This window comes from Indicator indicator, chromosome 27, assembly GCF_027791375.1.
Source record: "Indicator indicator isolate 239-I01 chromosome 27, UM_Iind_1.1, whole genome shotgun sequence".
Taxonomy (NCBI): Eukaryota; Metazoa; Chordata; class Aves; order Piciformes; family Indicatoridae; genus Indicator; species Indicator indicator.
In genome coordinates this window covers 9,509,604-9,580,534 of record NC_072036.1, presented here as the reverse complement: position 1 = coordinate 9,580,534, position 70,931 = coordinate 9,509,604, and the positions used below count along the sequence as shown (strand labels likewise).

The following is a 70,931-nucleotide window of genomic DNA, read 5'->3' as shown; positions in this document are numbered from 1 at the left end:
CTGAGTCATGGTGCTCTGACAGCCATAGCTGGTGTGACGGGAAAGGGAAAACCTTCAGCTCTCACCATCAGCTCAGGGACACGACAGGCACTTGTGTCATGCTGTCCTGCGTGGCGGTGGCAAACGGTCATTTACCCAGGACCTTTGGTCAGATGGCAGTTTAAATGTCGGCTGCCCCATGACGGTGACTCACTGGGACTGCACAGTGCAAAGTCGGAGTCACACGACTCGGGGTGTAGAGCTGCTGGGTGACCGGTTCCCTGCCAGACTCAGAGAAGTGCCTGTGAAAGTTAGGTGTCAAACTCCCTGCATGGCATCTGCCTTTTGCTCATCTCAACACGACCCTTGGGTCATCTGGCCTTGAACTGACTTCTCAGGCATGCTGCAACTTGTGGACATCTCCATCCATTTGCTTGTAAGATGAACGACACGCACTTGAGCTGCACAGATCATATTCCAAACTCTTATTCTCCCTACTGAAGATCTCCACAGAACTACTCCTTTTGCTAAATTCACTCTATGTTCACAAAGCACAGGTTCAGCTGTGGGGCACTGGGGTACAGCTCTACCTCATTAGCCACACATTATCTGAGCATCCCTCTCATTAGATGTAATTCTAGACAAACACCCAAACATGGATTTTCAGAAACAAATTTGCAATGCCTCATAGACTAAGACACCTCCTCAATGGTCTCTGAAGTAGCCAGGTCAAAAAAGCTGGAAAGCACTTTTGTCATGGTTCAATCCCAATCAGCAGCTGCTGGCTCACTCCCCATGCCTACGAGAATGGGGGACAACCCAAAACCAGAGTATAACTCGTGGGTTGAGATAAGAACAGTTCAATAACTAAACTAAACTATAACAATAATAAAAAAATATTATAATAATTGCAACGAAGAGGAATGCGATGAAAAGAGAGAGAGAAAACCCAAGGAAAGGGTAAGTGATACACAATGCAGTTGCTCACCACTTGCTGACTGATTCCTGAGCAGTGATCCACCTGTCCTGGACAATTTTCCTCAGGTTATGTTCTGAGCATGACGTCCTATGGCACGGAATATCCTTTGGCTAGTTTGGGTCAGCTGTCCTGACAGTGCTTCCTCCCCGCTTCTTGTCCACCCGCTTATTGGCAGAGCCTGGGAAACTGGAAAATACTTAACTTAGGATAAATGCTACTTAGCAACAACTAAAACAGCAGTGTGTTATCAACGTTACTCTCCCACTAAATCCAAAACACAGCACCGTACCAGCTACTAGGAATAAAATTAACCCTCTCCCAACCAAAACAACTTTGAGTTCTGATCCTCTATATTCAACAGCCTTTAGTTTAGCACCGTGCCAAGAAGAGATTTCTGTGGAGAAAGCAAGAATGCAGTCCAGAGTTCAGTGAAGTAGAGGGAATCTATTGACTTCAAGAGGTTTTTGGACTGGGTGTCAGATGGGATTTAAAAATCACTAAATCCTTTTGGAGCCTACAACCTCTAAAGTTTTCGGTCTTGTGTTTTTTTTTTTTTCAGTTCCATTGCTAACATCTGGCTCTCTGTGAAAAGGATCATGCACAGGCTGAGTGAAGCTAATGAAAGGCATAACATGGGTAGAAAAGAAAAAAATCAGACTTGTTTCCCTCAAGTTTGTTATTTAGTGTATTTACTCTGCCTGTTGGAGGAGAGATATTAAAACTTTATTAAACTGTATTGCAATTGATCAGCTACTAAACTCTTCAAAGGGAAAAGTTTTAAAATGCCTCTCCTATTACTTTAGCCCTCTGTGAGTATAAATGCCTCTCTATCTCTCACATCAACTTAATACTTAAATAACAGCCTTATTTCCTTCCTGTGCAATATGAGCTAAACATTACTACAAAAATTACTTCAAATATCTCAGTAAAAATAATTTGGTCAGACAGAAGAGAGATCTGATTCCATCACTGGTGTTTTTACCTGCAAAACTTCCGTTTTTTTTTTTTTTTTTAAATACGGTTTTGCTTAGACTCTGCTGCAGGATAGCTGAGCAGGGAAAGCTGAGCTTTCATACCCATACACAATCCCTGCTTCCGTGGAGCCAAGGTGGGAGACATGGAGGGGCTGAGGGCTTCAGTTGTGAAAGCAGACATATGGTTAAAAAGGAGGAAAAGTGACCTCCTCCTCCTCCTCCCTCAGTAGCTCTAGTTGGAGACAGAAGCTGTTACAACAGCAGAGCTCTTGTCTGTAGAGATGGCCCTGAGGATAAATTAACCCCAGGACATGCTGAACACTTTTTTGAGCAATGCTGGCAATGGCATGTGGATGGGAATTCCCGAGAGAAATCCCCACGCTGCTGGGAATTTTACAGATGATTCAGAAACAATCTCTTCCAACAGCAGTGCTTCAGGATGTTGTTTCTGCTCTGCTGAAGATCCTCAGCTTTTGGAAAAAGACCCAACACTGAGTCCATTATCCTGGTATTTCATGTTGCTTTATGCTGCAAAGTTTCATTAGGTTTCCTTTGACTTTTCTAGTTACCTTATCCTGCAAGTATAGCTATGCATAGGACAGAAAATCTTAGGTCTCCTACATTGAAGCATTAGGGTAAAGGAATGCTTCAGCATATTGAAATATCCTCCAAAACCTGTAGCTTGATCCTCTTTTTGGCACAGAGACTGCTGGAGAGCATAGACTGTGCCCAATGTAATTTCCAAAGTCACTGCAGCTTCAAGTCAGATCACGACACTGCCAGAAAGCTTCATGAAGTTAATATCCCCCCTGCACCTACGACAACGCAGGAGATTACTGATAACCAGCTGGAGCCCTTGCATGTATTCCTGCCTGTAATGAAGTGAAGAGGCCCTTCCTACAGGGACAGAGTAGCCAGGCCTGGACTGCTCTCAAAAATGTTGAGGCAGCTCCTTAAACCACCCTTTCTCCTTCTCTTCCTCATACATCCAGTGCTGCAATGTGCATTAATTCACCTTCCCACGTGGGTGCTCAGTGACCCAGGCTCCTGGGGAAAAAAAACCATCCCTGCTTCTCTGTGAGGCTTCCCACACCTGGAGAGGTTCTTCCAGGGCTCCTGCCAGGGAGCTGGGAAGGAGGCTGCTCAGTCTTCCTGCTTACAGCTGGCAGCTGATGGTGATGGCTGTCCCTGGGAAGCTGCAGGAAGAACATAAATGAAGGACAAATCCTTCTGCAGATTAGTAGAGATGGACCTCAGCACTCAAGTTTGAAGCAAGGCCTAAAGTTCCCTAAAAACTGTCCAAGAATGGCCAGGGTCTGGCCAGAGAGAGGAAGGGTGTTGGGCTCGGGCTCATATGTGCAGTTTTCTTGTGGGTAATTGTGAAATCCATCAGGTATTTCATCTGCTTCCCAGCACAAAGACTTGTCAGGATGCACTGCCCCAAAACACACGCCAACCATCTATCTGCTTTTGATTAGGAAACTTCTGTCACGAAGAAACAGAAGAGAGACTCTGCAACGCAGGCACAGCTGTGCTCCCTGTCACTTCCAGAAAGGTGGAAAATGTCTTTGCTCTTTTAATTTAAGGTATATTTGTCTACACTGCTAAAAAAGAAAATGCTAGCTTGAGAAAGAAACTCACCTTCCTTGGTGCACAACACACAAGGGAAGGGTTTTTCTATTCGCTGGTCATGGCACTTCTGAAATGTCACAGGGTACAGATTAAGTTAAAGCTGAGATCACAAGGAGTGAGGATAGAAATTAATTGCTTGATTTCCAAGCAATTCCTGTGTACTTTGGTTGAGTCCTTTAAGGTCTTTGGTACTGCTGATATCCATCTGCAGGATGGGAGCAAGCAGATGCAGAATTTGCAGTCTGCCATGGGGATGCTGTTGTGGTTTTGCTGGGAGAGAATCACAGAATCAAAATTCTGTTGAGGAAAGCTGTGTTTTTTTTGAGAAGACTGCAGCACCTGAGTTGGTAGGAACAAAGTTAATAAGACACTTTGCTTTTGCTCTTGGGCAGCCATGGTATGCAGGTCTCCATAGTGATCAAGATCTTCAGCAGTTTTGAGCTAGCCAAGTGCTAAAGCCAGGGCAGCTGACCCAAGCTGGCCAGCAGAAGCATTCCATACCATAAACATCACACTCACTATAAATTAGAACATTTACTGGGCATGGTCCCTTCACCTCAATGGTCAGTATCCCTGGAGGGTCTTGCCCCTGATACTGCTCCTAAGGCCTGCTCTCCTGTTTGCTGTCACTGTCTTGCTTTTGCTAGGAGTTATGCTCAACATACAGCATCCACTGCTGGGAGCACACAGCTCACCATCACTACCTGGGCTGTGTATAACTTTGTGTACTTCATACTAGTATTAATATTAGGGGGTCAAGTGGTGTTTATTATTATGTTATCAAAGCTGTTTCCATTGTAACCCACAGGTCACCTTTCCTTTTCCCAACTCCCCTCTCAGGAGGTCACTGAATGACAGAACAACTGACTAAATGGAGACAGATGTACAGGTTGAGATTGCAACAAATGCTGTTGCCATGGGGTCAAATAAAAGTAAGTGTATAAACACATTAAGTGCAGCTTTCTCTACACAAACACTAGACACAACTTTCCTCAAAAACAGATGTCAGAGATGAATCCTGGAAGAGCAAGTGCAAGTGTGGGAACTGTTTTGAGTCTACAACCTAAATAAGCATAGGCAAGGAAATCCAAACTCCAGAGTTTCATACTTCACCATGAAGAATTTTGGCTGCTATCACTATGGGTGCTTAGCCTCTCTCTTGGGTACCCTCCAGAGAGAAGACTGGGGCAATGTGTCACCTTCCTAGCTCAGATCTTAAGCCCTCTAGGGCAGGCAACGTTTATTTTTATGGCTTTTGGAAAAAAAGAAGTAAACGAATACAAAAGCAATGCTCCTCTTCCACACTGACCATATGGTTGCTCTTACATTTTTTCTGCAGCCATGGCATGAAAGACTACATATGCCAGCAAAACATGCTTCCAGTCCTCCCTGCATGGCAAATATCACATTCCCTTTTGCATCACTGATGTTGCTTCATTGGGCAACCCATGCTGCAAAGGCTAGTGTAGACCTGATTATTTTTTGCCTCTTTAGTGTAGACTTCAGTACTCATGTAATTGGAATGCTAGGCAACAAGCAGTAAGAAACTGGAAGAGCAACACCTTCAACTAGGATCCAAACAGGCATTTCACATATAGGCAGCAGTCCCTGTCACTTTTTGGATATTTGTGGAATATGAAAATGTCTGCAATGATCCTAGATAACCTTAAAAGCATGTTTGCTTTCCAGAGATTATTCCCACCCATTGCTGATGCTGATAATACTCTCATAGGCGCTGAATCATAACCCCCAAACTGCAATGTCCCACAGCCCAGGACATCTAAAAATCCCGACACAAAATCTGGGCTAGCTGAGTGTGACTGGATGGAAGGACAACCCTGAATGGTGTGAATCTCCCTAACCTGCTTTCCCATGGCCTCCTGCCTTATGTTGAAGCCTTCAGTTCCTAGTAAGGGAGAACCTGCAGCATTTCATGGGGCTGAAGTATCCCTTGTCCCCAACTGCTCTCCCTGTTCTGCAGTGCAAGGGCTGCAGGGTGTGTGGGTGGTGCAAGGGCACAGGGAAGCCTGGGGGACCTGATTCATCTTCCTCAACTGGTGTGAGGGCAGCTTCGCTCACTTGCTTTCATCAGACATGCAGAAATGTGTTTATCTTTCAGATGTGTAGCCTCTGCCACACTTTAAAAGCCACAATGGAGGGCACTGGCAGACAGAGACACCAGAATTGCACATGCCGGTATTTCCTGCCTTAGAAAGACAAAAAGATAACCTGACCCCATAAAAAAAAAAGACCAACAGCATGCTTCATGACATTGTTGGTGCTCAGCAAGAGCAAGCTCAACCTCAGAGGCTCACGGCATCACAGGCAGCAGCACAATTGGCAGACACTTGCCAGCAACTGGTGGCACTGACCAGTGCTTGCTGGACACCAGCCCTGCTGCCTGTGTCCCTTGCACTCCTGTCTTCTATGTCACCTACTGTGGGGGTCACAGCCCTGTCTGGCAGTGGCTGGGCATCGCTGCCTGCCTGAGATGGTATGGACATAGCCAGGCCAGGCTCTGAACCCACCTGAGCCTGCAGCAACTATGAATTTCTGGTCTGTTGGGCACCGGTGGTAGCCAAGGACCAGCAAGGCCAGACCTGCCATTCTAGCTGTCCAGCCAATGCTAATCCTACAGAACTCATGTCTTGAAACAATCAGGGAAATGGGAGTGGGGTTTGTATGGCTGATGTTATCCTAATTAAAAAGAAATACTACTGCCTTGCTCCGACTGTTTCCATACCAATGTCACAGAGGATGGTACAAAAGGGGTCTGTGGTCCTGCTTTCTGCATGCTTTTCAACCACTTCTCCCTGTTCCTGGGGAAGCTGGAGAGGAGAGAGGAGGGAGGAGAAGAAAAGAGTGGAAAGAAGAGAGAAGAGCCATGGGCCGACAAACCACCTTGAGCTTGCCCAGCAGCACAGGGCAGGAGTGGGATCAGGCCTGGCTGCCAGGCACTGCTGCTTAAGCCAGCAGGCCAAGATTTCGACACCAGGCGTGTCCATTCCCTCTGTTTACCCCCAAACCCTCCCGATTTTAAGAGAAAAAAAAAGAAAAACAACGAACAACAAAACTGCAGCGAAATGGCTAAAACATGTTGTAACCATCTGTGAAACTCAGGCTCTCATTACACGAGAAAGGAGGAGAAAGGGAGCAAGACGGCAATCTGAGGGGAAAAAAAAAACCCAACCAACCCAAAAAAACAAAACCCAACCACGGAGAGCCAGAAGTGGGTCACCAGCTAATTACAACCAGGGACCGAGACCCCGAGACCGGCAGCATCTCTGGCAGCGCTTACCTTGTGGGCTGAGCCGGCCGAGCACAGCGGGAGGGCTGGTGGGCTCCCGCCCTCCCCGTCGCTCCCGGCTCTCCTTCCTCGCCGGGCTTCGCCTGCTTTTACGACACCGTCCCGGCCTCTCCCAGGTAAGCGGCAGAACTGGCTCGGCAGCAGGAAGTGGAAGAGGCTCGGCACGGCTTGGCGGTGGCGGGAGAGCCTCAGCGGGGGAGTGACACTTGGACGCCTAAAACTCTCTCCGAACGCCTCGCGTTGCGGCTGGCTGCCTCTGCCATAGGAAGCCCTGCGGACAGCTGGCTGCGGGGAAGCCCAGGGTGATTCCTCAGCGGTGCGCCTCACCGGCAGGAAATCACCCTTCCATTGCAGCCCTCGGTCACTTGGTGCCAAATGTTTAACTAGCTGAGATTCGGGCTACTGAAGCCAATCACATGATGGTTGTAAGAACTATATAAAGAACAAAAAAAAGGATTTCCTGTCTCTTTCTTTCTTTTGTTTTGTTTTCCTCTCTCTTTTTAGGTTAGACTTCTAGACAGCTCCAGATTTCTCTCTGTGCCCTCCAGGGCCAAAAGCTGGCTGTTCCTACACGTTGAAACCCTTACGTAGCTGCACAGCTCCTGACAGCTGAGCAACAAATTGTTGATGGGGGCACGGTGGGGTTTGAAGAGCCCCAGTAAGCCACACCAGCTGGTACACGGGCACAGTGCCAGGCTCCACAGCCTGGTCCCTGCTGTGCCCACTGGACAGAGCTGTGTGTCCCTGCTTTCCTGACCCCCCCACTCAGTGCATCTTCCTGCCAAGAATCTCTGCCTGATCTTTAGCCTACATTTTCTCAGTTTAACCCTAGGAGGAGTCTGACTTGGCTGCAGCTTGTGCATGGCTCTTCGTCTTCCAGGCACCCATGGGCTGCCACCCCATGCTGCCCCAGCATCTGATCAAGCAGCCTGAGTGTGCAGGGACATCTAAACCATCCCTGAGCTCCTTGCTTTGGCAGTGCCACCACTTCTCCTTCCTGTGCCACTGGGGCAGAGGAGGGAGCCACCTGCCTGGCATTCCTTCCCTGGCACAGGCCCTCACAGGATGCCCGCTGCTCCACCAGCCCCTTTTCATGGCCGTGAGGTGCAGCTGTGAGCCAGATACTTCTTTCGTCTTGTCAGGGAATGACTGCTCACATCTCTGGATGGAAAATTCAAGCAGCTGGGAGTAGTGTGTGTCCTCAGCCCCAGCAGTAAATACAATTGTATCAGTGGCAGCTGCATCCTGAGCTTACCTGCCTCCCAGGAAACCCCATGACAGTCTGACCCATTCAGATTTATTTCAGCATTTCAAAAGCCTTCTCTGCCCCCTGCCCCAAACTCAGGCCATCCTAATTGCTTTCTCTTTTTTTTTTCCTTTTTAAAAACTGACCTCACTGAAAGCTGTATCATATTCTGAACTTATCATCTCATCTGTATATTATTTACAAGCAGTGTGACACATCCTGTTGGGCCTTCATAGAAAGTACAGATAAATATTCCAAGTGCAGGATGAATGTTTTCACTCATCAGCAAGGCAACTAACATGGACTTTTTTTTTTTTTTTTTTAACAGTAAGTTGTTCCTAATCCTTCAGGAGTTATAATATTTCTTTTTTTGGTTAGGAAGGGAATGTGAGTATTGAATGTCACTTCTTGTATTGCCTACCACATCTATGTATTCAGAAAACTAAATCAGGAGTGGTTTTGCTTCCAGATGATTTAGTGTTCAAATAAAGAGCTGTCATGTTACTCTACTTTAACACTGGTGCTGTGAGTTAACCTGGAGACACTGCAATGAGTATTTAATCCCATCTGCCTCAGCACAACACACCTGGCACTCTCACTCTGATTTTTAGCATTTGGGTTGCCCCTTGTTGCTTTTGTGCTGTGCTGGAACCTGGGGCTTTCTTCCATGTCTTGCTATTTAGATTGCTAGGCACATGTCTACAAAAAATATTTTCCACTTACATTTTTGTTTTCCCCCTTGCTTTGGCATTTTTCAGTCACACCCTGGAGAGGGCACCTGGAAGGAAAGAAAACAGTACCTGGATGTTAGCTTGTGCGATGCTTCTAATTAAAGCTTGCATAATGACAAAATCCCTCCTGCCATTTGTTAAGATTTTTCCCCACAGCATTATGCATCCTCTTAATTAAGAGCAGAAGCTAAGTAATACCTATTTTATTCCCTCTTGCTTCCAATTAGTCATCCATTGATAATTACCCACTCAGCATTTGACAATTAGCAGAGCCCCCACTCTCCACAGAACTGGGGTGTGTAGTCCTTCAGAAATGACATGTCTAGAATAGCACAAGGGGAGCTGTGTGGGTGAGCAATGGGGTGAGAGGAAGGGGGAAGGGGAGAAGAAGGCCACCCAAGTAGAACAAAAGATGTGTAACATATGCAAATGTTCAGTATGTGGTGTGTGTTTTATACACTGGATGTATATGAGGTCATACACAAAGCTCAGCTGGCGGCCATGCTTCTTCAGGGAGACATGGGAATCTGAGGGAACACTTGAGCTCTTGTATGATCAAACATACCTCTCCTCTGTCTTCAGGATGCAAAGCAGTTCCTAATTTGGCTTTTTACCTCCACTTCTTTAGAAGAACAGGAGTTAGCATCTGCTTCTCTGTTGTCACCAGTACTGCAGGCTGTATCAACACAGCCCAGACCAAGTCACAGAATCACAGAATGTTAGGGGCTGGAAGGGACCTCAAAAGAACAGCTAGTACAACCCCACGACCCAGCTGCAGCTATGTGCAGTCATGCCTGAGCTACAGATGATGGCCAGGAACACAGCAGCTCTGGGAGCCAGAGGGACATTCATGGAAGCTGCAGTTCCCTTCTGCATCCTTCTCCCCTCTGGGAGCCTGGCTCAGTGGCAGGGATGACCTTGGCCCTGCGCAGCGACAGGAGAGGTGTGCTGGGACCACCACATTCCTTTCCTAGCACCAAGAAACCTTCCTGTAGGACTAGCATTTTCTAGCTGGGGAAACCCAGCAGTGTAGTGGGGCTGGAAGGCAGCCCAGAGCCTGAACAGCAGCAGTGAATAAAGTATTGAGGATGCCAGGGATTTTGGACAGGCCTCTGGCGTGAGGCTGAGCCTGAGGGTCAGTGACGAAGGCTATGACATGGTTAGACAGCTTCCCTGCATCGCTTTCTCTTTCTCCAGATGAAAATCCATCCGTTACAGGGCTCAGGGGTTTTGTGTGAAGCAGTGACAATAAGTAGCTGAGCAAACTTCACAGGGCTGTGGGTGTGGGGCCTTGGCACCAAATGCTGATGCACAGAAAAGCAAACTGGAGCCCTCGGCAAGCTCCAGCGCGGCTGCAGAGCGAGGAGGATAATCTCACTTCTCTGCTCCTTGCCCTTTTGGCTATTCACAGAGCTCAATGCTGACTTATTCCCAACAATGAGCCAAACAATCAAACTTCCATCTGGCCTGGTCAGGCAGATGCAACACTTGCCCTCCGCTCACAGGCACACCAGCCCTGCAATATTTTTTCTTGTCTTAAACATACACTATTTACCCCTCCCCTGTGACACACAAGATATTTTCACTTGGTAACATAAACTGCAGTTCATGCTCACCAGCCTGCTCTAATCTGATCACCTAAATCCCTGGGCACAGCCAAACACAAGCACTGTGAGCACAGCTGGTGCTGCAGCCTTTGGAGCTCCCTCATGCGCAGCCTGCCCCAGCTAATGGCTGTTTCTTCCTGGGAGAGCACTCTTGTCCCTTTTCAGCCCCACTGCATACTCACATCACAGCTCCCAGACTGCAGCCATGGCCTTGGGAGAAATGTTTTCTCTTCCTGACTTGAAAAATCAGCTGCAGGTTGCTCTTTGTAGTAGTCAGAGACCTCCAGTATGACTGAGCTGCAGCAGCAGAGCTTGCTGCTGTCACCTCTCTCCTGGTCTGGGAACAAAGATTATAACAGATCATGTAAGGGGAGAAAAAAAAGTAAAAAAAGAAGGGTAAAAACCAAGAAGCTCTTTTGTGGTTAACATTATTCTGTCTTCTAATCGACTCATGTCCCAGTCTCACATTTTTGTTAAGCATTCAGTTGCAGGGGAAGAATACAAGGAGATGGATTGAGACGTCTGTAGGTGTAGATGTTTTTGTATGTGAATGGCATTTTGAGATGTAGATTCATACACACACACACAGAGGAGAACACTGGCTGTATGAAAAGTCAACAGAAAATATCTGGCAGACTCAAGCAAAGCTAGCGTTTCCCCTCCAACATTCAAAATGAACCTCAGTAACCTGGTTTTAGCTGTCAGAAGTTCTCCTGCCAAATTCAGAAGCACTGAGACAGAGAGGCTAACACCCTATGCCAGTGGTATCCTGGCAAAGTGCCTCTTTCCCTTTTCTGCTGAAAGTACATGGGTTCTGGTATGGTCTGTGCAGAAAAACCTGAAATTGAAGTGCCCCCTTCTTCGGTTAAGATGGCAGGGAATGCTGCCCCGATTCACAGAAGCCCCTTCAGTGATAGAATTTCCCTGTGTATGAGTCACAGGAAATTATAATCACTGCTTACCGAGACTGCAGAGCACAATGAGATTTCTGAGCTACACACAGACTTCAATTATTCTTGAAAGACAGACAGACCCTCAGACTGACACAATTGGAGAAAATAAATATTCTTTGTCTGCACTGCTGGTGGTAATTTCCCATTAGACAGGAAAAGATTTCTTTGACGAATGAATATTGTCTACACATTGGAAGTGGAGCTACTGTATATCTCCTAATAGCTCTTGCATGCTTGGGCTCAGCCTCATGTGAGGCCCTTTAGCCCCCTGGGTACAGTGTGGTAGCATTCATTAGCACACTGCATTTTTTTTTTTTTTAATTGCAGCATTTGAGAAAAGGATGGTGCATATTCAAACAAATTTGAACAACTTCCCACTTGACTCTTAAGTTATGTGGCAAGGTCAGATACACTTAGCAATCTACCTTCTTGGTCTGCAGGTAGTCCAATCCAGTCTGGAAGATTCAGGAGGGACACTTGCACTGGAGACAGTGATTTTTTTTTTTCTTGTCATTTTAGCAGTTAATCACTTTACTAGTCTGTATTTACATTGTGTTGCTATGGTGGAGCGTTACACAGAACTAAATCCAGCACTGTTCAAAGAAGCCAAAGACTATAATGTTAGTGCAAGCTTTAGGACAAACTTTGGACCTTTTTGAAGATCCACCAAGTCTCAAACCTTTCCACAGAAACATGTTAACAGGCATTAGTGGCACTGACAGTCCCTTAGCAGTGTCGCATTTCTCCCTGTCACTTTTACTGGGACTGGGTTAAAATCTTTCAGCCTAGAGATGCCTGGGTCACCCCACAGACTCCTTTCAGCTGCTGCTAGGTCACCTTTTGCTAGAACTTCACTACCACACCATGGATTAATTTGGAGTCAGGTGCGCTGGTGAGGGAAATGTTGGCCAGTTGTTTTTTACCTGAATGGGACTTATTTAACTTCACATTAAACAAAAAAATATTGGAGGGAACAGGAGATGCTTCATCTCATAATTCTACTTTTACAGTCACCACACAGCTATTAGTGGTGCAAACACAGTGCTTCAAGAAAAGGGTTTTTATTAATTTATAGCAAAAATGCTTACAACCTTGTTTAAATTTTTGCTAATGTTTTTATTTGAGAGATTAAAAAACCCAAACAACAAAACTCCCAACATTAAGAAAAAGAAGCAGAAGAGCTACCAACGAGAAATGGTCTGGATTTGCCACTCAACAGTGGCACCAGTCTGCACACAAGCCAGCTGCAGGCAGAGATGTGGCAGAGACCAACATGGTACTCATAGACTGAATGCGATACAAGAAACAGCAAATCCAAGAGTCAGAATAAAGGCCATAAAACCCCAACAACGCCCCAATCCGAGTCTCACTTCCAATGAGAAACAGGCAAAAGTCATGTCTTAGGCCCATCCCACGTTACAGATGGAAACTGCACTTCTGTCTGTGGCATAGCAAAGGCTGCTAAGGAACGTGGCAGAACGGCCATGCTTTGCCACCGAGCACTGGGCTGAGGATGTGACATTTTGGCTTCACCAGCCCTCTGAGTTACTACAGAGTCCTCAATTCAGTGGATGACATTTTAAGGCAGGGGGGTAGCTGTGGGGAAAAAAAGAAGACCACAACTTGCTTTGTAAGTACTAAGAGGAAGCTAAAAGTCCAACAAGAATTATGGTCTCTTTAGTACTCCACAGCTACAGGTACAGCAACATTGAATATATCATGTACATAACATTACTTGGAGACTCTACATGTAAAACGTTAACCGATGTATCATGGAAGTCTGGTAACAAGCAACATTGCCATAGAAATTCACACTTCAAGAAAGGCTAAGTGTGGAAGCCTCCTTTGCAAGAGGATTTTCAGTCAATGTTTTATATAGAAAATACCCAAACAACGATGACACTTTGTTCTCTGAATCTCAATTCATTATCGGGTTAGTTTTCAGGAATGGAAAAAAAAAAGTTCTCCTTAGAAAATGTGTGAATGTTTGGAGTATGGATTCACAACCTAACTATTAAATAATTAAAAAAAAAAAAGTTTCAGCTATCAGGAACTCTTACTTGGCCACAGTATTTTAAAGCAATAACAGCAATACAAGGCATAGAAAATCTTTTCCTGCAACACTTGTAGAAGTATTCACGTTAAATGCAACAGAATTATAAAAGAATAGGCTGCTGGTAGAACAGAGAAATGAAAGACCAGCTCTGCATTCAACCATCTTCTTTACAGTTGAACTCCAGCTGTTTCAAAACATATTGGCTTCAGAATTTGGAAAATGATGTCCCATAGGCAACTGCTCTGCATACTCCTATGAAATATGATGTCCCAAATGGATGACACCCCTTCTGGAAAAGTTGTAATCTCCTCTCCACCATTATCTTCACAGTTTAAACAAAAGAACAACTATCCAAATGGAAAATGTTCTCTTTTGTTTTTTTTTCTCTTTCTTTTTTTTTCTGTTTTAATTACTAAATTAAGAAAGTTAAACCGTTTTAAAATGTAAACTTGCAAAGAAACCATAACAAAATGTAATTAAGACTTTAAAATTTGCAACTCAGTATTAAAAACTCAATAGAAATAGAAAGATTTTTTTTTTTGTCTTTTTTTTCCCCCCCAGTTAAATGTAAGTAATTCAAGGCTGGTACAGACAACTGAAAAGGTAATACTTTGTTCTGTGCATCCCCCATGAAATGTAAAGAAGTGCATAGTAATTCCACTGGAGAACTTGCAGACATAAAGTAATTTCATTAGCAGTACAGGACATTTAACACACTTATTTTACAATGGAAAAATGTTACACAGAAAACAGAAAAAAAAAATCCTAGTTGCATGACCAACAGTTTAGCAGGTGGACATGGCTAAAATGCTATGACTTTAAGACCATCTGAATGTGGTTACACTGTTTAATAAATCTTTTTGTTTCCTTGTTTTGAAACATTTCAGCGTACAAGTTTTGCTACAAGAAGTCCTTGCAGTTTCAGTTTTCCAGTTCAAATGGTGATGGTGTCATTTGTTTGTTTTTTTTTTAATCTTGCTTTGAATATGCTCCTTTTAACTCCAAGAACAAATCATCACACACTTGTCAAACATTGGAAACATTACTGTAAATACAGCCCATGATTCCTGAAAGAGCAAAGTTACAACCATCTACAGGTACATAATCATAAACAAAAAGAAAAAAAAAAAAAAGGAAGGAAAAAAAAAAGTGCAATCCAATTTAAAAAAATCATGCTTGGCAAAAGCCAAAAAATTAGATCACTGGCTCTCAGAATCCCACCAGTGTTTTTTCATGTCTGCAGTAAAATTATCGCTTTCTGGGTACTGCTGCAGCAGGATTCATTCAATTCCAAATGAGTTTCCTCTGCAATAGCACCCATATACTGTATGTACAGGTTTGTATATATATTATATATATTTTATATATAAAAAAAGCAAAAAACCAAACACCTGTCCTGATTTTTTTTTTTTAATTTATTTTATTTGTTAAAACATGAAAAAAAAATGTTTTAGACAAAGAGGCCACTTCTGGAAAATAATACTTTTTTTTTTTCTTTTTTTTTTTTTTTTTAGTTGAATCAGGAGAATACTAGTTAAAATCACATAGGTTTTGCATTTTAAAAAAAGGAAAGCACTAGGATCAGTTATTGGCACTGAGTTACTATTTACAATGAACAGAGGTTTTTGCAGTTTACGGAACATCGATACAATGCAGTTTTGGAGTCTTTGATTAAGGAAAAAAAAAAAAAAGTGTTTTTCTCCTTTTCATCCAGGACATTCAGATTATTAGGACAAGTGGTCATAGGTAAGGGCTGCAGAAGTTCCCAGCTTCAGCCCCTCCTGTGCATGGCGGTGCTGGAGGAAGATGTTGCACTCTGGAGAAGCTGAAGGGCAAAGGTGGGGCAGGACTGAGAAACACCTGGTAATTCATGATAGTGTCTGGAGACCAGGGCTTTACAGGTTGTCTCCAGGCTGGTACTGGGGTTCTGTTGCAGTGAAGTAGTCTTCAAGGAAACCCTGCAAATATTCAAAAGTTGGACGCTCCTCTGGGTCTTTTTTCCAGCAGTGGATCATCAGCTCATGCAAGGAGATGGGACAGTCCTGAGGACATGGCATCCGGTAGCCACGTTCTACTTGCTCCAAGACTTCACGGTTATTCATGCCTGTGTGAAGGGCAGACCAAGCCATACTGTTAAATTACAGGAAAATGATCTACAATACAGATGTGGTTTTCTCAATCTTACTAATTTCTTCTAGTTCAGACAAGTGAAACAAAACCATCCCAGTGTCCTGTTTCAGCTCCTCTTCTTGATTTGTAATCCTAAGATACCAAACGCTTGATATTTTTATCCTCTGAAAGCACACTCTGAAACCTGATAACAAATTGGATGCTAGAAGAAACACCCTGAGGTGAGAGAGGGGGAAGGAAAATCATAAACAGCTCTTCACTTCCCTTTCTTAAAAGTAAAAAAGATAGGGGAGAAAAAAAAAAGAACATAGAAAGACATTGCTGTCTGAAATTGTAGTGCTTTTTTGTCCCTGAGAAGTCACTCAAGTCAGCTTTTCTCATTACTGTACATCCAGGAAAATGTCCTTCTTTTCCTTTCTCCTTTCCCTTCCCTCCCAGTAAAACCTAGATATGAAACTGAACCAAGTAATCCTGATGTTCCTTAATGGAATTTGTGTACCCAGCCAAGGCTGCAGCACCTAGGATTTGCCAAAGAAATTCTGTCAGTTTTGAGACGTGCTGCTAATTTAAAAATGGAGGTTCAAACCCATTTTTTCACAATCAATTGGATTATTAGTCAGACTTCCAAATGCAGCAGTATTTCAGGCATACTCTTTACCTCTTAAAAGGCCTATTTATGTTTACAAATCTATTATCTAGATTTGGTTTTAGTGTTTCTCTTTTGACAGCAGGAGCCTGTTGTATCTATACTTCTAACACTGCACAGAGAATACCTGAGCAGCCTCTACAACTCCCCTCTCCTAATGAATACCCAAGAGAGTTTCAACTCTTCTAGTAAATAATAAATTAAATTCTGCTCTCAGTATGCTTCTAGACCCCTCTCAAAAGTTTATCCTAAAATCCTTAAATCTGTGGAATAAAATATTTGGCAATATTCTTCTGTAGACTCCAGCTATTTCACCTGCTCGAAAAATCAGTTTGTACTCAGGATGTTTCTAGAATTACCATTTGGACCAAGAAGGAAACACCCAGTTTCCCAAAGATGACTTTCCTATTAGCTTCTTATTCCCTGAGAAGGCCAAAAGTGAAATAACCTCCCACCACCCAGCTTTATTAGTAAAACCTCCAATAATCTTAGGATATGGCTACCCTAATGCTCAACACAATACAAATCTACTGCTCATATGGACTGGGGACAGTGATGCAATGCTGCTTGGCTCTTCCTAGGAAAGCTGCAGTAGTAAGAGCTACTGTGACATAAAAGAGGATGTGGCTGAAGCAAACACTGGAAAATGCTTTGGAGTGCTCTGAGGAGCTTGATTTGGTGGAGCACAGCAGACATGCCAACAGAACAGATTTGGACAATGCTAATGGAAACGTTACTGTCACTGGGCAGCATCCTCGCATCCACAGCAAATAAGCTGTAGAGATTACTCTGGGCATTGTGAAGTCCAGTGAGTACAGGGATGGGTTTAAGTCACTTTGTTCTTGCTTTCTTCTATTGGAATGAGAATTGTGCTCTTTCAAGTCCCACTGCATGCTGTGAGACATTGGTCAAACAATACAGGCACAAACGTTTAAAGCAGGACTCTTAACACAACAGCTTAGCTGTTGCCCATCCCCAGAAATGCTGTATTTCAGGTTCTCCAGGAACCCAGAGCTGTGCCTCTGTTTGTGTTCAAAGGCTCCTCAGATGAGGACATGTTTGCCCTTCTCTAGTACAGCTGAGAAGGTAAAACTGTGTTGTCCTCCAGAAGTTCTGGATCACTTCAGCACTCTCAAAAGAGAGAGATACAATGGAATCAGGTTGGTTTTTGAGCTTGGTTCATTTTGATGTAGAAGCAGAGTTTCTAACTTCCATGGACAGCCCCAAAAGGAAAAAACACAGGTGAGAGCACAGTAATGGGATATGAATCTTTTCTGAGGAGCTCAAGAGGTCTTTGTCACCTTAGGGAATCTGAGCCCTCTTTTCAACCTACATTGCGAAGACAGACTCTTCCGAGAAAGCTTCAGTTCCCCTCTCTTGTTGCCTCAGCTCATAAAAGCTTTCCCAATTAGGGACTGGGGAACAAGACCAAACTGAAATCTCTATAAATTTTTGAAATTCAAATTTAAAGTGGAGGCTGTGAGGAGTGTTGACCACCCTCTGGAAGCAAGACCATGCCAGCTAAATCTTACACAGCTATAGGCTCTTTCCATCAAATTCACACAGCCATACCAATGAGGATTTAAAGATTTTTTTTTCTTACAAAAAGAAGAAAAATGCAGTTTGATGCCCTGTTGTTGGGTATCTGTGCTGATAAGAAAATGAAGAGATTAAATTCTTTTCTATGTAACAGACTGCTTTCACCTCACCCCTTTTCTCTTCACCTGAAAGTCTACAATCTTCAGAGGGGCAAGAGGATGAAAAGCTCTTTCTGCATAGGCAGATCTAGTCTCTCCTCCTACAAATCTTAATCCATTGAATACTTGGCAGTGTTTCAACAAAGAGCCATGGGGCCTCTGGTTCCCCCACGCAGAGAATCTGGCCCCACTGTGACCCTGCCATGAGCTCTTGCCTGCAGGCTACAGACTTTTTTTCTTTCCTTTCCACCCATCTCAAAACCAAGGATTGAAATTGAAGAATTTATGAAAAAGAGATTTAGCAACAGCAGACATTCAGACAGTCATCAAACCTTGCAGAGAACCAGAGTGACAGAATAAATGGAGCACAGCCACTCTGGGAGTTTAACTGTTGATATCTTAGAGTGAATGCAATCCCATGGAGAGCCATTTGCTCCACAATATGGTAATTTTACATTGCTTTCATTACTTGGCTGGAAAGTATATTAATTGAATTGAGAACAATTAAAATTATTAGAAATGATAGGTTGGATTTTCTGTCCTCTTCTGATTTTTATCATGACCATCACACAGCAGTGTTCAGAGTCAGGACTCTTTTCAAGCATATGCAGAACTGGGACATGATAACCATCCTAAGTTGAGCCCAGTGAAAATAAATTAACATTCCAGCTTAAGCATATCACTCGTTCCCACTCCTTTCCCCAGGTGAAGCAAGGCTCAGGCTGTTTTCTTACCTGGGTATGGCACTCTCCCTTTTGTTACCAGCTCTGTCAGCAAGATCCCAAAAGACCACACATCCGACTTTATTGTGAACCTTCCATACAATGCTGCTTCTGGGGCAGTCCATTTAATGGGAAACTTTGCACCTAATGATGGAAGAAATGAGTCTTAATCAGAACAGAGGCAGAATTGAAGCATCAGTTCCCAGGTGACTGTTGTGTTCTGCAACACGTGCAGGTGTGCAGACCTGCAAGCAAGTGTTAAACAGCTCCATGGGCTGAGAGGACAGGCAGGTGGAACATGTAGGGCAGAAGGAGAGTCTTAGCAGGGAAGGGGTGGGTTTGTCCCATGTCAAGGCTAAGACATTTTAATTCAGGTTTGAAGTTTTACAAAAGAAAAACGAAGTTTTGAAAACCAATAAGCCAAATACAATACACATCCTTGCAAAATGTTTTAAATTAACAGCTCCCTGTGATATCTGCAAGTCAAACCCAGTCAGCACGTACGAATGGAGGGAGATTTATTGGAAATGCACCCCCCTGTTCCTCTGCTTGAGCTGAGCAAAACACAAACCAAACAAATATGGTAAAAATGTAAATTGAAAACAAACCTAATATTTCATTAGAAACATGCAAGGACTTCAAAATAATGCTGCTATCTGAATTGCTCAGAGTGCAGTGATGTCAAGGCACAACTTTGGCCTGTGATTTATAACTTGCCAGTGTGCTTTAAGCTCCTGGCACTGGAGAGCCTGCAGTGCTTTAAATACGTGCAGTTCTAACGTGCTCATCCATCATCAGAGCTTGCAGGAGCCAGTTGTGGTAAGGATGGTAGGATAACAAGCCTTTAAACACTGATTTATTTGCTTTCCCAATCATTTAACTGTTTTCTTAGGGAAAATATTTTCAGTATGACTTCAAAGAAAAGTCTTGTGGTAATAATTAACTCCTAGCACGTATGAAAAAAATATGCAGACACGTCCCTGGTGCCTTGTATTAACATTCAGGCAAAAAGAGTTGTGTTGCTTATTGCCGATCCCTAGTGACAAACACGCTTCCATTTGGAAACAGACTGACTTGGACTTCTCACCACCCCCTCATAAAAGTTCCCCTGGCTTCCAGGAGGAGTGTGGAAAGTGTAACAACGTGGACAAATCAGTCTCAGAGAGTGAAGTTACAGCTCCCTGCCGGCACTGCTCTGCTGTCACATCCAGCGCGTGGTGTCCTGTGTCTTCTGCTGCGTGCTGGGGTCTGACTTGACTCAGAGTGCAAAGCAAACATGGTGATTCTCATCTCCTGGCTCAGTAAAACATCAGCCATGCTAAAACTTCTCCTGCTCTACACGTAAGTGATTCTAAGAGACGATACTACTCAGAAACAAATGCATTTTTTCTAGGGAGAACTGCAGTGACTCAAGTCCTGCTAAATTTAAAGATGCAGGACAAAGTTTCAAATCCCTACTGCCTGAAGTCAGGGATTTAAATCTGGTTAAGTATCAACACATCAGTGGTTAGATTTGAAAGGAGGATTTTTAGGTGTCTATTCACTTTCAGAAGAAGTTGTCCCAGATCTCTGCAGCACCAGCCTGCTATCACTTGAGCCTCTGTCCTTGATGCTAACCATGCTTCAGCAGCATCAGCAGCCATGTGGGCTTGGCAACCACCTCCCCTAGGCTCTGGCACATCCTGGGGCTGCATATCCCTTGCCCATCCCCAGAAAAACTGCAGGCTGTGTATGTGTGGTGGCCAAGTTCCCTAAGCCCACAGTGCATGGCTTTAGATGGCTTGTGCAGGCATGCCATGAACAAGGGCCAACGTTCCTCTGCGCTCTCATACATGCAGCTGAGGCGCTGCACACACCCTACGCCTGCTGAACTCATAGCTGCAGGCAGGCCAGCAGCCTGAAGCTTTGGATCTTGGCTGGTGGTGTGTGAGGTAGCTAAGTACAAGGGTTTGCTCATATGTGTGTTGCACACATTTTATCCAACAATTTTAGGGTTTTTTTTTCTTTTATCAGCTGTGTTTTTCTGAGAAGCTGAGCCAAAGCTGGTCTAATTCCCCTGTGCATCTTGCTGGTGGTAGCAGCCACCTACACCTCATCTTTGGAGGAAAGAAGTCCCTTCAGACTCCTTTGTGGCCAACTCCCCTGGTATTTTTGCCTCCCCTAACTACTGCCAGTGTTGCCCTGGGAGGTGAGTGTGTGGTGTGTTGGGGGACTGTAGGGAAGATGAGAAGCAAGGTAAGGAGGTGAGAAGGGAGGGACAATCCCAGCAGAGCTCTTTTCTCAAGAGCTAGAGCAGTACAAACCCCAATGCACTGTGATGAGCACTGCTGGAGCAGACAAATGGTCTGTGATCATTTTTTTGTGGCCCCTCTGTGGGTGATTCTCTGGCTAAAACAACTAACACAAAAATCATGTGTTCTGCACTCTGCAACATTTCCTGAACTTTGGTTTGAATGATAGATGAGGAGGAGGTAAAGGTCAGGTTGGCAGAGAGGTCACTAGCAGAGCCTTGTGATTTGCTGGTCCTGCAACACATGCTGGAGATTAGATGATTAAAGAGACCCTGCAGCCCAGTATGGCAGAGCCAACAGTGAGGGGAGAGCAGAGACCAGTGAGGATGTATCAGGATGGCCACGCCTGCAGGTACCACATAGACACTGCCACAGCACAAAGGGATTAGACACAGCTTGTGTGGATGTGTGTGTGTCTAACAGGGATCCTCCCAAGCTGCTGCTTCCCATACAGTGTCTCACACAGAAGACACTTCTGTGAAAACAAAAGAATCCCCAAACATGTTGAGCACTGCTCTGAAGCCTCCTGATGCCGTGCACATCTCCTGACTGACACCCAGTCTCCAAGCTGACTCTCTTCCCAACACATTGATTAAAAATCCCATCCCTTCCCTCTACACCCAGGCCTCAGCAGCTTCTTAAACAAGCTGACTTTGTGCTGCAAACAAATTACAGCATCAGATCATCAGATAAAATGCGTATTACTGACAAGCATGTTAATAAATCTGATAAGCCAAATTACCCCAGCTGGCAAGGCAGCCTCTCTCCTACTTTGAAGGCAGATTTTACATCAGTGGGGGGATTTATCTTTTTTTTTTTTTTTTGTCTTAGCTTTGCTGGAACTCACTTCATTACAAACTAGCAGGTCAGTAACTCCATGAGTACAAATCACCCATGCACTGCATTCATTAGGTCAGGATAGCCTGTCCTTGCCCCAGAGTGAGGTACTAATCTGCAGCTTTTATCTCTGTCCCTGTTTTGGAAACATTTCAGCCTAAGGAGAGCCTTTTAGGGTTTCTGCTCTGCTCGCAACATCAAGCCAAAGCTGCTTGTACAATTGACTGTTAGGGCAGGCAGCCCTGCCTCCTACTGCTGAGGATTTTTGTGAGGCTCAGCCCTGTTCCTGGGACCTCTGCCCGGCTCTGCCCAGGCATTCAGACAGGTTATGTCCCAGGAGCGTTTCCTTGGGAAAAATCAATCAGTGGCCCTGTTTTAATTCTTTGTCAGCTCTAAGCAGGCCACGTGATGAGTAGGAGTGGAGGGGGCTGGGATAACGCAGTGACCTTGATGTACAACTCTCAGCACGGTTTCCTCTGACTGGAGCGAAAATCCCTCTGGAGAAGCAGAAACCTTTGAAATTCCTGCCCCAGAGCCCTGGCCAGCTTGATCCTGATCCTGTTTCTGGAAATGCTACAAAGCTGCCGCCTCTTGTACCTAAAAACCAAGCCAAATGCAGCACCCCAAGGCCTAAGACCCCAAAACCAGGGCAACTCTTGGGTTAGTGAGCAGTGAATGTCGTGCGGCACCAAACTGCCCCTGGGGCTGGAAAGGGAAAGCCACAAAAGGTAAAAGCAAAGAGCTGAGGCAAGCGTGGAACAGGAAACGAGTCAGCCCTGGTAGGCGAGGGGGATGGAGTGTGGGAGGGACTGCACAGCTCCATCTCCTGTGCTGTGAGAACCAATTTGAAAGTACAAGCCTGGCAAAACGTCAGTGATCAGAAGCAGGCTCTGCAGCTGACCCCTCCCCAGGAAATGGGGGACAAGGGGTGGAACTGGGAGTCTAAATGCTGCTCTCACCCTCTGCCTGTACACACCCCCCTGCTTCCCCTCACCCTTCCTTTTGACCTGGCCATGCTCCTTCTCACAGAGCAGATGGCATCTCTGTAGGAGCAGATCAGTGATCCCCCTCTGGGACCCCAGGGACTGGCTGTTAAGAGCAAGAGTTTTTTCCTCCTGGCTGCTCCACGGCTTGCACAAGGCTGGCAGGTAAAAGCAAGAACAAAACCCTGAGTGTTACAGCCCACAGCACAGTCAGTGGTGAACAAGAGAGATCTGATTAACTGGGAGCCAAGCCTCTACAAAAGGACTGGGGAAAGCCTAGAAGAGGGGAAAAAAAAAAAATCCCTGCTCATTTCTAGGAAATCAAAATAACAAGCATCACTTGTTTTTTAAGCAGGGCAGCAAGGAGATATTACTAAGTGTTAAGGAAGCAAAAACGATCTGAGAGTTTACAAACACATACTAGAGCTCCCAAAATAGCTCTGACTTGTCTGGAAGGCATTGGAAAGATCCTTATTGTTTCATGTGTGCTGCTGCAAGTGCTGCCAGTGTATGCAGTAGAAACATGGCCTGGAAAAGAACTTTGCTTTTTTTTTTTTTTTTTTTGTTATTATTATTAAGGCAATTTAAAATTTGTATCAGCTGCTACTGCTTAGAATAGTAACAACTCTTCCCCACAAACTTTATGGAGCAGTCACCACTCTCCACAAAAATGCCCTGTGCTTGGCCAAAGCTCCACATAGCTGCAAACCAGATCACTGTAAGGGTAGCAGAACTGCATGGGAAATTCTGCATCAGATGGAAGTTCCTCTCTGTCCTGTAGGATACTTGGAGTTTTAAGCCCTGCCTTACAGGACTGACACAAGCATCATCACCAATGGAAGGAAACAAGACTGAATGCCTGACACTGTGGTGGGGTGGGGAAGATGTTGCAACAGCAACAGCCAAAAGAAGCAAGCCCCAGTGGTGCAGGCTGCAATACTGTCCACCAGCACAGCCTTTGCAATGGGTGTTGCTTTAACAGGCATGTTTTCCCCTTTTGATTAGTCACTTCCTCTAATAGCAAGAGGAGCCAAATGCTCATTACAAGCCAAAACTTTTTTTTTTTGTATAATGTAATGGCAGTGTATGGCTGCTAATCACACCCTTTAAATCATTAATAACATGACCACCTCTTTCCTTCCTGAGAAATGGCAGTGCAGACAACGAACTGCTTCTTATTTACCTCTCATAAATCAGGAGCAGTCAGGCCTCCTTTGTTCAAACCAAAACCAAAATAAACTGGTCAGTAAAGTGTTGCCACTGCGCTGAGTAATACCCATACAGGTTCAGGAATCCTGCACTCCAGCCTGCTGGGGCTCAAAGCATCCCCATCTGTTTCCTTTCAAAATATTTAATCCGAGACAAAAGTGACAGTGGGGGAAGGGAGTAAGAGATCAAGCAAGGCTGGAGAAAACCACCTCTTCCCCACGTTGACAATGAGCTCTGCACTAAAACACTTAAGCCAAGAGAAGGACAACTGCTGAGGAGAGAGTGACCAGAGGCTTTAATCTTCACATTTTGTAAGGCAAAACATTTCCTTTCTCCCACAGGAGCTGCCAGTCTGCAGCACTCCTCTCCCTCCTCCCCTCTGCTGGCCAGACTCTCCTCCAGTGTCAAAATTCCCACTCAACCAGTAGTCATCTAGATAAACAGAGCAGTCCCCAGATGCATCCCCTTGGAGGCTGAAGTAATAGGCCATGGGAAACAAGCAGAGGCAACCATTTCCTTCTGATACTGTGATCTCCACCAAGCAATGTTCAAACCGAGGTTTAACTAAACAAACCAGGACTGAATCCCACTGGAAGAAAAATTCCAGTGGTGCATTAGAAACCACGTCTCTTCCTCAGTAAATTAAAGGTCCTAGGCTCAGCCTGGCTGCCCAGCTGCCTTGGAAGGCAGGTTAATTGCAATGAAATGTAAACTGAGACTGTGCTGCATGGTCAATAATGCACCCCTGCCTACAATAAGCTACCACTTAGGAAAGGGTCAAAACCACATTAGTGAAAGTAGGAAAACTTTCTACAAGATGCCTGTGATTACAGCTCTTTGGGTCTCTCTTTAAAGGAATTCTGCAGCTCTCTAGGACTTAAGCCTGTCCCTGAGGCCAGGGGAAGGAAGCATTGTCCATTGCCCTGAAATATGTGAAAAATGGGGTGAATTATTATCCAATTATTTTGATTATATTAAAAAAACCTAAGCTTCTCCCTCAACATCAGGCAGGCAGGTTTTCATGGCTTTCTAACATGTGAAGAGGGCAAAACTATGCCGAGAGAATTAAACCAGGAAGCAAACAGGTCACCAGAGGATTTCCTAGGGATCAGGAGGCTGAAGAGATGTGGCCAGAAGTGGGTCACATACTTGTCTATTAAAACAAATAATTAGTCATGTCAAACTGTATGTTGGGTGGCTTCCAAAGGGAACAAAAGATATGGCAGTGAAACAAACAGAAACAGAGATAATGTGGGACCCTGTTTCAAAGCCACTTTGCAGGCTGGATCTGGCTGCCTCGTTCAAGGAAAACTCCTCTCATTTTACACAGGGGAAGGACAAGCAGGCAGCTTTCAGTCCAGCAGAGACTGCAGACACTCTTGTTAGTCTGGAGAGAATTGCATGAGGCTATTTTTTTCTAGCAAGGAGCAATTCCTATCCTCAGGCTGAAATCAATAGTGGTCAACTCTACCCATTAGTACCTACCATGGGTTTTGCAAGGACACCCCAAAAAAATCCAGCCTCACCATCCAAATGTGAAGCAGGCAGCTTTTAGGGTGGATGCAGCCTGTGGTCCATATCCCTGTGACTAGGTGCTGCTGACAGCAGGTCAGAGGGGTGTGAAGGGAGGGCATGACAGCTGCTGCTCCCAGGCCAAGACAAAGCATGCTGGAAACTCTCTGGCTCCTTCTGTCAACACTTGAAGGTTACAGAAAGAGGTTAGCTCTTTCCTAAGAATTAATGGCAAAATTCATGTTGAAATAGGGACTTCTGGTCAAGAGAAGAAACTGCCAGCAGGAAGGGGTGACTGCAGGTCATGAAGTACTTAACCAACCTGAGCTTTGTGAAGGCACACAACAGAGTTTAAGTGGACACTCTTGGCTTTGGCACTGACATGGACAGAGCGGTATTTACTGACACATATTGAGCAAGCACGACCAAAGTACTGCCAGCAGAGAGAGAACAAAACTGTAGCTCTGCAAACTTGGACCAACATCTGACAACCAAGCATGACTTGCAAAGAATGAGTAACTACAAAGAGCCTGGGTCATGCCATGGTCTGAACACGCACACACAGACTTTACAAAAAGCTGTAATAGCCTTGGATACATTTTTGTAGTGGTGGGCTGTGCCCAGAACTGTGTGGCACTGGAAAGCAGCTTTCCTGTTAAACTAACTTTGTAAGTTCCCAAAGAAAACACAGTGCTCAGAGAGACAGCTCCATTGCATACAGACACAATTCTTTCACCCGTTTGAAACAAAGAAAGTAAGAACAGCACAGCAATGTTGACAGGAGTTAGTAAGAAGGCACACTACAGCAAAAATACTTTACAAAGGTTTCTCTAGATTACCCCATTCAGGCTTTCAAGGCTGGTAAGTAAAATATCCTCTTGGTTATGGCACCATGAGGATCTTGTCTTTACTGTCCCTTCAACCACCTGTGCTCTCATCATCTGTGTCATTTAGGCCAGCTTTTAAAGGGAAGACAACTAAATATGCTCTCTTTAGGACATGCATTAATCAGTGAAGGTCTGGGCCCAGGAGTTTAGAATTCACTGAAAGCATCCCCAAAGCATATCACAGAATGTTAGGGGTTGGAAGGGACCTCAGAAGATCATTCAGTCCAACCCCCCTGCCAGAGCAGGATTACCTAGAGTAGCTCTCCCAGGAGTGCATCCAGGTGGATTTTGAATGTCTCCAGAGAAGGAGACCCCACAGCCTGCTCCAGTGCTCCGTCAGTCTCAGTGAAAAAGCTTTTCCTTATGTTCGCATGGAACCTCCTCTGCTCCAGCTTGCACCCATTGCTCCTTGTCCTATCATTGGACATCACTGAGCAGAGCCTGGTTCCATCCTCTTGGCACTGCCCTGCACATCTTTATAAACATGAATGAGGTTGCTCATCAGTCTCCTCCAAGCTAAAGAGCCCCAGCTCACTCAGCCTTTCCTCAGAAGGGACATGTTCCACTCCCTTCACCATCTTTGTGGCTCTGTGATGGTCTCTTTCAAGCAGTTCCCCGAGGTCCTTCTTGAACCTCGGGGCCCAGAGCTGTGCGAAAGCTTTTTAGAGGCTTATGCCACTCTTCCCCTGCCACAAGAAATGGCACTCAGCGCTGGCCTGCTGCCATACCTACCTTGTCTGGCTGTATATTCGTTGTCTTCGATCAGCCTTGCCAAGCCAAAGTCAGCAATCTTGCATATTAGGCCATTCCCCACCAGAATGTTTGCAGAGCGCAGGTCTCTGTGTATGTAATTCATCCGCTCGATGTATGCCATCCCCGCAGCCACCTGCAGCCAGGAGAAGCAACCATTGTGAAATGAACCCAAACACAGGCTATAAACCCATGCAGATACACCTTAGTGCTCACTGCTCTGGACACAGACCTGGGCTGCCATGTCCACCAAATTTGGTAACTTCAAAGCTCTTCCTTCTCCGTCTTTTAAGAAATCCAGCAAACTCCCTGCAAAGGCAAAGTTGACACAACACAGAGATGTTAGAGACTCAGTGGCTGTTCATCAGGATGGAGGTGCAGCAATATGTGCAATGTTAAAGACAGCAAAACTTCCAGTTCAAGTGGACAGTTTCAACCCCTCCCGGCTCCCCATGGTATCTTAGAATTCTCCTGATCTGCTTGTTTCCCTCTTCTTTAAGTCTGGCTTGAAGAAGAGTATGTCACTGGCCCTAAGAGAGTTGCAAGGAAAAGAAACAACATTGGTATTAATTTTCCTGACCATTACTAAGAAACTTGATCTTTCTGAACTTTGCAGTGCTCTTTAAAGCTGCATACCTGCTGCTCTCAAAGGCCTCAGCTAGCAGCAAAGCATCAGTTTAGTTCCAAGCCACATAAGCTATGAAGAAAATCAGATCCCAGCTCAACTTTCTCCAAAAGAAAGGTCAGCCTGGAGCCTGGTAAGCTCAATGGGGCTAGCATTACCAAGGGCTAATTTTCCTTAGGAATTAGTGGTGCTCTGTCTCTAGGTAACCTGTAAGTGAAAGTAGCATGAAGCACTAATTTTAGAAGACTGCTATGCAAAACTAGAGAAGACAAAAGAGATCAAACAAAAGCAATTTTAGCAAAAGCAATAAGGACAGAGCTCCTCTGTGCCAAGGAAAGCAAGGAGGTTCCCTGCAGCTTTTTAAAGAACACCTGGGATGCTATAGGTCCCTTCCCAATCTTGTCTTCAAACAAAGAAGTGTGGCAGTCTCCTTTAAATAAGGTCAGTGAGTGGGTTTAATAAATAAGGGGAAAAGACAGATGATTAGGCATTTTTCCCTTGATAAATTTTCAAGCCTCAAGCTCAGATCCAAAGATGTAAGATGTTACAGTAAAAAGTAGTAAAGTGAGCCAAAATAAACCACGTACTTCAGAAGGATTTTGAGAATTCTTTTTAAGGGGAAAAAGCAAATGCTTGTCACTGAGATGTGTGATTAAAGTGTGAGTTAGTCAGGGCTTGGATGCCTCTGAGGAGGGATGTGGGCAGGCACCTGCCAGGAAAATAAAACTCAACTCCAAACAGACTGAAAAAAATGCACTTAAAGTTTCAGAGTGTATCCTCCAATGTACAATGAAACTTCCCTGTGAGAACTTATGTTTCCTATTTGCTTCATTTGCTTTTCCAAAACAAGCACATTTTTTTTGTGTGTGTGTGCTGCTCTCAGCACCCCTGCTGGAGATCTGATGGAGTGAAAAGTTTTCCTTTTCTCAGCTTACTACATTGGTACCAGATAAGTGGCTTGGAGAAAAAAAGAGAAGGGGAAAAGGAAGGGGAAAGAGGAGGAGAAGAATCACATTGTGTTTTAAAATGATAAATGGGGACTGAAAATTAAGCTGAGGTCAGAGAGTGAGGTGCATGTGACAGAACTCAGGGCTGCTGAAAGAAGAAACAGAAAGCTTAGGCTGACAAGTGAACACTGAAGAGATGCCATATTGAACTCTCTGGTGCCAAGAAAAGCTGGGATCTTGGGGAGCAGCATGTCACATCATTCAAACCTAGAAAATGCAGACCTCCACTTGTCAGGGAACTTTAGATGCCAATGCAGTTGGAAGTATTTAGGCTGCACCAACTTCTCCCTCCTCCTCTTAGTGCAAATTTTCTTTGGAGATCTTGTGGATGTCAGATTTTTGAGCCCAGTTCAAGGCTGAGTTCATAATTCTTCTGAAGCCAGAGGTGAATTTAGCTTTCTGTTCCCTCTCTCCTTCCTCACACCCTGTTAATGCATCACCCTGCACCTTGCTCTGTATCCCCAAGGAGCATGAACACAGAAAAAACAGTTATCAATGGCAGCAGCTCTTCACCTTTGCTCATGTACTCGGTCACAATATAGATAGGTTCTTCAGATACCACAGCATAAAGTTGGACCAATTTGTCATGTTTTAGTTTCTTCATGATTTGGGCTTCTTCTAAGAAGGATTCTGGAGACATAGTGCCAGGCTTCAGGGTCTTGATAGCCACTTTAGTATTTCCATTCCATGTACCTACAAGCACAGATACTTAGTTAGATTAAATATCTTCTGCTCTTTTGTCTGCCTGATGCTTATTGTGACCAAGGAATAAGCTAGCAAGGACAGGGTTTCCCATGTTGCCTTCTAATTATACTCCTCCCGCATTTCCCTCATATTTTAGTCTATTTTCTATTATACTGAAAAAACAAAACTCCCCTTGGCAGAGGAGCACAACCACCCTTGTCCTACTCAGACAATGCTTCACTGGTGTCCATGGAAGCTTTCTCTCAGCAGGAAACATGAGACTCCCAAAATCCATCTTGTATTCCCTTGCTAACAAGCAATTGCTACAGACAACACAGATTTGGATAACAAAGCTGCTTAAACTTTCCATTTGCAAGACATTTTGACATTTGGGTTTTGTTCTGAGTCAGAGGCAAAAAAATGTTCAAAGAAAAATTCCCAAGAAACAAATTCTGAATTGATTTAATTTTAGAAACACGGGTGTGCTTCCAAACTGAAATGTGTCTTTTTTCCTTCCTGTCCTCATCCCCAGAAGCCCAGCAGCTATTGATTGAAAATGAGGTGGTTGCTGTCCACTACACTTTGTTCCTTATTTGTGGTCAGCACTGAAATGAACAAGTTCCATGGCTTTTCAGTTATCATCTAGCAAGCCTTCTGTAACACCTGAAAGCCTGCATAAGGATCTGGAGAAAGCTGACACAGGGTGTCCCACAAGAGGTGGGGCTTCACTCAGGTATTTGCAAGGAGGAGGAAGAGGACTGGAAAGGAGAAAAAAATATCCAAGCATCTACCTCTGTGAACATGTTTTGTTTTTTTTTTTTTTTTTGCAGATGGGGACCAGGGAAGGGAAAGGAAAGAAAATTAAATTGGGAAGAAATATCACTTCCCTAGTGCCTTCTGGTTGTCCCTTACCCAGACTCGCCAGAACCCTGGCTCCAGAGCCAGGGCTGAAATGGCTTTGAATGGAACTTGTGATCTGTTGATAGGGAGCTGCTGTGTGACAAGACAGAACAATGCTAAATGACTTTGGGAATTAATCACAGTGGGTAAAAATTACTCCTCTGCACTTAAGCATGAGGATAGCAAAGAGCTTACAAAGTACATGAAGATGCAGACACAGATCTGATTCCTATAAATTAAGATGTCATCAACAAAGGCAATGTGTGAAATAAGCCTGGTTTGTCTTTGTTAAAAGCACATTAACAGCTACCAGGGCTCAGCTGCTGCATGGGAACTGGTTAAGCCAAAATAACTTCATCATGAGCTTTTGCAGCCTGCCAGAGCACAAAATGAGATGGATTGGGTTTTGTGCAAGTGGTCAGGTCCCAGCTGCCACCTTGCCTAGCCAAGGCCAGGGGAGGAGCAGTGGGGGAGCCTCTGCCTGTGCTGTCTCCTCACTTAGAGGGCAGTCCCCACAGCCACACATGACACTGTCTGAGAGGGACTTGAGGCATGTTAGCCAAAAGTGTGCAGTGCAAGTTTGGTTCTTACCATGCCTTGACTTTCTTCTGCCAGCTCAGTGCTAGGTGCTCTCACCTCTACACTGATGGAGTAACATCTTGACTTACTACCACTGCTACCCCAGCATGCTTGAGGCCTGAGTTTCACCCAGTCCTTGAAATCAGAGCTGAAGCAGGACACTGCCTTTGTGGTACTCCTGTGTAAGCTGGGAAGGATGCGGATTTGCCTCCTGATTTCAAGGAGGGTGACCCAAATCTTTTCTGATACGGGAAAGGGAGCACGTTGTATCTGTGCCATTGGTCACAGCTGCTTTGCAGAGGTACCACAAATGACATGAACCAAGAATGAAACCCTAGGTTCATGGGCACCAAGGGTTTCTGTCACTGGAATTATTGAAGTAGGATTTTTACCTGGTGTGTTTCCAGTATTAATTGGGTATTACCTTCATAAAAATCCCAAGACTCCTTCTGTTACCAGGACAGGTTTTCAGCAGTTCTATTTTTAAATATGTTTATTACTTTCTCCAGTTAAAACAAGAAAATAAAAGAAAAAGGTTAACCTGGTTCAGCCCAGGTTTCAGTTTAAATTGCTACATTTTTTTTTGGTTGTGGTTTGGTATGCTTCTCTCTCCTAGAAAATTAGCACAGACTTCCTTCTGAGTTCCTCTCATACGTAGTTAGTTACTACTTAATGCATTTTTTATTGATTTTTATTGTGCTAATCTATTCCAACTTGGTAATGCTTCAGGGCTGTTAACATATTTTTATTATACATTGATTTAAGAAACATAATTGTCAAAATTGTAACACTAATTACTGCATTTCTGACAGATATTTGGTCCTAGTGCTTGGCACTTTATTTCTTACAGCTGATTTGTTTTTGTTTTTTGTTTGGTTGTTTTTTTGTTTGTTTGTTTTTTTTTAATTGCATTTGCTCCTTTAGCTTATTGTATCATTTAAGGTCTATGGCATACAAAGCTGACCACTTAACATGAACTTGAAACTCTCACATGCATTCAAGATGGAGAACAAGAGGATGAAGCTGCAGCTAACTGGGGATGCTTTCTTTGCAACAGGTCAACTGTAATTCTCTGATATTCTATAAAGATCTATATTTCTAGTCTAGAAATTCTATAATTCTCACAGACTTGCTGCCATGCTCCTTGCTGTAGTCTTGCAATGGAAAACAGCTGCAAGAACCCAGGAGAGCCTGCTGGCTATTTTGGTTGTACATACTTCAGTGTCACCACAACAAAAAGAGAAGCCAAATGGCTCCACCAGATTTTTCTGGAGGAACAACATAATGCAATTCTTTATTGGAATTGGTCAGTTTAAAGAGGCTACACAGAATGCAATTTAGCACAAAAGTTAAACCCATCTCTCATTAAATGACCACTATATTGTGTTTCCATGCTATGGTCATACTAAGATTTATGTAGCTTTTAAATTGCTATTGTTTTATAGCCATTAAAAAAAAGGGAGGCCCATGGTGGGACAGTAAGTAAAGCTGGCAGAAAACAATGCCAGTGGGTTTGGAAAAATGTCAGTGTTTCTGGACTTTGAAATGAGAGGTCAAGCTGGGCTGGGCAAGTTTTGCTTCTATTGTCTCCAGTCTAGATACTGAGTTAGGGGGTTCTGCTGCAGATACAAATTTCAACACAGACTTAAGAAGTGGGTGCATGGGAAAGCTAGTTGACAATATCAGCTTGATGATATCTGGGCCTTATTTTTAAACTGGGAAAGTTTAAATGGAATCATTTGCAGGGTCTGATCCCATAGGAGCAAAAAAAAAAAAAAAGAGACAAGGAAAGAAAAATGTCTACTTACAGATGAATTTCTGCCATTCTGCCTTACAAGTTTAACTTCATTTCTATTTTAATGCTTAGCATGTGTGTAGTTACTGAAATAAACCCAGTGCAATTAGTGAGGTTTAATGTTCTAACCTCTCCTACCAGTGTGTGCAAGGGAAAGGAAACTTCCCCAGGGATTACCCTATTCAGGTCTGACCATTTTAGGCAGCACAGACTAACATTTCCTACTATCCTGAGGACCTAGGTTTAAGATCTCTACTTGAAATGTTTATTTCTGCCAAGAGGGCCTTAAAAGATCCATCCAAAGCAAAATATATTCTCTGCCTTACCACGCCACACTTCAGCGAAACAGCCCTGACCGAGCTTCTGCTCCAGAAATAATGAATCACGTGCAACTTCCCATGCATCTTTAGCCAATCCAACAGTTTGGGGGGTATTATTCGTAGCAATCACAGTTAAGTTAAAACACAAACCATCAGCTTTCTCTATAGGAGAGGAAATTAATAAAAAAAACAAAACAAACAGACAAACATACTTATAATCCAAAATTGTGCATGCATTGAGAAAGATGGAAGGTGACTCGTCTCTCAGTGCTGCATTCAAGTTCATCTGCAGACACTGACTTTTGGAAATGGAAGGGGAGGACTTTTTTTTTTTTTTTTAATTAGCTTGCAGAAAAAAGGCTCCTTGGTGTAATTTATAGATTACTATGCAAGCCTTAATTTGTTATTAAGACAGTGGTCATTTGTCAAAATCAAAACCTTCCACGGGAACACAGAATTTCAGTTTTCTTTGGCCGTCAATTACACTGAAAATTGAAGCTTAAAGATTTTCAGAGTCAAAGACATGATTCCAAAAAAACTTTTCTCCTAACAGTTTGATTTTTTTTTCCTTATGGGTCACAGTGTCCATTCACCTTCCATCTTGTAATCCCCACACTGAGAGCTATTTTAGAATAATTATTTTGCTCCATACCCATCCATACTTCCCCAAACTGCCCATTTCCCAGTCTCTTGATCAACTGTAGGGATTCTCGTGGAATTTCCCAGACATCTTTGGTTTTGACAGACAGATCAGTAAGCCTTGGCATTCCTTTATGACAGGGGACTACTAAGCGGCAGCAAAGACCTGCAGCTCTCTCTGATGGAGCCAGAAGTGAAGCCAACAGCAAGGGAGAGGAAAGAAAAAAATAGAGTGACATGAAACAAAAAACAGTAAGCATAAATACAATGCTACTCACAACAGTTGTTAGTTGCATACCACAAAGCATCCTGGAAGATTAGAAATTGAACACTGAAACATATTCATTTGAGAGAGAACAGGAAATTTTTTAGTCTCTGCTTTCCACAGCCTGAAATGGAAGGTGACAGCCAGCGGTTTCTCTTGTGGGCTCAGGATTTCCCTTCTCCCACAGTGCTGCATTAAGAGAACTTCACAAGCAACTGGTACACTATAGTACAGCATAGCCTTTGAAAAGTCATCTCTGAGTCACAAACTGAATTCTTTCTGTGGTCATTGAAAGAAACAGGGAAGATCAACTTCTGAAAACCACAGCAATGAAAATTTGGCAGACTTTTTGGCTAATTTTATTTTCTAGGTATCCAGGGACAAGGTACTTTCTACATTCTGCTCTGTGAAAAGATGCTTTTGTAGGTGTCTTGTAAAAGACTTGTTCTGCCCTTCTTCCTGGAGGAAACCTTCACTAGTGCATGCTCCAGTCCTACATTGTTTAAGGCAGATTTATTACATTTATCTCTTGCAAAGCTTCAGAGAAGACTGACCTGTGACAGAAGTCACAAGACATTTTAGCAAGAGAAAACCAAATTATATATATATACATAAATATATATATACATATACACATAAACATATATACATAAATATATATACACACACTGATGTGTATATCCTGTACTGCACAAAGCAGGCTACAATAGAAAGCTTATACTGTGATTTGTATCTTTAAACAAATGCAGGAGCCATACTCATCTTCACAGCATCATTTGGGCTCCTCTGAGCTCTCCCTAGAAGCAAATCTAGGCACTCACAAGGCACTGAGCTGATCTACCCTCCCATAATTCAGGGTAGGCAGTTAAAAGCAGCCCTTACATTTTGAGCTATCTGGGCTAGGAATGGAATGAGGGCTCCTGTGTTCACCTGAGTCTGGGAGACCACAGGTGAAACCTCTGGAATGTGGGTCTGTACCATGCCCTCCTGAGCTACCCTACCTGGATCCTACTGATTATGCCTCTGTGATGCACAGAAATGGTTGTTTCCAGATCTATTTGTTTCTGCATCTGTGCATGGAAAATACCCAAATAATTTGATCACAGAAAACTAAAATTTGGCATATATCAGCTGGTACAGTTGAACATTATCTTCCTTAGATGTCATTTTTTTATACATGATTTAGCTTAGTTTAATGCAGAGCCACCAGAAACGACTAGAAATTCTCCCAGGCACCATACAACCATCAGAAACTGGGTGGAGAAGACAGCCAGATGTCTAGTATGAATAGCATTAAGAATACAGCAGAGAGAATACAAAGAATACAGAAAACAACACCCCACAGAGAAGTTGATTTACCAAGTGAAAATAATGAAAAGTTTTGGAGCAGTGAGCATTTTGGGGGCATCTGTTATTATGGAAAAGGAAGGGAAAAATAAAAAGCAAAACAACTCAAAATGCAAATTCCTGCTTAAAAAGAACGACCTTGCTGAGAAGCATGGCAGCCTTCTATGTAAGTCTTCTACTGGTTGTCCTATGGAGAGGTTTTGGGGGGCTTTAAAGTTGTGTATGTTGTACATCAGTGACAGCAGGATGGACTTTTGGGTCGTGCATGCCACATTTTAACCACGGGAATTAATAAACCCCCTAAAAGCCAGAGCTTGGTGGGTGGACTCAAGCAGTGTACACAAAGAAATACCCACCTGGCCATATTTATATTTAAAATTAGACCAATCATAATTTAAATGTGAATACTTTGCACACTGAACACAAATCCACTGGGAAAGGGGAAAAAAAAAATAGAGCCAGGTAATAAATGCAAATCGTCTGGTCCTTGGTTTAGGTGACTGAATCCCACAGTGCAGTTCCCTGTTTGCTTTGTTAGCAATAGTGTGCTGCAAAGTGGTGCATATCAGCACTGGCTTCTCCACAGGGAATTGGTGCTTTGTGATGTGCAAATCAAATTCAGTAATGCTGTTTGCTTAGAAGAGGGAGAGCAAAGGCAAAACCTTCACCTCAGCAGAGTGCTAACTTTTAAAAGCTGGGCTGCTGTGCGCTGTGAATGGCACTCAAAGCCATTTGTAACTGTAATGGGAAAGGGATAATGGAAGATGCATTACAGCAAGCAAGAGCCATAGCTCAAATGACTCTGTAGGGCATCTTACACATACATCAGCTTAGCAGTAAACACTTTTGTTTTAAAATCCTTCAGAGCGCCATTTGTTACCTGAAAACTTACCTGAATAATGCTGAACCAGCTGCTGAAGAGTTTCAAACTGTGCCCGAGTTGTGATGTAGTATCCACCGTTGTCAAGTTTACGAATCTTATAATGTTTGACATGATCTCCTTTCATATCATCCCAGTCTCGGATTGACAGGGAATAGGCACCTGTTCCAAGGAAAGGAGAAAGGAAAAAATAGAGGCAGCTTTTAGACACAAGGATTTTGGTTTGCTGGTCAGTTGGTATCAAGTGAAAGAGAAGTTGCTTATTGCAGCTTGAAAAGGAACAAGTGAATCTAACACAATGAAGGAAGTATCACAGAATCAGAGAAAACATCTGGTTGGAAGAGACCTCAAAGCTCATCCAGTTCAACCTTTGACCCAGCACTGAAAGGTCAACACTAAACCATGTCCCTGAGTTCCAGGTCCACACACTGCTTAAACACCTCCAGAGACAGTGACTCCACCACAGTCCTGGGCAGACCATTCCAATGTCTGATAAAACCTCTCTGTGAAGAAATATCTCCTAGCATCCAGCATGTACCTCCCCTAGTGCAGCTTGGAACCATTTCCTCTAGACTTGACTTGAAATATTTCCTCTACTCCTGGCTCCAAAATCAGTCAGCCAACATTAGACCCCTAGTGAAGAGCAGGATGATGGGGCAAGTGCATAGCAATGCTTTCACAAAAAGAACTCTTGTGAAGTTCACACCATGTCCCTTTCACACTTTTCTAGACAGAAATCAGGACTTCTGTGTAAATGAAAACTCACATTTTAACATTTACTACTTCTGGGTGTTAAACTGACTTTTCCTGTTCTACATGCTGGGTTACACTGCAAATACTATACCTCAGTAAATGCCAATGGATGGTAAATAGCAAGATTTTCATAGGAGGCACTCGAGATAATGGGTTGCTTTCACCGACACCATGTCAGCTAAGGGCAGAAAAGGAAAACCCCTGGCAGACAACATGAAAGGTGACTGATTTCCTACAGGTCTGACAGCAAACAGCACCAACTGCTGCTTATCCCCAGTCAGAGTACTTTCCAACATACCTGGCAGCCTCACATCTTCTAGAACCACCTCCAGCTAAAGGGATGTAGTCAAAGCCCCAATCCTGGAGACATTGAAGATCAAACTTGACTAGGGCAGCCTACTCTAGTTGGAGGTGTCCTCACTGACTGCAGGGGGATTGGACAAGGTGACCTTTAAGGGTCCCTTCCAACCCAATGCAATCTGTGAATCTGCAAATGAAATGGTTTAAAGCACTGCCCCCAGCTATGTGGGTAAGATGTTCTTCCTGGATGTCTCTCAAGGAAGAATTTTCCCTGACCACATTAACCTGCAAGCTGGTGGGATGCTCGCTGCCAAGGCAGCTGCCACACAAGACTATCTCCACCCTGACTCCAAGGACTTCTCAAATTCACTGTTGTTCATCTTCTAACCAGGAGGAAAAGAGCCAGCAGTTACACCTAGGAGTCTGCTTTATGCAAATGGGAGGCACACTGAGAGGACTGACAGGGCTTTTATTTCCAAGTGGAGAAAAATACTGTTTAGGATGTTTCTCTGAGGAGATTCTGCCACTCACTAAGTACATCTGCCTTATCCAGGAGTTGAAAGCTTTTTGGGGGATTTGCAAGCACATCTTGTGCACTCTTTGTCCCCCTGTTGCACACTGTCAGCCTGCTTCCAGGCAGTGTTCTCCACCTCTGCATTTGTGAGTTTTGATCCACTGGCAGCAGCTGTATTTGCTTTAGTCACGCTCCCTGCCTATCTGGTCACTATTTTAGATTCTTTAGGAAAATGTAAACAATCTATGGGCTCCAGGTCTGCAATCAGAGCTGCGTGGGTGGCCCTGTGTGGACCCCCACTGACCTCAGATCAAGTTGCAGGACCGGAGCTTTAGTTCAAAATCTGGACAAAAACAAGAACCAAGATGGATTTCATTATTCATTTATGTAGGCTGTTGGTTATTTATATTATTCATTATTATCTGAGGATGAATTAAAATGTAAGAGATACACATAATAAAAATGTGGGTACAAAGACAACATTACAATATATCATGCTAATGAATTTCTTAAAAAAACAAACCTAAACCCAGACAGCCTTGGAGGGCAGAGATTGAAACCAGGTGAAGGATTATACAGACAAGAGCTGATGAAGTACCTAGGTAGTCAGGCACTGAAAAAAATGAAAAGCCAGCTCAAGATGATTTATTTTGGGAGTAAGAAGAGAAGGCAACCACGATCAAGGGAGGTTAAATTCATGCTGAAGTCATTCATGATGATACTTTTAACATGATCCTGATTAATTTTATTATTGTTATTATTTGAAGCAGAAGGGACACTTCTAGGTCACAAAACAATTCCTGCCTCAGGCCTAAGATGACTGGGCTGGAGCAAGGCACTTTGAGAAGACTTATGGGAGAATGCACCACTCAAGCCCTCCCAGATGACTCTCTTTTCTCTCATGAACAAGATCCCTCTGTTTTCTTCTAGCAACATACTGAAACACCACAAGGCAGAGAAGGGGAATAGAGATTTCTGACAAAAAAACAAGCATGCTGTTTTTTTTTTTTCCCTAATGGCTTTGATGCAGACTTAGCCTGAAGTTGTAGAAAGCCTCAAGTTCAAATGCAGAGAAATGAAGCTTGTGTTCTAAGTCCATGATGGATTACTCCATTTCCCCCCAACGCTGTTGTGTCTCACAAGACGCTCTAGAAAAAAGCCCTGACTTAGCTAAGCAAACAGCCCTGCAAAACATATCCTCTGTTGATGTATAGAAGGTGGTCAACAGACTAAACTGATAATGGGGTTTAGAGAAACAGTTTTGTGTTTGTTTTTAGGATCCACAGATGCCCACATGAGTAAGATTTTCAATGAAATCCTGCTCGTCGTACATATCACAACAACTGTTGGTGAAAATGAACAGGTGCAGGCTATTTGCAGAAAAAGGAGCAAGCCAGAGCCTGTCTTGCTCCTGGTGAGAATGCCTCACTGCTACAGAAGGTATGGTGAAGCTGTGGGGTGCAAAAGTAGGAAGCTAGCTGTCTGAAACAACAGCATGTCTCCTCAGGTTTTGTATCAGGAAAGTCTTCAGAGAGTGATGAAAGAATCCAGTGACAGGAGGACTCAAAAATATAACACAATTTTAGATGACAGAATGTAGCATTTGAAGGAAGGTCAGGTAGAGAGGAGCGGGAAGTAGTGCTGCTCTTTAGATCCCTTTACCAGCCATGATTCCAACTGCTGCATGCTAACTAGCTGACAGAGTGCTCTGATCAAAAGGCACTGACAAGGCAGTGCTTTACTACATGAACCATCATTAGACTTCAGATCTTACGTTGTGAATTAATTCTAGTGAGTTATGCTTCCCACAGCTATTGTTTTGGATGGCTGGTTAATTGAGAAATGGCCAGGTTTGTTTTCACTTAGTTGCAGGTTTTCCACTTAATAGCTGTATGAGTTAAAGAGATCCTTTCATACACGTGAAGCTTTGAAGATGTTGACAGGCCTCATGAACACAATGTAAAAGCAAAGACAGCACACACCAAGACAACTGGAACTCCTCCAATAATTTTAGAGGCAAGGAGGAGAATACATCTTTCCACTTGACTTCTTCAGTAGAATGATGTATCCATCCACAGTACGTTCAAGACTTTACGAATATATCAATTAGAAATATATTCAAGTCTTTTTACTTTTCCCCCCACTGTTTATATTAATTTAAAACTGCCACATCCTTTTTATTTTTTTTATTTTATTTTTTTTTCCTTCATCTCCCCCAGGGATCCAGAATTGGAAAAGCCCATGAAATCCTCTCTCTTCCCAAAATAAGAAGCCATACCTCTCTCCTCCCACAATCTTACATGTTCCAGGCAAGAAGGTTCAAATATTCTGCTTACTCAGAAGCAGTAATTTTCACCAAACTAGACTGGACATTCCCAGCACATATTCCCAGTAAGTTGTCTGGCTGTGCCTAGATCTGAATATGGACACCAGGAGGTCTGCCTCCTGTAGCTGCTGTTCTGAGGGGCCACTCTCCACCCAGCTCCACTGCAAGAGTAATACCCTCAGCAGAGGTGTTGGGAGAGACAGGATGATGTTCAGAGTGTGACAGCACCCTGCCTGTGCATGACTTGCCTTGCAGACACCCTTACCATGGCATGGGTTGCACTTGGTCTGTTCTCTGCTTTGAACAGTCGTTCAAAGACCTGGGCTGCTGACGCCTGACTCTGTAGCACACACACACATGCAAGATGACACTTACCTCTCTCCTCACACCACTGCAAACAGAAGAACACTAATGTAGCACAATTTTTCTCATCTCTCTTCTCATTTGCAGTCAGCTTACCTTTGGTAGTTTCACTTTCTCGGATCAGGAAGGTACCTCTGGGGTTTCCAAACGACAACAGCTGCCTCTCGGCATCTTTTCGGCCAAGTTTGCCAAAGTACCACCTTGAGGAAACAACAAGCATGGTAAGAGAAACATTACACAGGATTACTAGGTAGTGTCAGAGAGCTCAGACAAGGAGGGTGATTTGCAGAATCTATGGTTCCTCAAGTGTATTCAAGCATTTTTGCTCTAGTGTGCCTCTTTTATTGTGATGAGAAGCTAATGTGACACGCTGCAGAGCAGATGTTGCATACCTGGTGCAGCAGCACTCTGTATTAAGCCTATCATCAACAGATGCTGAGGATGCCTGTCTGGGGTCTTACAGCAAAGGGCAGGCTTTGACAAACAGGGAGAGAGACATGGGGGTGGGGGGAAGGAACAGACAGGGAAACGAGCAGGAAAAGGTGTTGCTGCTGAAAAGCATTGCTGTCACAGATGTTGCCATAGACTACATATGTGACTTACACAGTGATGTATTAGTATTCAATGCTTTTCTTGCTATAAAACTGCAGTAGAAGGAGCAGATGCAATCACTTTACTGTGGCTGTATGAGACTTCCAGAGTTTCAGTACCTTCTTCCTGCAGCAATTTTTATTTCTAATTTTTTTTTCTGTTTCACAATCATTACAACCTGAAGTACAGACTACAGCACAGACTACAGTAGTACTTGCTCAGCTGTATCAACTCTGTCAGTGTATCTTTTCTGCTGTAAGTAGTATGGATACACACAGCACTCCATTGTCCACGTGGATATGTCCTCATTATGCTGCCAGCTGTATGCATTGTAAGCATCCTACCTGTTGGAAGGTATTTGTTGATACAATGTACCCTCTTCAATTGACAGTCTGCACACTAATTGATTCCAAATATTTTTACAAGCTGATTCAAGGAAACCAAGGGCACCTTTTGCTTAAAGCTTGAAATAAGTTGACACTTGAATAAAGGAAGCAGCCCTACATTCCTTTGGATTTTCTTCTTTTGTTTTGACATTGAAAAAGCACTGGGCTTGTGCTGCTTTTGTTACTAATCACCTAATTATTTATCAGTGAAATAAAAATAATGTAAATCATTTGGAAAAAAAAAGTCGCTGCAATCAATCAAACCCAACTCCTCAGGCCTCCTTCAAACATCACACTAATGGGTCTCTATGACAAAAAGAGAAAACATACTCTTCTGCTTGGATGGAATCGACTGGAGCCACATAATTACTGGGGATGTAACCAGTTTCGCCTGTTGTCAAGGACCGGGCCTCCCACCAGTCTCCTTCCCTGCAGAAACAGAAGTGAGGAGAAGTGAGAGCAAGACACAGCTGTAAAGGCAGTGATGTGACTTTGCTAACAGCACCCAGAGCTGCATGGTGTAAGAAGGCACAGCAACTCATCTCTTTGTCACCGGCATGCTTCTGAGAGAGCTGTTTGCATCTGCACCCCAGCAAGCCGCACAGTCCTTTGCACACAGTCCTTTACACCTCCTGGCACTTCAGCACTGATTAGCCATGCAGCCTCCCACACCTAGCATAATGGCATAAACAGGCACTAACAACCCAGAAGTCAGGTTTGGTGAGGGCTGGGTTTGGACCAAGAATGTGGAAAATTATCTCCATAGCAATTATTTCCATCTAAACTCGAGGAGGAACTTCTTTACTCTGAGGGTGGTGGAGCCTGGGGACAGGCTGGCCAGAGAGGTGGTGGAGACTCCATCTCTGGAGTCATTCAAAACCCAGATGCACTTTGTCCTGTTCAACCTGCTCTAGGTCAACCTGCTCATCTAGGTGATGGACTAAATGATCTCCAGAGGTCCTTTCCAACCCCTACCATTCTGTGACTCTGTGGTTATTCTAATACAGACCCTTGAGAGAGCTTATAGAAAAGCTGCCAAACTGAACACTCTCACATCCACTGCCAATTTTTAACTTCTAATGGGATAACTAATCTGAAACCCAATGGCATCAAAAAGCCATGGTGTTTTAGATGGCCCTTAAGGATCACACTTCCTTCTCTAGATTCCCTCTCCTGGCCACCTAGAGGAGGTATCTCAACATAACAAAGAATTTAGCTGCATTTTAAAATACTTATAAAACCTCCACTCTTCTACAAGAAGTAGTCTGTGCAGGACCATCTTAGGTCAGCATTTCACAGGTGTGGTATCCATTTTTGTCATTCTCTGGTGTGCACTGGGACATGGTACTGTCCTTCAGACAGTGGGCACTGCTGCAGAATGAACAAGTTTGAGGGAAGTTTATTTCCCAGCTTTTTACAGGAAGCAGCTGTTTGGGATTTAGCAATTTGTATTTCATGCTCAGCACCAAATTCTCCTGCATTTAATTCCTACTTTTACTCATAAGAGTTTTTTTTTTTTTCCCCCTCTATTTCTGGACTGCTTAGAAACTCTTCCCCAGTTCCCCTCACCCTGTAAAACAGATTTGTTCACTAAATAAAACACTGTTCTCAAACGTGGCCCAGAGAGTTCAGCCTCTCCTGTCAGCAAGGAGTTACACAAACCCACACTGCCTAAGCTATCACTGCCAGGAGGGGCTGTGTCTAGGTGAGCCCTTACACTGAAGTTTGAACTCTGCTTCCTTTAACAGTTTGAAAGGAGGATGAACTCTGTAGGAAACAACAGGAAAAGAGCTTAGTCAGAAAGGAGACCTTCCTAATTCCACAGTTCCAGAGCAGTGAAGAACAAACAAGGAACTTTTCTACAGGCTGGCAGCTGCCCACAGACCTTGTGGTACATGGCCCATGTCTGTTTACAGCCCTAATTGTGCCAGCTGAAGCCCCTATAAGCTGCTGCAGAATGCTTCTGAGAGATTGTGCCACGCTGTGGCTGATAAATTGTACCATCCCATTTCTCCTCCTGGCTGTACAGAGAGCCCACTAGATGGAGGTATTTTATCATATCTAGGGAGGGAAAAAAGCAGTCCCCTGGATGATCACAGCATCAAGAACAACCCCCTCTTCTGCTTTGACAGAGAAGCTTAAACCTCTCAAAGCAGTGCCAGAAAGGAGGAGAAAAGCAGACTTATTTGACAGCTCCTAATTTGAGACACCCAGCTGAAGTAGGAGCAGCACAGTCAGTGGGGCTAGCCAGGGTGTACAGGAGTGGTGAGGGGGTGCAAGGGATGGCCAAGTGATTCTGAACCCCAAAGTCAGGATCCACTCTGAACCACCCCTGTGGGTCCCTCTTTCCCCCAGACTGCCCTGGGTATCATTTCTGACTCCAAATCACAGGGATACTACTTCAGGTATTGCTGACCTGAACTCGTAATCCAAACCATAAATCAAATTTCATTTGTTGAGAGCTAAAAAAATTAAATCCCTACCTCTCCAAAAACTCCAGACAGCCTAGTTTTATGCACATACAGGCTTTCTGGTGGCAAGTAACACTGTCAGACTGTTAACAAAAAGGGCTGCTTTTTCTCCTCTGGTAAGACCTCACCTAGGGTACTGCATCCAGCTCTGGAGCCCTGAACACAGGAAGGACATGGACCTGATGGAGTGGGGTCCAGAGGAGGAAGAAAAATGATCAGGGGTCTGGGAACACCTCTCCCATGAGGATGGGCTGAGGGAGCTGGGGTTGTTCAGCCTGCAGGAGAGAAGGCTCTGGGGATACCTAATAGAGACCTTCCAGTACACAAAGGGGGTTACAGGAAGGCTGCAGAGGGCTGTTTGCAAAGGTCTGCAGTGACAGGATGAGGGACAATGGTTTGAAATGAGAGAAGAGCAGATTTAGATTGGATGGTAAGAAAAAGTTCTGCACCATGAGAGTGGTGGAACACTGGAACAGGATGCCCAGGGAGGTAGTTGAGGCCCCATCCCTGGAGATATTCAAGCTCAGGCTCAACAAGGCTCTGAGCAACCTGATGTGGTGGAGGATGTCCTTGCTGACTGCAGGGGGGGTTGGACTAGATGACCTCTGCAGGTCCCATTCTACCCAAACCATTCTATATAATTTCTGTTACAAGAGAGGAAGCACTCTTACAGCAAAGCTGCTTTCTGAAGATTCCCAGCCTGGCTGTCAGTACCCCAGGACTGTGGTCAGATCTGTGTTTATAAGGAGACAGAGATGGGAACTGAGCTTCTATGATCCTACAAGAAAATCAGTGGATGCTTGTTGTGTGTGGGGTTTTTTTAATATTTTTTTTCTTTTCCTCCTCTTAGAAATCCTTCCTCCAGGCAGTAATTACCTGCATCAGAAAGCAGCCACCCCCACATGGGGGAATCTCTCCACTGACTCCAACTATGATTACTCTGCAAGTCCTGGAGAGCACCCCCTGATTTCATCAGCTGGCATGTGTAAGGAACTGATAATGGGTGGAATATCTTCTTGTTTCAAATTGTGCAAGGTTAGGAAAGCAGCAGGCAGCACGAACAGAAATGGATAATAAGTTAAAAAAGTTTGTTTTTTTTTTTTTTTTTTTTCCTAAGTGCCAATTTAGAAGTAGAGAGGTTTTTAAACTGCTGCTCCCTCTACAAGTTGTAACTGAAGCTTCTGTGCTTTCATCTACATCAAAGCTCTTCAGCTTCATGGCTTCATGAAATATTCCACAGAATTACCTGATTTTTAATTTTTTATTTTTTTTTTTTAACTTTAATGCACATTGAACAAACTCCAACCCTGGAGTTGTTCCATTAAAATTAACAGGGGTAGCACCAGGGATGAATTTGCCTTATTGTCACATGGTGGAAGGAAAAAAAAAAAAAAAGATGAGAGCAATATCAGAAAGCCTCTAGAAAGTGACATATTTAGCTGTTAACCCATTTTTGCCTCTACATGACAGCAATACTGCACAGAGCCTTCCATTTTATGTTCTCAGCCAAGAATTACAAGATGTTCAGATATAGGTCAGTGGCACATTAACTTGTAGATGTTATTTTTAAATTGCTAAGGGATTTTTTTCCCCTATGAGCAGTTATTAAAATGAATTTTAAGTTGATTCTGAGGGTGGAGGCATGGGTTTCATCCCACTGTACAACAGTGCATTCTCTGCAGAATTTTCTACCATGTTCTGACTGCATCATCTACCTTTAAAATGAAAAATACAAAGCTTTTAAACTTGGAACACAATTACGGGCAACATCTCTTTTGCCAATCAGCTTTGAGCTCATTTCTGTGTAGAGGTACTTGCAGCAGATTGCAAAAAGTGATGGTGTCTGCCTTGCAGAACTCTGTGACTACTGGTGAAGTACAGAGTTGGTACCCTGGTTCTAAATGTGAATTCTCTGTGAAATGGTAAGCAGTGAATCATAGAATTGTCGGTGTTGGAAGGGACCTCAAGGATCATCCAGTTCCAATCCCCCTGCCTTGGGCAGGGACACCTCACACTACATCAGGCTGCTCAGAGCCACATCCAGCCTGGCCTTAAACACCTCCAGGGATGAGGCTTCCACCACCTCCCTGGGCAACCTGTTCCAGTGTCTCACCACCCTCATGGTGAAGAATTTCTTCCTAACATCCAATCTGAATCTACCCATTTCTAGTTTTGCTCCATTTTCCCCAGTCCTATCACTATCCCACACCTTAAAAAGTCCCTCCCCAGCTTTCTTGTAGCCCCTTGCAGATACTGGAAGGCCACAATAAGGTCTCCTCAGAGCCTTCTCCTCTCCAGACTAAATAGCCCCAACTCTCTCAGCTTCCACAGGAGAAGTGAGTAACACAACCTAACACTTGTTTCTGAAGTGAAGCTGCATGTGGCTGAAAGGTTTCTTTCACTAATAAAGCACTTCCTAGAAGCATACTGAACTCAAAGACAAGTAAAGCAAGCATAGAATAAAATTCCTACATATCCTGAGTATCTAACTTTAGATTTTAGTAATAACCTAAGCAAATACAAGTGTCCACATTACAAGTTTAAAAATATCAAAGAAAAAAACCCAAAACTATTCCCACTTACGAGCTGTTAAGTATTTGGAATTTTTCTCCTTTGTGAAAACTCAAATCATCTTCTGTTCTTGCTTCGTAGTCATAAAGTGCCACAAAAAGGGTTACACCTGGAGAGGGAGGTAAGAGAGTTACAGTCCATCACAAACAAAAGGATGCTCCAGAGATGAGGTGGGTAAGACAAATTACTACTCTGCCTGCAAAATAAACTGCAGAGTCCTACTTCTTGGGCAACCATTCTAAATCCCTCTGCTTTTCTGAAGCCAGTGGGCATGCCACCTCCTTCACTCTGTGCAGTCATCAGTACTCTTGATTGGGTACCCATCATACACACTGTAGGATCTCAAGTGGGCAAAGGGGATTTGAAGAGAGAGTTTAGATGTAGCCATGCCATGTAGTAACTGTTAACTGCCTCAGGTGGCTTGGACCACACTTTGTACTCCCTGGCAGAGGAGTGAGGCAGTCAGTTAGCTGAAGACGACATTTCTCACCCCACAAGTGAACTAGCACCTGGGAGTTAGCAGAGGCAGGGCTCAAGACCCAGTTCCACTCCTGCTTCAATTCCTTGCACTATTTAATGATGTAACTTCCCAAAAGCAGCCTGGTGAGACAGCTGTGCCTCTGCTGGACTGATGTGACTGATACTCACTAACAAGACTTTGGAACTCACCTGTTCCTCCCCCAAAAGCAGCCTGGTGAGACAGCTGTGCCTCTGCTGGAGTTACATGACTGATGCTCACTAACAAGACTTTGGAACTCACCTGTTCCTCCCCCAAAAGCAGCCTGGTGAGACAGCTGTGCCTCCGCTGGAGTTACATGACTGATACTAGCAAGACTTTGGAACTCACCTGTTCCTCCTCTTGTACGCAGCGTCCCTGTATGAGAGGAGGAATTGACTCCACCAAACACAGTCAGTCCTTGGCCTCCTGTGGCATGGAAGTTGTTGTAGTTTGGGATTGAAGTCACACCAAAGCTCGGGTAGTGCTGCGGAGTGGGGTCTGTGCCATAGCGGTAGCCTGAGCTTTGAGTTAAGCTGCCATCCCTCTCGTCAGTCAGTTTGGTTGCTTCTTTATCCTTACATTGCACACAGCCCATTATCTAAAATCCTAGGAGAAGGGAGGAAAAGGACAGGTGTTCCTCATTGGTGCTTACTGGAGCTCTCCTAAGCCCACATATGCTGGCAATCAAACGAAGCTCACCTCTCAAAAGTGAAGTACTTTGAAAAACACTGCGCAGTGGTGTGAGTATGAACAGCAATATGCTGGGGAAAACTCACACAAAATCCTCCTCACGGTGGTTTCCCACAAAGACCTGGGGAAGGCAGGTCCTGCCTGCCCTTAGGGTAGTGGCAGCTGTCTGCCCTGCCCAGCAATGGATTGCATGGAAGAAGTGAAGGATAGAATCCCTCTTGCTCACCCTTCATCACAGGAGCATGAAGGGTAGGCAAAGGACAGCCCAAAAGTGCAGCTGGAGGTGTTCAAATCTCACCTCAAGACATAGAGAGAGGCACTCAGCATGAAGCTTGTGTTTAACCTTGCCAGCTACACCAGAGCTGACCTCACCTAAAGGCAACACAACATTTTGCATTGCAGGAGCTCTGCGTGACAGGCAGAAAAGCAGACGTGATGAGCCCACAGTTATTGTGCACAGGAAGGTAGGGGGCAGTTATCAGATGGCACAACTAAAACCAAAGGAAGCATCTTTCATGCAGTATTGAGCTGAAGGAAAAAGTCTGCTGGTAGAACATGAGTTCTGTTTTCTTACCTTGAGTTAAGAAACCATAGAAAACCCTGGAAGAATGAACATGTCAAATGCAGAGCATCACAACATAGATTCTGACCAGGAGGAAGCCAAGAGGGCACAGCTTGGAAAAAGGTGCTCTAAGGTTTCTAATCCTTGTAATCTCTTGTACAACACCCTCATGGGCAACTATCAGGGCCTAGGTTAATCTCTCTTAATTTTAGATGCATACCTGTCTCTGGGTGGAGGGAGACAGAAGGTGATTTGCCATGTCTGAGAAGCAGCCCTGCAAGAGTAGTTCTGTTGCCTAGCCTTGCTTTTTATTCCTGAGCTCTAACATTTTATAATCCATGTCCTGGTGTCACTGAACTCTTTCCTATTGACTTGAGCTGAATCTAGATGCCAGACTTAAGTTTCTAAAGCCAGGTACAATGAATCTAGGGAATCAGATGCTTGTCTAGATGCATTCTTGATCTGAACTGGTGTGGTGACTCTGAGATGCAACCTGGCACACAAACAACATACTCTGAACACTGGGGCTACAAGAAAAGCAGTGACAGCAGAAAAATCCTTAAAAAATAGACTTACTACAGACACTTTGTCCAGGATGTATAGAACAGAGAGAAAATAAAGACAACAGAAAAAAACATAGCAAATGTCCTATCCCCAGCCCCAATTTCTTTTCATATTTCAGCCAGTATCTGTCAATTAAGGTAAATAAAAAGCTTGTCACACAGAATCACAGAATGTTAAGGATTGGAAGAGACCTCAAAAGATTGAGTCCAAATCCCCTGCCAGAGCAGGATCACCTAGAGCGGGTCACACAGGAAAGTGTCCAGGCAGGTTTTGAATGTCTCCAGAGAAGGAGACTCCACAACCTCTCTGGGCAGCCTGTTCCTTTTCCAAATATCCTCATCTTCCTGTAGCTGCCAGCCTGACTGTTATGTATGCCTCCCCTACCCCAACATCAACACAGGAAATTGGTTTTGACAGACTCCTGGGAGTCAGAAAAAGCATATTCCTCTGCTGCTAATGCTTGAGAAATTGCGCAGCAGCTTCCTGCCTGTCTGTGACAGTCCAGAGTCTGGATACCTGCTTCCTAAAGCTAAACTGCCTAATTAAAAAAAAAAAAAATCCTTCTATTGAAGGGTATTTTCTACAATTTGAAGATACCTGCAGTTATTCTACAGACCTGTTCAGAAAACCAAGCACCATTTTAATGTATTTCTCTGCACTGCATAGCCTGCAGTTAGCACAGCTCTGCTATTTCTCTTAGCTTCACTTCAAGGTGTCTTTTTTTGCCTTTCTTTGTTTCAAGACATCACTTCCACTCAGCAGAGTTCTCTCACCAGAACATTTCAGTGTCTCCACACAGACACAAGGACTCCTGACTCTGTACTTGCTACCACGGGTGGCACAGGCTGGGATTCCTCAAGAAACTAAAGTGACAACAGGTTGAGGGAAAGCTGTTTGCAGCCTGGAGGCTGCAAAATGGACAGCTTTTTGGTACTGCTGTGGCTGCAATGCCAGCCTCTAGCCTCTGCTCACCCTGATAGCTGAGCTGGTGCTGGAGGTGCAGGGTACCATGCTGGGGTTCAAGGTTTTGCATCCCCAGGACATGCAGTGACTCCACATGAGCTCACAGGGACCACAACGTGCAGAAGTGCCCATCCAGCTTCATATCAGCTGTGAAAAATTGCCTGTGGAGATCTCTATGCTGCTTTTACCCATTTCAACAGCAGGACAGTCAAGATCCCTCTGTTTGGAAATGTCAGAGAGTTTTTTCCAGCCTCTGTAAGAGCCAAGGAACCCCACAAGCAATGCCATGGAGCAAAGTAGGACCACAGGGAGGGTGAAAGCCTCACAGGGTGACATCTTATCTCCCTGCTACCAACACAGGCAGAGCCCAAAGAGGCTTTGGGAGGAAGAGATGAGTCTGGGATCACTGTTTGAGCCCTGATGCACCTCTCTGAGAGAGTGGCTCTGGCATGCAGAGAGCAAAATGCAGGCAAAGAGCAGATGCTGCGTGGGAGATGCCATGAGGGAAATCCCAGCTTGAGAAAAAGGACAGAGAGAGGAACAGGGAAGAGCCATTAAAGCAAACTGGTTAAAAGGTGAAACATTGGCTTATTCCCCTCAAAACAGTTCAGTGATAGCAGGGCTTGACTAAAGAATCCCAGCAGCCTTTTTGTTAGCTTGCAAACTGACTTCCCTGTGAAACACTCTTGCCTCCTTATCCTCTCCCAGCTCTGTTTCTGCTCTTCTACTTTTCCCCACGTGTTTTCATGGAAAAAGGGCAGAAAAGAAAAACAAAAGAATAAAAGAGATGGGAAACATGAAATCTGGGAGAACAGTGTGGGGAAAGAAGGGGGGAAAAAAAACCAAACAAAGCACCTCCACCAAACACGGGAAGATTTCACATACCAGTTCACAAGTGCTGACAAGACAGCCCTACACACTTCATTTACACATCGAGGAGGAGAAAGTTACAATGGCAAAGCAGCTGCAGAAATAAAATTTTTCATGGTATTAAGTCTGAAAAAAAAAAGAAAAGTGAACGAACCAGGAGATGGTATACAGATGTACTGGGAAGCTTCAGAAAAATAACAGTTTGGGGTTTTCTTTTTACTATGAATAATATTGAATGGAAAACCAGCAAAGTGTGTTTCTTGATTTTTTTTTTTGGGGGGGTGGGGAGGCTTGGTTTGATTTTGGCTCCCTTTATCTTTTTGCTGCACACAGGGAAGGGGAATGTGATGCAAAGTGAACGACTGACAAACAAGGCTTTTTCTTTCACTTGCCCTCTCCCACTTTGTCACAGTGTCTAGACAATCCATGCACAGAGGCTGCTTGATTGTAGCCTCTTGTAAAATGTGACAGAGGGTATGACACACAGGCATCTTTTCAAGCCAAGTGCCTGAAAGTTGTCTGCTCCTGGCTCAAAGGAACCAGCATCACAGGGAGCTGGTTGAACAGGAGAGAATACATGTGTGCACCTCCATGCTCCAAGTGATTTCAGCTAACTCAGGGGTTTCATAGACAATAAATACAACCTTCATTCAGCACTGGCCTTTGTGTCAATGAATGGATTCCAAAAGAGTAATCTCCTTCAGTATCACAGAGCAGGCTTTTAATATCCCAAAGATGCACGTCAGCATCTGGAGCTGTGGAAGGCTGGAGTTCCTCAGCCAGCTCTGAGATCACCAAACAAAATCTGGAGCTGTTTTACACTGAACTCCCCAGAGAGGAGCACACAACGTTGTTTATCCAACATGCTGCACAACTTACAGGAAAGGAGCAAGATTTTATTCCCTTCCATCAGGAGAGGCAGCATTTCTCAGCTGTGTGAGTTATGGCTCTCATGCAGCATTGCCATAATGGGACACTGGTGCTGTTAAAAGGTGTGGAACTGGCCTAATTAAAAGGAACTTTTCTGACGCAAGCAAATTGAATATGTTTATTTTAAAGCAGTCTCTTTTTATGGGCAAAAGAAAACATGTGTTTTCCTGAAGACATAAAACATTTACATGGTTTTAAAGACTTCCTTAGAGACAAATGAAAATAATCATTAGGAGATTTGTCTCCTTTCTTGTCCTTGTTCTATTTCTCGGACTCCAATATTCACATTGCAAGCAATCCAACGTTAGCTTAACCTGAATAATAATTTCCTCCCCCAAGGAAACATTATTCAACAAAGGTATAAAATTAATTATGTCATTATTAATTATTTATATAGTCATAGCACCTTAATTACTTTCAGTTAAGAAACAGATGAAGGCTAAGGAGATGTTAACACTGCTTTTGCTATCACAAATCACTCTCCTTCAGCTTTGCTATTGGCTCTCAATACAAAATGGAAGTCAAGGCTGAAACACTGGCCAAAGCCAGACATCCTCTCCATTCAGACAAGCAAAAGTAGTCCTCTGTTAGCTAATGAAAGCATAGGAAAAGCCCAGGGGTACCAGGAAAAGTCAATTTGTCATGCTTCAGTTTTCAAAGTTAAAGTTGCCATGTGGTATTTTAAAAGCAAAAGGTATTGATAAGCCTTTGCTTAATCTAGCTCCTGCAATTGTAATCCATTAGGAGAAGATGGATGGAGCAAGAGTGGTCTAATTCCCTCCTTCAGAGCATCAGAAGTTTTTCCATAAGACTTTGCAACTCACAGCTGAAACTCTGAATTATGGCAGCTTTTCAGGACTTGCTTTTCTGAGTGGGTCCGTAAAATGCTTGAGAGAGGAGTACAGGGAGATGCAATCTATTCTGCAACCTCCTGTACATGCCATGGCCTCTGTCCTCCAAGCCCTTGCACAGGAAAGGAGGTCTCCAACCTGCTGAAAAGATGTAGAGCAGGTTCAGACCCAGCAGGGTGCATTTTCCTTCCTTTGGGTTTTCTCTTCAAAGAACTTATTCTAGTAAAAGACATGAAAGGGAAAGGCTGAATGACTGGTAACTGTCAGCTGTCTTTTTCTGACCAAATCTTACAAATCTTGTCTGGAAAGCATCAGCAGGAAAGCTGAGTTAAGAAACAGCCATATTAAAAGGGAATCAGAAGAATAAAACCCTTGGCTTTTATTCAGTCTCTGTGGTGAACATGATTGTTAATCAAACCAAGGGTTGCAAGCAGCGTGGCTATGAAAAGTCTATGCTCTAAGGGATATCTTCTTGGTGTTTTATGTTTTGCTGAAAGTGCCACAGAAGTATCAGTCTGAGACTTCAAATAAGCCAAATTTCATGAGCTACAGTAGGATTTCAGCTTCAAAATGCCACATTCTGAGTTACTGTGAAGATGCAGGAAGGACAGCAAAGAGAAAGAACTACGAAATTTTTGAGAGACTGTAGTTTTCTGTGGAATGCCTCCTGCAGGCTGGATAGGGGGAACAAGCAACACAGAAATTCACCCTGAAGTTGAAATGTCTTACTTTTTATGCCACTATCAGTAGCTCCCTAGAGAGAAACTGATGGAGCATGTATTTTGAAACACAAGCCTGAGACACATTCACCCCCAAGTTTCATTAAAATCTTGTTCCTCCACTTTGGCCTTTATAAGTCATTAGGAAGGCATTCCAAGTTGGGCATCAGCTAGGCACTTAAAACTAATCCTATGTAGGTCAGTAATTCTCATGCTGCCTGCCTGCTGACCTCTCTTTGACTTCCATCTATGCTGATGGGAACAGTTTGGATTTCCAGAGTTAATTCTGTGTCAGTTTAAAGCTAACACACATTAAACATAGAACAAAACAGCAATGCTCATTGCATCATTTTTGGTTTCATCTATTAAACTCTGGGACCTTTTAGAGGACTGCTTTTGTTTCAGCTTGAACAGTGATTCCACAGTTTTTAAGAATCAGAAAGCAGAGCAGAAAGATACAACAAACGCTTTCAAATAATTCAAGCTCTTAGCTGTTACTCATTATTTCTCAGGCTTGTGAGTTACTCTCTCTCTCTCTCTAGACATATACATATCTATATACACACATCATTTTTATACTACTGGCCTGATCTAGAAAGAATAAAATCTTACTGCAATATGATAGATCTGGTTCAGTCTTGAAAGAGGCTGGAGACTGGGGATTTGTGTAGAATGCCTGCAAATCTACATGTGCACCACACCTGTCACACTGCATTAAAACACATAAATCAGAGAAGCAGCAGTAGCTGTCCTGTGCCTATTAAAGATATGCAGAAAAACCTCTCATGCACCACGTGGATTTGTGAACAAAAGGTCAGAAACACCAGGGCAAAGCTTCAAGTCAAGTATGATCAATGACTGCATTGAAACAGTGTTTTCAGGAGGAAAACAGCAGTGAAAAATGCCTGAGCTGCAGTCATTTGAGCCTTTGAAGAGAGTCCTTTAACATTTCACTCTTGGATTCTGCTTTAGTGGGCTGAGCAGAGAAATCTCAGCAGCTTAACTGCTTGTTTGTCTGCAGCAGCCAAAAGGAAGGACTCTGCCCAGTGTCAATGGACATCCATGGCTGGAGGAGTAGGAGAGCAGTCTTAGATGAGCTCCTGCTGCTATACTGTGCTGGCTCAAAGCAAATATCTTTTACAGTGCTGGAGTGATCATACTGTTGTTTGTCAGCATAAAGTTGCTTTGGAAGTCTTTCACAGTGGTGGCAGAAGGGATTCAGGAAAAGGAGCAGCTCCTGCTGCCATGAGAAGAGCAGACCCTGCAAGAAGCTTTGAAGTGCCATGCTCTGCCCTGCTGTTCCTCCCCATTTACTGAATGACTGGGGAAGCAGCCCTGGAATGACAGCTTCTTGATGCTAAAGATGATGTTGAAGTTGTAACACGTCTGCAAAGTACAGCACTGTGACTGCCTTCCACCATTTTCCACTTTGGGACTTGAATTAAAAGTTAGTTAGGAAAGATGAAGATTTTAGCTTCTTGCCAGCCTTGGAGGCCAGCACCAGTGAAGAGAAGGTACATGCTGAAAGACTGCACTGGACTACAACCAGTGACTACAACCCTTGACTTCAGCTGTCTATGGGGCAGGGTGAGTGGCCACTGAACGCCAGACTGAAATGGCAATGAATGTCCTGATAAACAGATCCATCATGCTGCTGGTGGTGTATGGTCCCTCTCCAGCAAGAGATTTATTACAACCTAGACAACCTATTTTTAATCTATAAATCCATACGATCTATTTATTACAAAATAGAGAGGAAAAATGAAGTCAATATTCTAGCCAGCCAGGAGGGACAATAACTGTGTCCAGCTGCAGTGGTTGGTTGAGGGACAGCTGTGGTGGTGGGACTGGCCAGCAGCTGGCTGGAAGGGAAGTCACCTGTATCAGCACAATGTGGCTGATTGAGTAGCCATAATCAAAAGCTCCCCAATGCATCTGATGCCAAAAAAAAGGAGACAAGGCCTCCATACTGCCCACAAAACAACACGTTGCCACCCTTTTAGCTTTCTGCAGCTTCTCTGCCAGCCCAGTCTGTGAATGCCATGTGAATGGCATTCAAAACCCAGTGAATTCTTTTCCACCCTCTGTGATACAGCCCTTTCAGCAAAATCAAACCAGAACAAAACATAAGAAGTGATTAAAGCAGAGCCTCACCCTGCAGTCTCCTACACTAACAATAACTGAGTTGTCTCCTACTGTCTCAGGGCTTTTATGACTTGGGGAAAAAAAAGAAAGATGCCCTAGAAAAACACAGCACAGGAAGATCAGTTCTGAGGAGAGGTTCTTCTGTGTTTTTTTTCTTTTGCCACCATCATCCAACTGCACTTGTAATCTGAAAGAAAGGAGCTCACAGGCAGCTAACTTGAGAAGGAGGGTCTGCAGGTTTTATGCTCACAAACCAAAGAGCAAGTCAGACTCAAAACTGCACTTAGGCTTTCTTTCTGCCTGCTTCAAATGAGGGAAAGGAAGCTTTGAAATGAACAGCTCAAGGCTGCAGCTACACAGAGTAAACACCCTGCTTACTCTAGAGTTGAACCCTCCTAAGGATGAGTCTGTCCCTGGTTTTGAGTAACACAGGAGAATGCCATGGGAGTCCAGCAGTGTGACTTCAAGCCTCACTCCTCCTTCACCAGGCTGCTCACTGTGCCTCTATTCGTGAGCACAGAGCAGGGGGGTGGATGCTCTGCACAAGCATTTGGAGCTAATGTGCCTAAATGTTAAAGTGCTTTTTAAGTATACAACTTAGAAAACCTGTGTCAAAAGCACCATTGCTGCAAATGCCAGAATGGCTTTACCTTGGAAAGAGACGAAGTGAAACAGTGTTCCCACTGATTTCCTCTTTCTTTTCCCCACCCTTAAGAGAACAGAAAGATGATTGCAGGTTGATTCGCACTGTTCTGATTTTTTTTCCCCCTTTCCCTTTCAATTCTTATTTTTAGAATCTACCCAGGGTTAATGGGTGTTCATCTGATGCACAGCATGGGAGCAGCACGGAGCTGAATGCAAAATGGGAATCAGGATGGGCAGGGGAGGAAGGGGGAAAAGAGAGCAGTACAAGTTCTGCCTGTTTGGCTCTTTGCAATATCTATGAGGTCCAGAGATTGTCTCCAAACCCCCTTCATTGCTCCCTCTCCACACTTCTCTGCCTGCGCACAAACAGTACCAAGTTCTTCCCCACCTTGTCTGATTTTTGGTTTGCAACTGAAGAACTCAAGAGGATGTGACAGCAAGGAAATGGGAGCAAGTTGAGCCTCAAATCAGGAGATGATTTACTTTGAGACCATTCCTGACACCGTTCCCTCCCGAGGGGGCTCTGGTCTCACCTAGGTTGCTACTGCTAATACTTTAGAAGTGTTATTTAAATCCCTTATTTGTGCAGTTACATTGGGGAAAAGAACACTCTCTGTACTAAATAGGAGCAAATAGTTGCCTGTGTCTAGCTCACAAACAAATCCCCAATCTTCTCACCATCGCTTCACACAAGGTGGCAGCCACATTGAGTTGAAGGCCAGTGAGCAACCAGAGTGCTGATGGTACTGACTACGTCAGTAACAGGAAGATGTGAACATTCTGCCTCCATTTACACACAAAAAAGCACTGCTAGTGAGACCTGTTCTCTCAAACCCTGCTCTTGCCACTGTGGTTTCAGTTGTGTGGCAGCTTTGGTAAGTGTCTGGAGGGAGTTAAGTTTTTTCTGGGCAGCCCAAAACCTGCTGTGCTCTAGATCTGTGACCAAAGCAGATGTTCTTTGTTGCTCCCTTTGCCTCTGCAGTGAGTAGGCTGGGGTGGGTGAGAGGTTTGGAGAGGACACAGCTGTGACAGCTGACCGCATGATATACCACATCTATGTGGGCTGCATCAAAAGAAAGGTGGCCAACATATTGAGAGAGGTGACTCTACCACTCTGCTTTGCTCTGGTGAGACCCCTCCTGGAGTACTTTGTCCAGCTCTGGGGCCCTCAACACAAGAAGGACATGGACCTGATGGAGAAGGTCCAGAGGAACGCCACAAAAACGATCAGAGGGGTGGAGCACCTCTCCTATGAAGACAGGCTGAGAGAGTTGGGGCTGCTCAGTGCATGGTAGATCCACTTTTAAGCTTTATGTCCACATCTGAGGGTGAGTACAAGAGACAATTTGATTTTGGGGAGCAGTTCACAGCTCAGTGACCACAATGGGAAGAGCTTGTGGGATGTAGCTAAACTCTACCACACAGACAGCTAAACCCCACAGTGGTCACCCTGCCCTGCCACATGCTGCAGGACCTGCTGCCTTGTCCCTGCCCCAGCCAGGGACAGCAATGGGCAGAAGCTGCAGTGCTGGCACAAGCACAGCTTACTGCTAGGTCTATGATGTAGCTGCACCTGAACTGCTTTTGAGTCACCTGTGGCTCAGCAGAGGAGCCAGTCAATCCCTGCTCTAGACCTTGTCTCTGTAGGGAGAAACAATCACACACCAGAATGTTTCTGGTTGTTTAGACTGAAAGGGAACAGCAAATAGCTAACTTGGTCTGTGGCCAAATCCATAGTAAAATTTTATGCAATATATGAACATGCTCTCTTCATACACTGTGATGGTTTAAAACTTTTTACTTTTTCTTTACAAAATTCAAGCAGAGAGAGAGAATAATCATTATTTTCCTTTTTCACACCCAGTAGTGACTTATTTACATTCTTTCACTTTCTCTGCTTGAACTTTGTAAAGAAAAATTAAAAAGACAGTTTTAAACCAACACATATACACATCAATTCAAGTCACAGTGCATGCTTTCTGAGAGGCAATTTCACAAAAGTGTAGCAAATGGAAGCCAAATCAGGCTGAAGACAGAACGTACAGAAAATTGCTGACATCTGCAAAAGTTTCCAGACCTTTCCTAAATGCCTACAACGTTACAACTATGAAAAGAAGACTGGGCTAGATAAAAATAACAAACAATGAAAAAAACCAAACCAAAACAAAAGAAAAAAAAAACCAAAACCAGCAGCTGGTAAACCCACCAGGGAAGTGAAAAAACATATAGAATCTTATATACAAACCCAACACATGAAAGGGGAAGAGGAAAAGATAATGAGTAAGAAAAGTTAAAAAAAAAAAAAAGAAGGAAGCAAGAAGATACCAGGAAAAATTAAAGCAGAATCAGATATATAACTTCCTATTTTTCTAATCTGATTATGAAAGACACAATAAAAGTAGGAGAATCATTCCTAGCAATACAACAGTGGCAGAAGCTATTCAATAAATAATTATGATTAGCACACAGGTAAAAGGCTGATGATCTGTTTATGATGATGATGAATTAACTTCCCATCACAGCAGCCCCTGGAGAGGAGATGTTAAGCAGCAGACAGAGGATTGTGAGTGTTGCAGATTAGTTGCTAGGAATAAACTTGTCTCAGAAGGTTCTAGAGCCTCAGAGCTGCTCCTGCTGCACCTAAAGCAGCTCTAATTCCCTGGGGAAGGACCAGAGGTAGGAGGAAGGCTCATGTTGGGCCACTGTTTAAGAAGGCTAAAAAGTAATTACAGGGCAGTTGGCTGAGTTTGCAGTACTTTGCATAGGTTAGAATAATCAGCATAGGACTCCATAAACTCTTTAAACAAAAAAGTTTTATAATTAAAGTCACTCAGCCTGGCTTCAAGGAAAACAGATCCTGTCAGGCTAATCTGATGTCACTTCTTGCAAAAAAATTCCAAGTTCACCTGAGGAAGGCAGCATTGTTGACAGTCTTACAAGTCTTAAGTAATTTGACTTGCTCTGTAGCACATCTTTATGAAGAAACTGAGCACTTTGAAGCTTTTCTGGAGTGTCTCCATCTGTACATGAAGGGCAGGACTTCACAGGTGGGGAGCACTCTATGAGGTCAGGCAAAAAATCTCCAAGCTTACTTCATAGTGAAGTCACTTCTGAGTCCACAATTACATTAAATGTGTTAAAAAGCTGATAAATGAAGGAGGCCAAAATGCAACTGGAAATGGGAAACTGTTCATTAGCAAACAGATGGTTTCCTGTTGGGTTCCCACAGCTATTGATGATCATCCCTTTACTATTTAATAGCCTTATCAGTAACCTGGATTAATGTTATTGTGGCTAGACATGAGTCTAGTGACAGCAAAACCTAAACAATGAAAGGACAAGCCTGACACAGAGCAATTGTGCTCTGCAGAAAGATGGGAGAAACCAGCTTAGGTGTTAGAATAAAGAACACAGGCTGTACTTACAGGATGAGAGGGAGAGAGAGGACTCTATCCTCCAAAGTAGAGACTGAATATGAGACCAGGGGTCCTGGGAGGCAGTCAGCTCGACATGAATTCCCCACACAAGGCTGTGGCCAAAAGGGCTAACGTGAGCCTCAGCTGTACAAACAAATGAAAATCAAAAGATGAGTAGGTAGGTTACAGTGACACTCTGCTTGGCTCTCCTTCCTCTGCTCTGTGAATAATGTATCAGGTTCTGCTGCTCCATTCTTCAAATAAAGTGTTGGAAAAAATGGGAAAAATATTCAGAGGGCAGAAATGAAAGAGCTGAGAACACTGGCCAGCAGAAGGCTTTGTTATAAACAGAAAGCTTAAAGGGAATTTTATTATTGCCAGCACAGGAGTATTCATATGGGGAATGAATTTGCTAACAGCAGGCTTGAATCTAGCAAGGGTGGAAAATGCATTGGAATCAGAAACTAATCCAATGCAGACTGTTTAGAGGTGATTTTGGTTTGCTTTTCCAGAAACGATCTGTTATGGGCAGTTAACCAACAATTGACTCTCCAGTACCCTAGGTTGTGAAGCACTGCCCATCTCTGCAGAGCTGTGAAAACCACCACCCTTGATTTAAGGACACACAGCCATGCAGCTCAGGCTATTAGGCATGAAGCAGGAACTCCTGGCTCCACACAAGACCTCAGAGTGCAAGTTCCTCACACTGAGATGCCAAGGAACCAACTTCTAGGAAACTGCTGGGGTTTATAGCAGCTCTGCCACTGGGACAGTACCTGTGACTCCTTGCCTCAGCAACTCATTTCATCTGCTGCCTGCTCCTGGGACCATGTCCCAGGGATCTCCCTGGGATCCCATCCCAGGATGCCCCAGCCACAGATGGTGTTCTTAGAGAATTAGGCTGAGGGAAGGAGTCCTCCATACCTCTCCCAGCTTTACCCTTTGAGATGAATTGATTGACTAGCTACCTTCTTCAGAAAAACAAGCTGAGAACTTTAAGTGGAGTGAGTGGCCATGAGAACCAATTCCACAGGCACCTCCCAGCTCACTCAGGATATCTGTGTGTCTTCTCCTTTCTCTTCATCCTACTGAGTGAACTGGGTGCTGCCAAGTAAGAGTTTTAGCTCCGTGTCCCAAGGATGGGGTCTGGCAGGTGGGCTCCTAGGGACCATGCACTTGGCAGGGGTCCATGGCTACTGAAATGGCTACTGAAATTGCTTTTAAATGTTAAGAAAGAAGTCAGATGTGAGGCTTGTCCTTTGCTTCCAGACACACAGAGAAGGAATTTAAATGGGAAAAACGTGAGACTAATCCCATCTGGGTCTGTAAATAACCCAGACCAGACACAGAAATGGTATGGAATCTAATGCAATGAACCCCAGAAGTGTCACTTTCACAAATCTCAAGAGGCATCATTGACCTGAGGCTGGCTGCAGTTTCTGCCCCAATTCCAGTTTAATGTATTCCTGTCTGACCCCCCAGCGACAGCGCTGCTGGAGAACACACTAAGAAACAAATGCAGGCAATTGCTTTGACATAATTCTCTTGGACACAGGCAGGTCGAATGTGCTGATGTCAACAGAGACCAGAGAAGAGTTTTACCCAATCTCCTTCCTTCACTGAGGAAAACAATGAGAGAAAACAAAGCATAACCCAAAGCCCAGCCAAACACATGCCTGCTGCTCTGCAGCAAAACTGATTGATGCTCTCTAAGAAATGAAGAGCCAAGACAACTGCTTCTAAAGTACCATTTGGATGCACAGACAGCATTTTATTTACAGCTTAAATCTACAGGACTCCTGTAGATAATTGATTCTATGCACACAACATGCAGCACAAAACATCTGTCTATAAAGAGAGTTAATCTAAAACCACAGGCAGGGCATGATTCAGTCCCTATGGCCACAGTACATACAGAAGAGTTCCAAGACAACCTGCATCAGTATTGAAATGTTGAGGAAATACAAGTTCCAAGACTACCAAGCATCAGGAATTATCTAACACTCTAGCCCCTGGATCGTGTGGTGTCCTGCTGCTCCAATAAACATGCAAGAAGAACATGTTGGAATTGCTGCTCTAGAGAGTCAGAGGACAAAGGCCAAGCAGAATTACAACTGAGTGTCCTAAAGAACTCCTTGAATTTCTCATGCTGTCATGTTTACTTTTAAAAACATTTTTTTCAAGATGCAAACACTTTTTCTAGCACTAGGAACTGAAATGAAGCTTTACTACCTACAGTAACTCCTATAAGATACATCATACAACATCCTTGTCTAGCGGAAGATGTCCCTGTCCAGGGCAGGAATGTTGGACCACATGATCTTTAAAGGTCCTTCCAACCCAATCTGTTCTCTGGCTGATGATTCTGTTATTAAATTAGATTCCCACCTCTGTGGCTGCTATCAGAATAAGGAGGTGGTACAGTCAGTGTAGCTGGAACTTGATGGTGCTGAAAGACAACTTGTGGCTTACTCCTATTACTGTAGACACAAACAAAGCACCTGCACTCTAGGATTAAGGCAGATGAAAAAGAAAGAATAAGACACCACATGATTTTGCCTAAATGCATAGATGACACATGAGAAAAAGCAAGAACCAAATGCACCCAGCTCTCTCCAGTGCCATTTGCCTGAAGAGTGCAAGTTTATTACTTGTTCTATCCTGCAGGGCTGCAGTTGTTACGACAATCACAGCACTTATGGAGTTCACGCTCAGTATCTTCTCAGAGCCTGAGACATTCAATCATCTGCAGGCTTCAGACACTTCCCTCTAAACATGCTCATCTGACTCCAGTTTTCAGTGGCAGCAGGTTATCAGTTGTTTGGCTCCTGTGGGCTGTTACAACATTTTTTTGTGTTTGTTTTTTTTTGTTTGTTTGTTTTTGGTTTTTTTTGCAACAGGAAATGTGTACTCCGTACGCAAGAAGACTACACTTACAAGAAATAATGCAGGAAAGTGATCTAATTTCTATTCTGCTTCCTTCCTTCTGCAGTGTGCTGCATTGAGATGTTTGTTCCAATACACAGATACTAGTTCAAGGCCAAGATTTTATTTACCCTAATCCTACAAAACACAGCGAAGCTACAATTCAGACAGCCCAAGCTGTTGTACTGCATTCACAGAGCTGAAATTTCTCTTTCCCAGTTATTGAGCCTGTCTTGTCCATGACTGGATATCTGCTTGTCAGCACCAGACTTTTACAACTCCTGTGAAGCAGGAACACTTCCCCAAGACACAGACAGTACATCAAGCAGGAAGCAGCAATTCTGAAGGGTCTTTGTTGTGGCCCTGAACCTCAGACTGTAAGAAAAAGGCCATTGTGCTGCATTTAGGGAAAGAGCACAACAACTTCACAAAGCACTGCACCCATCCATGGATGTCACCCTGCTACCTCTGCTGGACAAAGAAATGTGGCTGAGTGCTACGCTTCACTTCCCTGCTTCTGCAAAACCAGACTTTAATTTAGGAAGTCTGAAGCAGCCTTTTAAGAGGCAACTTTCAAGCACTCTCTTATACTCATCCTATTTATTACTGTGACTGAAGATACATGTAGGTAATAAATTATAAATGGCCACATGCAACTGCCTCTGCCTGCGAGCTAAAAGCTGGCAAGGGACTCTGCACTGCCACAGGGCCAAATCTGTGTCAGGCAGGTTGTTGAGTTTGGGGAGTTTTGAGCACCAGTGGATTTGCAAGCTGACCAGGCAGTGCTGACTGCTCACTGCTGAGGTTCTTGGGGAAGGGATAACCAGGTGGGTCAGGCAAGGCCAGTACTCTGAGCTGGTCTGCTGTGGAAATAACTCACAGACTTCATTTGTTCTCTGCCTCCCGTGCTGTTGTAGCACTAAAAACCAATAAACCATCAAAACTCTCCCCAGTATATCCTGCATTTTCATCTTTATGTGGTAGAGGGGTAGGGGAGTTAAAAATATAAAGCTGCATTTGTTTTGTTTCTGATGTCAGCAGTGTACTCTTCTGGCAAGGCAACATTGACTTGGAAATGCAGAAGGTTTCCCTAAGGCTGGGCTGGAGCTTCTGCTTTTTGTTTGCATTTAGGCATTTAACCATCCTCAGTGAAGGGTTTCTTGAGCGTGAAAAATGCAGCTACGTTTCCTTTTGCAGCTTTCCCCCCGCCCCAGAGCAGTTTCTCAGATGCCAGGGGCACAAATGTAAGCGAAAGAAAACAGTCCCCAACTTTGTCAACTTCCCAGCACTATATTTTCTGTGCTGCTGCTTTTGTTTTCTTGCAAGTTCAGCACTGCTTTAAATGGCAGCAGCCTGGAGTCCCCCTGCCCCCAACGAGTGATACATATTAGTACATCTGTTTTCTCTGTAAAGTCTTTTTGCATTCTTTGCAGGGCACAGGAAGGATGTGGGCTCCTTTTCACATTCAAATGAGGCAAATTAGCCTTTGCCTGATTCCTACAGTATAATGCTTATTTTACATTTAAGCGTGAGAACAGGAGGAAATCAAACCCAACAAGTTTGGTGGGTTACATGTTTCATTTTGGTGAAGCCCCTCTCAGCTTTCTTCTGCAGACAGCTCTCCCCAGTGTGTGATTTCAGGATGGGGTTCAAAAGTTAAAGCATGTAAAAACAATCAAATAGCCTGCACAAAGAAATTGCAGCCACAGATAAATAAAACATGAGAAAAGGCTGAAAATGCCAACCTGAAGCAGCAGGGCTCAAGCAATCCCAGAGGATTCCTGAAGTGCGTGGATGGTGACAATGGGAAATGCTGGGCTGGACCTTATACTGATCCTTGCAAACAAGGATCAGGAGGTGTGCAGGTCAGGGGCAGCATGGGTTGTACTGACCAGTGGATGGCCTTTTATTCCAAATGCACCACCCCCACAAAGAGCAGACTTTGGCCTCTTCAGATGTCTGCTTAGAAGCATCCTGGGGGATACAACCCTGGAGAAAAAATGGGTCCAGGACAGCTGACTGATTTTTCAAGGATCACCTTGAGTGAGCTCCAGAGCAGTCCATCTCAACGTGCAGGGAGTCAAGCACAAGCAGCAGCAGGCCCACATGGATGTTGAACAAAGAGCACCTGGCTAAACTCAAACATGACATGGAAATGCACATGAGATGGAAGCATGGTCAGATAGGTTTAGAAAAGCCAAAGCCCACCTGCAGTTGAATCCAGTGAGGGCTGTCTAAAGCAGTGAGAAGAAAGGGATGATTTCCACAGGTCCTGCAAAAAGGTCCTGCTGCTGAATGGGACATCAGTGGTGTACCACACAAGCTAGGACCAGTATTATTTAACCTCTTCATTAGTGATCTACAGGATGGCAAAGAATGAATTCTCAGAAGGTTTGGGAAGAGTGGTTGACATCCCAGATGGTTGTGCTGCCATGCACAGGTACCCTGAAGGGCTCTTGAAAGGAGCCAAGAGGAACCTCATGAAGTTTGACAACGGGAAAAGCAAAGTCATGCACCTGGGGAGGAATAGCCTCATGCTGAGGGATGGCCAGCTAGAAAGCAGCTCTGCAGGAGCAAAGCTGGCTGTTCCTGGGGACATGAAGTTGGACACGAGCCAACAATGCTCCCTTAAGGCAAAGGTGGCCATCAACATCCTGGCCTGCATTAGAAACAGCCCTTCCAGCAGGTCGTGGAAGGTGATCCTTCCCCTTTACTCAGCACTGGTAAGGCACACCTGGAGTGCTGGATTCATGTTGGAGACTCTCAAAAATTTGAGGCTCTCCAGCACAGAAGAGACATGGCCATATTCAAGTGGAACCAGCAAAAGGCCACAAAGATAGGTAAGAGTCTGGAGCACCCCTTCCATGAGTAAAGGCTGAGAGAGATGAGACTCTTCAGCCTGGAGAAGAGAAAGCTCAGGAGGATCTTATTAATATGTATAAATACCTCAAGGGAGCCAGTAAAGGAGATGAGCCAAGACCTCCCAGTGGTGCTCCAGGACAGACAGGCAATGAGCACAAATGAAAACACAGCAAATGCTTTTTAAACATCACAAACTCCCCTTTTTTACTGTGAGGGTGTTGAACACTGGCACAGGTTGCCCAGAGAGGCTAAGGAGTCTCCACAAACCTTGGCTGGACAGGACTTTAAGACACCAACTTCAAGCTGACTCTGCTTCGACGGGAGGGTTGGAGTAGATGAGCTCCAGAGGCCCTTTGTAATCCCAGCAATTTGTGATTCTGCCAGCTCATATGCAGACCTGCTGCACTTACTAAAATCCTCCTCTGGCTGCTTTTGGAAACTAGAGACAAAGGCAGCAGTTCAGGTATGCATCAAAAGCAGGGCAGGGAAATGGCACTGTTCAAATTCCCACTTTTTTTCAGGATCTGTGCTCAAATCCAAGCAGTAAAGCTAAGAGACAGAAGAAAACCTGAACAACTGCTTGGTAAACTGTGGTTTACCACAGGCAGTTAGCACTAGGTGGAAATTCAACACAGATCTGTTATGCTACAGCAAGCTCTGGTACACTTCGTGCATGCTCTGTGTGAGGTAACAGCTCCAGATACAAGCAACTGATATGGAGGAGTTGGGTGCTGCAAGTGTGCACTGATGGCACCCTCCCAGCACAAACAAGCCCTTAGTACTGCTGACAGTCATGTGCTAGGTTGGACAGGTTTTACTGAGAGACCTGGAGGAAGTTTTGGCACACCTCCTAATGCATGGAAGTGCTTTATCCAGCTTGGTTGCATCCTCATCCATGGCTTTGAGAAGCACCAATCTTACAGCAACCAATGGGCTGTGTCCTTGGGCAGGAGACCTAAAAGACCTGTGTCTGAATTCCCTGCTCTGCTCACAAACTACCCCTTGAAACAAGTTGTCTTTTCCTTCGTTTTCCCCCTGGTCTGACCTGAGTCACTGTACAATGACCTCTTCTCTCAGCCTGCATGAGCACAGCCCAGCAGCCATGGCCTCCCACTCACCCTCATGGGAGCCCTGAAGCCTGCTCTGGTCTCAACAGGGAGGTCACAGTGAAGCAGTAATAATTCTTGCTTCCTCAGTGCTGACATGGGTTTTCCACACACCTGGCTACCCAAAGCACACAACATCTACTGTTCTAACCCTCTTCTCTCCCCTCCAAAGCCAAAGGCATCCAAATGGATTAGTCTTGCAGCATACAACAGGAGTGGTGACACCATTATGTATGTTGGCCTCAACTCCCCTTCTTCTTGCTCTCTCCTCAAAACAGCAGCACAAAGCTTCAGCTCAGAGACCTAGAATAAGGGCAATCCAATCAGGATTTAGCTTCAGACTTCCCCCAAAGCCTGAGCTTGCTCAGTGTCAGGCTCTGGCTGTGCTCAAGCAGCAGGAGCAATGAGGCTCCTTGATCAGACCCTGATGCCTTTAACAGCTCAAAGCGTTGTGCCAAAGGGGTATGTGTAAGGGCTTGAATAATTCAGAAAATTCTTGAAAAAAGAAAAAAAGGCAAGTGAAAATGTATTTTAGGCATCCTAGGAATAGCCAGCTTCTCTCTACTGAGACAGACACAGCCCTTGCAACCCATAATTTCCATTGTAGCCTGTTAAAATAATGAGATTTATTATTCCTGTCACATGTCCTTCCTGAAGATGCTGGGAGGGTGTGGGAGAAGGAAGAAAGAAAATTAGTTATCAGTCACCACTTGCCAAGAGTAGATTAAGCACTCAAGAGTTATACATTCATGTATAAGTGACTCAAGGGAGTTTCCTTTATTCTTTCTCTCCTAGCTTATACTTTTCTCCTCCTGTCTTGTGTCCTTTTGTTCCCCTGTTGCTCTTGGTCATAGCCTGCCTGTGATGGATGAGTTGGTACTGGTGAAGTTCTGGATTTTTCCCCTTTCATCATGAGATTTCTTTTGCACTCCCCTTTCCCAGACCTCAGAGCATGCCTGACTCCTGGGAGCAGAAGAGAGACCAAGAATAGAGTTAATCTTTAGCAGTGTGATAAAAATCATTCTCACACAGACAACTGGAGAAGGATTTCAAAAGAGGTGTTGTGCCAAGCACCTGATAGCAAAACCTGAAATTGATGCCAACCCACACCTTCCTGCTCACAGACACAGCCTGCTCATTTCCTACCCACCCAGCACTTCTCTACTAATTCTACCTAGAACTACCATCTCAGTCAGCACTGAGCATACCCTTACACCAAAATGTGCTGTGCTTTCAGAGGCCACTACTTCCACAACAAAAACACAAGCACTGCCCCATTACAAGTGGGGTCACCTCAGGAAGCAGGTAAGGGACCTTCTAGGGTGTCAGGTAGTGATAGGACTTGGGGGAATGGAGCAGAAATAGAAGTAGGTAGATTCAGATTGGATGTTAGGAAGAAATTCTTCCCCATGAGGGTGGTGAGACACTGGAACAAGTTGCCCAGGGAGGTGGTGGAAGCCTCATCCCTGGAGGTTTTTAAGGCCAGGCTGGATGTGACTCTGAGCAACTTGCTCTAGTGTGAGGTGTCCCTGCCCAAACCCCCATGGCATGGGGGTTGGAACTGCATGATCTTTGAGGTCCCTTCCAACACTGACAATTCTATGATCTCACCACCCCCCCTTGGATATAGTTAGTAAATGCACATTAACAATCAGATTGGAGGCATGGGATAGGAGAACAGGACACAGGGAGATCTGATGGCTTTGGTGCAATCAATCCAAGACACTGAGGAGCGTGCAGGTGAGCTGAGCAGCTGGGGAGGGAGAGGAGAAGAGGGCAGGAGGAGACGCAGAAAGGACTAGCAGCTTGTACTCCTAATGCTGGGGTGCCAGCTGGCAGCTACATGTTGCTGGTTGCGTGTGGGCTGTGAATGTAAGAGAGGAGATGAGCCTTTAGGGGAGGAGCTGTCTGATAAATCATTAATGAATGAAAATATGAAGTAATCTGTCTGCCTAGAAGGCAGAATTGTCTAATGATGAGGATGATGGACTAGGAAGGCAGAGATGAGGATGCTGTCTCCCCCACAAGACCACTGGCACACCAGCTCCTTTTGCTCTGCCTAAGGACATCCACCCACATCCTTTCTTAACACTGACACCGAAACCCCAGGACCTAGGTGAAAACATCAACATTTAGAGCAGCCTTTTGTGAAGGCTGCACCCTCAGCTTCTCTTTTGTTGCAGGCAGCACACAAAGAACCTATCTCCCTTCTCACAGACAACTTTCACTAAACCAGAGCTTTTTTTTTTTTTTCCCAAGCCATAACAAAACCCAGCAGGACCTTTCGCCAGCGCCAGTGGCATTTCATTTCAAATCGATTAGCTCCATGCACAGCACCACTCACCCAGGGGTATTTTCTTTTTTAGCCATCAGACTGTTGGTTAGAAATGTAAGGGTATGTCTGTGTGTGGACAGGGACAGGCTGTTTTCTCTGTGCTCTCTGAAATCAAGAGGGGAAAAAGCTGCAGAAACGATGCTGAAAGGTGCATTGGTGGTTAGGGGATAGTTACAGGGGCACCAGACACAGGCAGTCAGGAAGTGCTGAGGTTGTCAGGGGAAGGGGCAGGAGGTTAGCTTGGTTTCTTTTGCACAGAGACCTAGCAGGATGTGTCATGCAGCACAAAAATCAATACAGACCCTCCAAAAAAGTAATCATTGGGTTTGTACAGTTCTCAGGCTTATTTGGAAAGATCCTCACAAAGGTGATTCCCAGTTTGTGTGAGATCTTTCCCTGTCCTCTCTTCCCTCTGTCTTAAAACCCCACTGGACGTTCAGGAATTAAAATGGTCTTAAAATAAACACCTAAGAAAGACATGGCACAAACCAATGTGAATCCATCTCATGCTAGTGCATTTGTGGGATAAGAGGCAGAAGGACTTTATCAATCAGTGTCCTTAAATCCATGATTCAAACCATCACACCAAAGCAAACAATGAGTAGATTGCAGCAGAAACCATAGAGAGAGGACACATATGGCCAGGACAGAGCCTGCCTAGGTGCATACAAAATCAACCAAGTACCTGAGCAGAGCTGTGGAATTTAACTGCAAACCTATTTGCAACACCAAAGTCCAGTTTAATTATCCTGCCAAAGGCCCCTGAGCCACAACAAAGTTATTACCATTCACCAAGGGACATGTTCAGGCAATTTTACAAGGAAATTGCCTGTGCCTATCTAATTGCTAAGAAGTAACTAAAATTACCTTAGACTGAAAATACTAACAAAGAAGAAGAAGGAACCTCAAAAAAGAAGCTTCAAAAGGCTGCTCCTGTAAATCACAGCCATGGTAGCTTGAGGATGAGCTCCCTGGAGAGGCTACCAGTCACACTCAGGCAGTTTTCCACCCAGGATAAACATAATGCAGGTGAGATAGCTTACAACACACACAAGGATGATTTCTCACACATGTGAGTCTTCTACTGCTTATTGAATGCATTTACATAATAAGTGGGCTTTGTAAATTACCCACTGATGATGTCATACAGATTTAAATAATCTCTGCTCTTTGCAAGCCACATCTGACACTTTAACAGCCTTTGCCAAAGATTTAACTGGGCTCTATTGAAGAATCCTATTTTTAAGGTTTGGGTTATTTTTTTTTAATCACAAGATGAGCAACAGCTATAAAATTTAATGAATGGATTGGGATGGCTTAGATATTTCCAGATCCTTGCAGGAGAGCAGTGCACAGCATCAGAGGGAATTACTTCTGTGAATTACAGAGAGTTTAATTGGAGACTGCTACAGCTAAGCTTGTTAAGACCGTAAATGCACAGCATTACCTGTCAAATAACCACAGAAAGACCTTTGGTCAGTCACTTACTAGTTGATGTCTTGCCAAACTGACCAAGAGCAGGTTTCTACCAGCACTGTAACCCACAGCTACTTTGAAGCCTATGGATTGCCACCATTTCAACCTGTGCACCCCACCTCCTGCTATTTCACTCATGTGTGCTGGGTTTAAAGAAACAGAAAAGAGAAAAACCAAACCAACCAACCAAGCTCCCTTCACACTCCCCCAACTCCACTGACACATCTGACTGGAGAGATGACCTGGATTCAAACTGCTAAAATACAAGCAAGGGCAAGTGGCGAGCAGACAAAACAAGCTCCAAGGGGATTTCTCTCAGACTTTCACAGTTTTCCAGTGCTCCAGCAAACCCTGACTTGCAGACTGTGTTACATTTGCTGTTCTTCTTGTCCAATATCATTAGAGAACTGTCTGTCAAAGAACAGATTTCTCCCAGAGCTGATTATCAACCCGAAGAAGCTATACACCTAATTGCCAGCTGTGCCTGGTGTGTCTTCCTCTTCCATCACAGAGCTTAAGAGAGGTTTGGGGTTTTTTTTTATATATATATACACACACACACATAATTCCCTCCCCCCCCATTTCTCCCTGTTTTCTTGTTTTAAACAAGGAAAGTTTCTGCCTGGCTGACAAGTAGTAGCATCTCCAACCTACAAGAGCCTAGAGCTACACCTTAAAACTCCTGGAATTTACCCCAGACAAAGTAAAAGAAGATAGCAAGACATTGACTACAGTCATAGACAGCTTCTAAAAGAGGAGAAATAATCAGAGGGAGAAAATACCATGAGAATTGCTGGTTACAGTGGAAGAGAATCAGCAGTGATAATTTGACACAAAAATTCTCTACAAAGCAGCACTCTTACAGCTCCTGCTGAAGGAGTAGGGTGGCCTGGAATGGTACTGGTGTCTCATTGTGTTGAGAAAGGGTT

At 44.1% G+C, this 70,931-nt stretch overlaps 1 protein-coding gene across 3 annotated transcripts; it reads right to left on the bottom strand.

The window, feature by feature from the left end:
- Window positions 1–15,135: 15,135 nt before the first annotated feature.
- Window positions 15,136–47,538, bottom strand: FYN (FYN proto-oncogene, Src family tyrosine kinase). Of its 3 annotated transcripts, none has more exons than XM_054393082.1 (11): window positions 47,292–47,538; window positions 46,457–46,553; window positions 41,733–41,831; window positions 40,522–40,625; window positions 36,182–36,331; window positions 33,691–33,855; window positions 29,274–29,453; window positions 27,361–27,437; window positions 27,111–27,264; window positions 18,672–18,803; window positions 15,136–15,568 (listed from the first exon to the last, which is right to left on the bottom strand). In XM_054393082.1, the coding sequence occupies exons 1-11, from the start codon at window positions 47,536–47,538 to the stop codon at window positions 15,360–15,362; spliced, it is 1,614 nt and encodes a 537-aa protein (XP_054249057.1). In that variant the 3' UTR covers window positions 15,136–15,359. The 3 variants fall into 3 exon arrangements, with proteins under 3 accessions (XP_054249057.1, XP_054249058.1, XP_054249061.1); XM_054393083.1 differs by lacking the exon at window positions 33,691–33,855 and adding an exon at window positions 33,045–33,200; XM_054393086.1 differs by lacking the exon at window positions 33,691–33,855.
- Window positions 47,539–70,931: the final 23,393 nt, after the last annotated feature.

Bases quoted from the DNA above. Each gene is read 5' to 3' on its own strand.
- FYN (XM_054393082.1), bottom strand. From the start codon at position 47,538: ATGGGCTGTGTGCAATGTAAGGATAAAGAAGCAACCAAACTGACTGAC. The intron at 36,332-40,521 runs GTAAGCTGACTG...TCCTTGGAACAG, and splicing joins AGAAAGTGAAACTACCAAAG to GTGCCTATTCCCTGTCAATC. The intron at 33,856-36,181 runs GTAAGTTTTCAG...TGGCTCCATCAG, and splicing joins GCTGGTTCAGCATTATTCAG to AGAGAGCTGCAGGTCTTTGC.